The sequence below is a fragment of the Drosophila virilis genome, chromosome 2, assembly GCF_030788295.1.
Source record: "Drosophila virilis strain 15010-1051.87 chromosome 2, Dvir_AGI_RSII-ME, whole genome shotgun sequence".
Taxonomy (NCBI): domain Eukaryota; kingdom Metazoa; phylum Arthropoda; class Insecta; order Diptera; family Drosophilidae; genus Drosophila; species Drosophila virilis.
Window position 1 is genome coordinate 18,938,617 of NC_091544.1, and position 60,948 is coordinate 18,999,564.

General features: G+C 36.9%; 2 protein-coding genes and 2 long non-coding RNA genes across 5 annotated transcripts; 2 read left to right on the plus strand and 2 right to left on the minus strand.

Moving 5' to 3' along the window:
• Positions 1–6,382: 6,382 nt before the first annotated feature.
• On the minus strand, positions 6,383–56,571 carry LOC6630015 (uncharacterized). The gene is made up of 2 exons (XM_002053372.4): positions 56,436–56,571; positions 6,383–11,532 (listed from the first exon to the last, which is right to left on the minus strand). The coding sequence occupies exon 2, from the start codon at positions 10,308–10,310 to the stop codon at positions 7,875–7,877; it is 2,436 nt and encodes an 811-aa protein (XP_002053408.1). The 5' UTR covers positions 10,311–11,532; positions 56,436–56,571; the 3' UTR covers positions 6,383–7,874.
• LOC138910903 (uncharacterized) lies at positions 13,251–58,664 on the plus strand. Of its 2 annotated transcripts, none has more exons than XR_011416094.1 (3): positions 13,251–13,376; positions 56,565–57,030; positions 58,536–58,664. It is a non-coding gene; the product is annotated as an uncharacterized lncRNA (long non-coding RNA). The 2 variants fall into 2 exon arrangements; XR_011416095.1 differs by lacking the exon at positions 13,251–13,376 and adding an exon at positions 55,421–55,629.
• On the plus strand, positions 21,725–23,179 carry LOC6630014 (antitrypsin). The gene is made up of 2 exons (XM_070207231.1): positions 21,725–21,862; positions 21,922–23,179. The coding sequence occupies exon 2, from the start codon at positions 22,004–22,006 to the stop codon at positions 23,048–23,050; it is 1,047 nt and encodes a 348-aa protein (XP_070063332.1). The 5' UTR covers positions 21,725–21,862; positions 21,922–22,003; the 3' UTR covers positions 23,051–23,179.
• Positions 58,626–60,467, minus strand: LOC116650614 (uncharacterized). Its single transcript, XR_011416093.1, has 3 exons — positions 60,331–60,467; positions 58,799–60,269; positions 58,626–58,706 (listed from the first exon to the last, which is right to left on the minus strand). It is a non-coding gene; the product is annotated as an uncharacterized lncRNA (long non-coding RNA).
• Positions 60,468–60,948: the final 481 nt, after the last annotated feature.

The window sequence follows — 60,948 nt, forward strand, 5'->3', positions numbered from 1 at the left end:
AATTTATATGTTGTTTATCAAGTAAAATTACGAAAAAAATAAATAAATAATAATACACTATCTCAACTGCGCGAGATGTAAGCGTGTACAGTTGTATTTTTCTATAATACGCATTAAAATCAATCTTGAAAAACAAATAAAGCTTCTTTCTGTTATTTATTTACCTATCTGTTAGATATGGTGTGTTTAAACATTAAACATTTTACAAGACTAAAAATAATCCGAGTTATATATAGTTAAACATCAACAAATTCTTTTAAACGAGCTGTGCCATTTATTTCAGTTACAATTTCACTTGTTAGGCAATTTAATAATAAATTCAGTTGGACACCGCAGTTCAGCAAAAGGCCGGCATACATACATACATACTTAGTCAGTCGTCTGCCTACTTCTAAGAACTATTTAGCATACTTCTTCTCTCCCTGAAGAATTGTTTCAAAAGAATTTTATGTATGGACATAAAATATCAATATTTTGGGATTGAACCAACCCATGTTTCCGCTTAAGCACGAACCGGCCCTTGACAACGCACATTTTCTTCGAACTGCGACAATAATAATGTCGTATAATATTATTCATGTCTTCATTGCCAAAAGTGTAACAGAAATGTGGTTTTTGGCAATATATACATATATATATATGTATGCATATATATATATATACATAGAGTAAATATAGTTTGCCTGCATATGCATAAATTTAATGGTACTTAGCTGCACTATGCAAAGAGCACTCAATATGAAATGAGATGCAAATGAGAGCAGATGAACAGCATCTAATTGGAAAGTGTCAAAACATGTTGCATATTTTTACGTTCCGCTCAATTTGGCAGACTTGGTGTGGGTTTGGGTTGGGGGGTTGCCAATTGCTGGTTGGGAAAACTGTCGCCTGATAAGCATGTTTTCTGCTCTTTGAAAGTTCTCAGCATCCCCTGCCGTAGCGCAAAATGACAGCTTCAAGGCGGAGCTTCCACTTTGCTTGTGCTGTGACAATATTTGAAACGTGTCATGGAATATTCCACGACCAGAGAAAGAGAACAGGAACCAGGGCTATAACCAGGCTGGGGCAGACTAGGCCAGTTGACAGAGCAGATGTCCCTTGATTTTAGTCGGTGTACTTTCAAATATTGTGAGGCAACTCAATAGATTCTCTTACAAACACATACACACACGTGCTATTTCAGCTATGACGTCATGGCAGCCAACATCAGACAGCTGAGATTCAACATGAAAGTTGCGATAAGGCATTTAACCAGTCAACCGGGCAGGCAGTCGGGTAGTCGGGCAGTCAGCCAGCCAGTTGGCATATTTATGAGCCCATTTCTACTGCAATCCGTAAAGAGATATCACTATAAGCTGCGTGAGAATGGCACAGTTATCTCTGCAAGGAATGGTACAGAAAAAATACCGAAAATATTTTTAAGCTACGTGCACTTGAAATACATGTTTGTCGAAATATACAGAAAACTTAAAATTTTCCCTAGGAGATTATGCGGCCAAAAAGAGCCCTGCAATCAGATCTTAATTCATATAAAATAATTATTTAAATGCCAGATCAAAACAGAATTATAAATATCATTGATAATCATTTGTTAAGATATATATATTAAAGTGGACCATAATGTTTTTTGTTACTATAAATAGTTATAAATTATTCAGTACTGAACGATGTTCGTAGAAACAGCAGATATACATGGATAGTGGATATAGGCATCCGACATGTTGGGGAATTCTTCTGGATTTTCGAGCGATAAACTCAAACCCATGTTCCTGTTTAATATATCGCTCATCTGGCTCTCGTACACGTAAGATGTACATGTGATAAGATACTCTTTTACAGCTCCAAATACAGAGTATGAAAAGTAGCGCATAATAATAAAAATAACCATCAGCCGACGTTTGCTTGTAAGCAAATATATTAAATCAAGCTGCTGCTAGATTTGCAGTGCGATAAGCCGTAAGCCTGATAAAGCCATCCCATATATTTACATATTATTCGTACAAAGAGTAGTGCCTAGTGGCTAATACAAGTGCTCATACAAGGCCTAAGCACATATGTTCGATTTGGAGCCTGGAACTTAATTTTCGGTTTGGCAATCGAAGTAAAATGTTACTTTCGGCGCAGCTGCCATAAATTCTGTTTTAGCGGAATGCGGAAAAACAATGTAATCGTTATACATGCATATAGTATATAGCATAGATATATCAATCATGCTGTGGGTGTAGATAGCAGCTAGCAGGGAGGCAGTGCAATAACCAACAGAAGTGTGCGCTCAAGGCTTTTGTGCAGCCAAAGTCAATGCACTCGAAAACCGGCTGTTCTCAAGTTCACATGCAAATTGAAAATAGCCGAAATTGGCGGCATTAGATTTATGATAATGCTTACTAGATGGTGACGCCGCCGCATCTGTGATTTATGCCATTCGATTCTATGTATGTTAAAAGCTTTGACAGCTGCCAAAACTTCCGCGCAGTTCATTGACACAAGCATCTAATCGCTTGTAGGCTGACAAATCCAATAACAGCATTTATCAGACAATCAACATGTGTACACCAAATATATCTATGTACTACTTAATACCTATCAGGTGTTAGCTACTTTCTGTGAGAGCTACTGCTGTCACATCCTTAGCTGTCAGCTGTAACTAACACCAAGCTGACGCACCTTTATCCTCAACTTGTGCACATGCCGCTGCTTAAAATTGTTTCCTCTTGTCTAATCGACAAAATTTGCTCAAGTTGACAGCCGCTTGTCCACCCACACGGCCCCACGAGATGCTTTCGCAGATTTCCTCAGCTGACAGTCACGAAAATTTGTTTAACTCATTTATTCAGTTTAAAGCATTTAAATTCAATTTATTTATTTATTTCGTCAGCTCGTACAAAAAAAAAAAAAAAAAAAAACAAAAAGAAACAAAAACAAAAAAAAAAACAAAGAATAATTAAAAATAAAATAAAACAAAATGAAAACTGTGTCGCTGTGCCAACAAACAAATTTTGTTCTAATGACTTTTGCTATATATAAATAAATATGTATATATACGCATATATATGTCTTTTGTTAGCTCTCTGGGGTTCAAAAATTCGATTATTAATTTTTTTTCTTTAATTTTATTTCATTATGCAGCTATTCAAATTAGGCTCGGCTCTTATTGGCATTGCTTATTTGAAATTACGGAAGCAAGTTGTCTTTTAAGGCGATTCGCGGTGGGTTCTTCAAATAAGCACAAAAATCATTTGCCTTAATTAAGAGCAAGTCTGTTTCTTAACGGTTTATGTTGGCTATAAACTTATTAAATAATGCATTTTAAATTTGTACGAAATGATTGCTTATAACCAGTTCTTAGCCTTAAGATGAGTCATTACCCGAAGCTCCTAATTAAATAGGTGTTATAATTCGTATCGGATATAAATTCAAAGGCAAAAACTTTTTACATTAATCTACCGCATCTAAAAATTTATAAATTATTGCATTAAACAAGTCTTTTGGTATTTGTATAATTATATATATTTCATATACAAGTTAATAACATTGCAAATGCAATTTAATTGTATATTAATTTTTTCTGAATTTATTTTAGGGCCACAATTTAAGATTCGACAATCGTCCTTTACTAAAATGTGAATGCCTTAACTAACGTTTTTGATTGAGATAGGCTTAAGAAAGAGCTCCAGTAGTATAAAATATGTGCCTGACTTTACCTAATACTGATTTTTCGACAGATTCTTTCTGAAAAGCTATAAGGCCGATCTTTGAGGTACTTTTTTCATATCTATCGTTCCTTTGGCAGCTATATGATATAGTGGGCTAATTCAGCTGACACCGACTTATGTACTTCTCGCATGAAAAATGTAAACATTAAATGTAAGAGAATAGTTTTCATAGAAAGCAACAAACGGTTTAAAGGATATGGATATGTACCATATATCGAATCGCCTGTTGATATTGATAAAATATATTTCCGAAGATGTACCTTAAACAATCCTCTTTAAGAGTAAAAAGAATCATATTTAAATAGCTAAATATTCAAGAATTTTTACGATTTAAATACCATTTTTTAAATAACATACTATTTTCTTGCTTAACTATTTATTCAGACACAAACTATTTTTCAAGCTCACTTTCTGTTTTTGTTGTCGTCTCTTCTGTTAATAAAAGAGCTCATCAAAATGCAGATTAAATCTGTATTGCTATTTTTCCACAAGCTCGTGCCCACATATATATATTTCAAATATCCAAGCTGAAATTCTGATTTGCAGCAATTTTCGCTCAACAATTGGCAAATGTCAGACCGAAAAAATTGCCATTGTTGCTACCCATATACAATATATACCATATATGTATCAAATAGCTAGAGAGCGGCATTTTTATTCACGCATTGTTGGATCGAATGAATCATAAAATAAATAAACATAACATTTCTGTTTCGGCTTCGGTTTCTGTTTAGGTTTGGGCTTCTGTTATGCTGGACGCTTTGCTGAGTGGCAGCTACGCATCCGTTCGAATTGGCTGCCGAGAGAAGGAAACAAAGTGTAGGGGGTCGTGGGGTCGTCGCTTTTGTGTGTTGACTTTTTGTTTGCATGTTTGTGCTGAGCTGTCACCACTATGCAGCTAGGCGAAAGATAGCAGACTTTGGCACCATAGGCAGCTGAGTCACAGGTAGCAGGTAGTTAACTCTAAATACTGGACGATTAGTCACGGCCCATATCACAATCTGTGCAAGTACCCTACCAATCAACTTGAAGTTAATCGCCAAACCGCATTGCCAAACATTTCAAAACGCCCATACGCCCCGTGTACCTCCAAATATGAACTGCCGTTGCACGATCACGAGCTGGACTTCAAATAGGCAAACCCGTTGGTTTGTTTTTTGCGTGGTATAGAACTTGTCACCAGTTGGCACCACTCAACGCCCCAATTACAGCAGCTGCTGACCACCATTTGTGACAATCAAAGATCTTATTAAATAATAGATTTTATTTTATTATTATCTATATATTTTTGTTGTATTAAGCCAGCGTTATTTATATTTTTTCTTTATTTTATTAAGTTTTACATTCTTATTTTGATGACCTCCCGGCAAATGAATCAATTAATATGGTCACGAGTATAATGTATTCGCCGCAGCAATTGAAATGTTGAACGGGTGCTCCCTAAAGTTAGCAATTGTCAAGTGTTTGTTCGTGCTCTAGAGCTCTTGTTCTGTGAGCACTTTGCCCATTTGAAGACAGTTCTTTCCACAAGAGGTTGGTTCCATAAGTTTTGCAAATTATGTTTGACTTAAGTATTCATTGCTATAATTATAGTCGACATCCTGTATGGTTTTTCCTATTTACACAGATTATTTGATTATTTAAGGAATGGTATTTTAGCTATTTAACTCTACAATTCTTCGTATATTTTTCACACTAAGTTCCTTTTGTAAATTCTGCAAGATGTATTGATTTCCTCAGTATATAAAAGAACATGATTATATTGTTGTTTAAATTTAATAGTGGCGATAGATCAGTTAAAGCTGTACTCTCTTTTGTTTATACATATATATGTATATTGGTTTTATCTTCATGATTTTTGCTTCTCAACAACTTTATCGATTTTCGTCCATCTATCGAATCCGGCTAGCCGACCTACCATCGGGCAATACTTACCCCAAGAGTTTTCCTACGTGCTCTCTTCTATTCTTGAAATGACCAGGACCAAATTTGTCGTGTGCGTTTCTCTTCATAACTTTAATTATTTTCATATTTACACATATTAAAAGTAACCTTTCAGGAGAACCTCTGTTATATCATCTATGCGTGGGTAGCTGCAAATCAAACAAGTTTGTCTGCAAAAAAGGCGTGTTAAAGTCCAAGCAATAAAAAGTCGTTAATATTAATTGTTTTTTTTTTAAGACACATATTCCTTTATTTAAATAGTTGTTCTCTTGGAATAGAATATAATGATTTTTTTCATCTTTGAAATTTATATTTTAATATTAGCAGCGTAACTAGAGAATACTCGATTAAATTGATGACTTGCTGTAGCTACCAATTTGTAATTGTACTGTAGTTATATTTTAGTGTATTTTCTTGCTCTTTTTCTTTAGTTTGGTTTCATTTCATTTTATTTCACTTCGTTTTGGTTATGTTGATCTTTAACTTTATAAGCTAATTTGTCACATCGAATTTGTGTTTATATTTATATAATTTTTTTTTTTTTCTTTTTTGGTTCACAATAATTGTAAATAGCGTTTGAAATTGGAAAAAAAATGTATATAGATATATAGCACTATTTTTGTTTATAAACTATTAATACGTGTTTAAGTTCGTTTTCGAATGCATTTAAAAATTACATTTCCTTTTCTTTATTTGCTTTCCTGCTCTCTTTGCTCGTCATCACATTAATTGTTAATTGTTTTTGAAATTTCTGGGAACTGTTTGTTTTTTTTTTTTCGATTACACACACAGAACATGTACAATACATTGATATATTTTTATATAATACACATATAAATATATTTTTATTTTTTTCTTGTAAATTTTTAGAAATATAAATTCGAGGTTTGGTTTTCTTCTTGTATATGTTTGTGTGTGCTTGTGTGTGTGTGTGTGTTTCGGATTTTTCTTTAAGTTACAAAAGGCTTTACTAGTTCTAAGCAAGTCAAAAGGCGGCAAAAATTAAATTGTGGTACTGAATGAAACTTAAATAATATAAAGCTTTCGATCTGAGGCGGCAGATACAATGAACAAGACATAAATATATATTTTACAATTTGTTTAAATTAAAACTAATGAGGTATTTAGCTGCACACAATGACTGAAGTACTAGAAAGCAAATTGACTTAAGTGATCAATGAGCAAAATATAAATATAAAAAAAAATAAATTAAGCTGCGCTCATTGACCAACACTGACAAGACAGGCAGCAAAAATTAAAAGAAGAAGAAGCAGATATTGCACAGAACGAAAACAAGTTTTCAATATGAAAACCGCCGCTTGCAATATCGAGAAATAAAATATACAGCACTATGTGCCAGTTGTGGTATACATATAAATCTATATAGTAGATTATAATACAATATAATATATATATGCTTTGCACATTTACTTAAATATATATATATATATATGGATATAAATATATATATGTGTATGTTAAACTTATGAATTGAATGCTTAGCGTTGGGTTTTAGCCAGAATGTTTTTCGTTTTACTTTGTGTTGTTGTTGTGGTTGTTGTTAAAGCTGTCGTGTTTGATTAATAAATATTAACCAAATTAAATAATAATAAATAAATAAGTGTCGTTTTTTGTGTGCGTGTGTTGTGTGAGAGTCTTAAGCAATTGACTTAATAAATGTAGCTGTTTTTCTCTTTTTAATATATATTCATATGTTTAGCTGGTTTTGTTAGGTACTCGAAATTGGCTGCTTGGTTCCCGGTTTGATATAACATTTAAGCTGTGTCATTTTCCGTTTTAAATATATTTTAAATTTAAAATTTTGTATTCTTGGTTGCAACTTGTACACAATTGTTGCTATTTTTTTTTTTTTGTTATCGTTTTGTTTTTTTTTTGCCTAGCTGGACAAATGTTTTACAAGGTACTTATAGCTGTTTGCCTGTGCATTTTACAGTTTGACAAGCCACAGGCATATAACATACATATGTGTGAAATATTTATAATTGTTTGTTTTTCCTTTTTTTCTTGTAGATTTTTGGCATGAGAAGCTTCTAGCACAGCATTATCTTAAGTTTTTTCTTTTGTTATTTTTCTATTTTTTTTTTTGTTTTTTTTTTTTTTGGCTTAGTTTTACTAAACTTACGGAGTTACGAATACTGTTCTGCGAATTCTTCAGCAAGCAAATCAACATTTAGTAGTTACTTAGAGATAGTTTTTCTAGACCTCCGTTGGCATTGCCTCGGAGCAGCTGGACTGCATCTTCTTGGAGCCGCGAAAGAACATATCCAAAAGGCCACGCCTCGACTGAAACTTTGGCGGCGAGCCGGCTATATGTATGTGCTCCACAATAGTTATGCCACGCTGCAGCTTGGGACGCGTTTGGCGCTGCGGCGGCGGCGTTGCCTCCAACGATGGCACCTCATCCGAGTCTGCGGAACCCTTATGGTGACCACCGTAATTGATGATGGTGCTGCAGCTGCTATTCGGGCGCAGGGTTAACGTTGTGTGCACCGGCGTCGTTGTCTGGCACTGGCTGACCAGTGAGCTCTGCGGCGTCAGATAGCGGCAACTATTGCTGCTGTACTGCGACAATCTACTGCTATTGCGCTGCAGCTGCGGAGCACTTGAAGCTGCCGCGCTGTGACCATGGTTCTTCAGGCTGCTGCTGTGTTGTCGCTTCAGTGCGCTGGCTGCATCGAGACCGAACAGCCGCTTGACGCCGCGACGAACGCGCTTGTTGCGGTAGGCGAAGATGAAGGGCGAACTGAGATTGGCCAGCAGAATCATGAAGATGGCCAGCTGCGTAGAGCCAGTAAAGTTGGCGGCGGACAGACGCGACTGCAGCAGCACCAGCAGGCCAAAGGGCAGATACGAGACCACGAACATGACCACCACCAGAATGCTGATGCGAGCGGCACGGGACTCCTCGCGGTACTTGAACAGCGAGCTGGCATTGCTGAGGCGATGGCGCAGTGAACTCATGTAGCTGAGCGCTTTGGGCGACGCGTGTATGGCGGGTATTTGAAGGGCATGTCCTGCTGCAACCTGCTGGGGTCCAGTACTGAAGTGCGTGTGTAGTTGTTGCTGTGCCGGTAGCTGCTGCAATTGCTGCTGCTGTTGATGCAATTGACGGGAGTGCTGCTGCTGCTGTCGGTGTGCCTGCAGCAAATGCGGCGAACTGCACTCCTCACTTAGCGTTAGCGAATCCTGTCGCAACTCCGTATACTTGTGCAGATTTGGGGAGCTGTGCACCTGGCGTATACCTTGTAGGCGATGCAGCTCGCGCAGATCCTGCGATGAGGTGCCCAGCAGCGGTAGCTGCCTGGCCGAATAGTTGCGCTTGATCTCCCCGCTGGCCGTTTGTAGCGTTAGCAAGATGTTCTGATTGCGATCCGCCACCGTTTGCTCCGGCACGCTCATAAGCTGCTGACCGCCATGGCTGCTCTCCACATCCACATCGGACCCATCGTCGGAGATGGTGGGCAGCAGCACCTTGGCCGCCGAATCGCGACGAAGACAACTCGGTGAGTTGCGCGGCGCACGCTGATCGATTTGCATTTGTAGTCCACCAGAGAGGACGCCCCCGCCGCCATGTGAGCTGGCCGAGGATATGGAATGTCTATGCACGCACAGGCTGTTCGCATAAGGCGTGGCAGGCGCCGCCTGTGCATGATTCGTCAAATTGAGTGCGCTCTGGAGCAGCGGTGAGGAACCGTTCTGTCGCATGCGCAGCCCATTACCGCGCGCCTCGCTGAAGATGCGCCAATACATGCCGCAGACAAAGCCAAAGGGTAGCAAGATGATTACTATGAAGTACACACAGGCATAGATTACACCGAATATGCTGCTGGTGCTGCTGATGTTAAAGTAGGTGGCCGCTAGACGCCTCTGCCTGCTGAGCAGCGTATCCGTCTCAAAGTCGAGCACACGAAATGCGGACAGAGCGCCAAAGACTATGCCCACCACCCAGGTGAGCGTGATGAATATCCAAGCTTTCACGCCCGATATGCGACTGTGATAGCGCAACGGATCGGTCACCGCACACCAGGTATCCCCAACCACAAGCAGCACCGCCAGAGCGCCCAGTGCGGCGGTCATGTCAATGGACCAGCAACGCAGCTGCACCGCCGGCAACGAGGTATTGCTGTGCACGGACACACTCAGATTATCCTCCCGGGTTTCTGTCTCGGTGATGATAAGGCCGCCATCGCCACGCTCATCGATGGTCAGTTCGCGACAATAGGTGGCATTGCACTTGTATATCATCTCAATTGTATCCCCCGAACTGTCATTGGAGTTACTGTTGCCGCTAGTAATATTCTTGCGCAGTACAATGCCATCCTTCTCCACAAGCTGTCCATGGTGACGAATGGTTAGTTGATGGTTGCCCGGCTTCGAGTAGAATTCAATGCTATCCCCAGCCGCATTGACGCCGCTCAACTGTTCCTCCTGCCCGGATAGGCTCTTGAAACCGCTCAAAAAAAGTGTTGGGGCCAAAATGCAGCAGCCAATCAAATTGATGATCAGCAGATTAATGGTGAAACGATTTGCTGTCGTGCGCAATCCTGGCGTTATCCAGAATGCGCACAGCGCCAGCAGATTGATGATGAACGAGATGAGCAGCACGGCCAAGATAAGGAAATCAATGGCCATTTCTTTATACAACTAACGCTTAATGTTCCTCTATTGATAGCAATTGTTTATGTTGTTGTTGTTGTGGTTGTTGTTGTTGTTGTTGTGCTTGTGGCACGCACATCACTTTACAGTTTGAGCGCCACTTTTTGCTTTTTATATGCTACTATTTGTTTTGGGTCTTGGACACTCACAAAAATTTCACTTGGTTTACACGTTGCACACAACTTATTTTTCTTCTTCTTTTTGTTAATTTTCCAATCAGTTTTCTTCTCTTCTTTTATTTGTAGCTTGTTTCTTGCAAACGCTTGCTAATTTACGCGCGGAGCTCGTCGCCGATATTGAACAAAAATTTCTAAAAAATTTCTTTTTCGATTTTTCCACATGTAAATCAAATTTCTATAGATTTCATGTGTTCACTTTTGTAGTTGGTTGCAAACAATTTTTTTGTTGGTTTTATATTATTCTTCTTTTTGTCTGTTCCGCGCGTTATTCGAGCACGATCTTCACTACGAAGCGTTTCAAGCACAACTGTCGTGTGTATCGGCCGCAACGCCTCAAAATATATGTGAGCAAATGCTCTGAGCTGAGCGGCAGCAACAGTTGCTGTTGTGCTCGGAGAGCTGTGAGAGCTGTGAGCGTACAGAGCGGCAATTTGTTGTCGCTGTTGTTGTTCTTGTTGCTGCTTGTGATTGTTGTTGGCGGCTATTGCTGCTGTGATTTGTAGTTCCCACGCTCCCGCTCAATTAATACCGAAGCGACTTTGAATTTATGCTGTTGCTGTTGTTTCTGTTGTTGCTGTTGTTGCTGTTGCTGCTGCAGACCACATTACTGCTTGCTGTTGCCAGCCGGTATTTATCAGTTTTAAAGTCCGTCTGAGGCCGTTGTTGCTGCTGCTGCCGTTGTCCTAGTTCGTTGCAAGCTCACAAATTGTATAATATTTTTGCAATTTCAATTGGCGAACGGCTTCACTTTTGCTGCGCTCTCATTACATCACAATCTGTTGTTGCTGCTGCTGCTGCTGCTGCTGCTGCTACTGTTTTTGTTGCTGTTGCCGCTGGCATATTTTCCAAACCTCATTTTCATTTGGGTTCTGTACAAATCCAATACAATGGGCTACGCTCTAATTTCTTTACCATAAAAATTGCAATTTTATTAGGTGCAAGTAAACAGTTCTTCTTCTGTTGCTGCCGCAGTTGTTGCTGTTGGGCAGAAACAGCTGATGAAATTCTGAGAGCAGCAACTGCAAGAGAGACAGGGAGAGAGAGAGGGACAGAGTCAGAGATGGTGTGTGAAATTATGAGATAAGATTCTTCCTTGCTCTATTTTCAAAATAATAAATAAAATACGAAAATTAACAATTTACGTTTTGTGTTTTGATTGTGAAATTAAAAATAAATATCAACTGGTGTCGGACCATGACACAGCAAATCTTTAAATATAGTCAAGTTCATATATATAGTCAAGTCAAGTTTATATGTATATATATTCATACATTTACATATATATATATATATATGTAGACGCGCGTGCCTGTGAGTCAGTTGGGGAGTACAATTTGCAATATTTGCATGCACCTTATGAGAACACAAGCACGCCTCGTCCCTATGCTACACTGGGTAAACAGTTCTTATCGGCAAATTACAAACAATGACCAGCTATTGATAAGCTATAAGGCCTAACTGCGGGTAAGAGTATTTCAGCAGTATATGAAACTACAGTGCTTACTCGAAAATGTAGAAAAACATAAAAACCGATATACAAAATACAAGAGTCTTCATATTCAAGCCATATCAATATATAACTTATTTTTAACATTGAAAATTGTAAAATGAAAAATAAAAAATTGTATTATTTAAAAAAATATAGATAATTTAAAATTGTTTAATATTAATTTCGATTTATGAGAAGTATTAGCAAGCTGTTAGCTTTTTATTAGAAAATCAAATATCGGGTTGTGGCTTAACTCTGGTGGACATTTCTCTAGCTCAATCACTGGAGCAGCACTAGAATATCACATGTTGAGTAAAACCCACTTAACCGACTTTACAGCTATTGCCTGGTTTACTATCCGTCTTCGGTACTACGCATCAGTTCCTCAACAAAGCAACTCATGACAATCAGCTGCTTTCGACATGACCACGCGAACGACACAACTTTGAACCCATGTACCAGCCCCCCTACACCTCCGGGCATGAGCTCATCCGAGCTGCGTTCTATCGTTCAACCAGTTTCATACTAAGCGATTATATATCCAAATATACATATACATATTCGGCTGTCTGGGCAAAAGTGATCAGAGCCGAGCATCATGGGAGCATTGAACACGCGACCAGCGACTGTGAAATGTAAACAAAAATCGTTGAGTTTTTGTGTCGGGCTAAAGCGCAGTTGACATGCCCTACTTAAGCACGAGGCAGAGTCTATCTATAAATATGATGAGTAAAGAGAGTCGTAATGTTGCCAGAAGTTGCAAGTTTGCAATGGAACGCTGTGGCACGAATGCAATGCTCCGAACTTTTTCTAGCGGAAAATATGTATAAAAATAAATTTAGGGTTAAACTATCAGAACTTATTCTACAATTAAACTTGTCGAATTCCTAAAAACTTTATATATATACATATGTATACAGAAAGATTTTATTTAGAAAAACAATCCACCAAAAAATTCCAAAAAAAAAAGTCTTCACAACTATAAGAAATTTTCATAAGCGCATACCATATATACCCTACACTAAGCAATAGAACAATACTCCCAAAAAAAAAAGTATATGTATATATTAGGGCCTATCTCCAAGCGTGTGCTTGGCTTTAAAGACACGCCCCAATCAATTATACACACGAGCTGAACGCGTCTACAAATGCTGTGTCAACAGAGCGCGAGGAAAGGCCACTTGGACAATTTGCTTAAGATCAACGTAATATATTTTAGATTTAAATATTTTCTAGTACTTAGTTCAGTTTGCTATCGCTTAGCGGCATTTTAGGGGTGTGAATTTGACGCTCGCGTTGTAGACTTTGCAGGCAGCTCAGCTGTTTATGGGCGGTAAATATTGACGCGAAAAGTAAATCAAGGCAAAGACGGACGTAAGTACTCATGTATGTATTAATATGCATTAATAAACACATGTTGCTCTATCTGTACATGGCTTTGCTTGAAATCTAAATTGTTTTTTTTTCATACTCTGTTGACCAAAAACAGCAGATGGGTATATTGCCATATTCTCTTTTTGCAAAATTCAGAAGTATATTTCGGAAATAACTAAAGGTAGATAAAGGAAGAAAAGTTCAGCACATAACATATTCTTAATTAGAAAGACAATACCATAAAATAATTTAATTACCCAAGTGCTGCTTCCTGTAAACTAGAAATTCAGACAAAAAACCTGGCAAGATAAGCCCAAAAATATTTTCCATGCCTTCATAACCAATACCACCCTGGCTGTTTTCTGTTAACTGCACTAGAAATAGGGTATCTTATAGTCTATATCTATTACCCGGCGCAACATGGTCACTTGTTTCCTAATGCTTATCGGCGCGTCTAAGCCGATGCGACTCTATCAGTTTTTATTGACAGATAATGCATCGGAACAAAGGCAATTTGCACTTGATCAAATATGCATTGTATAAATGTTAAATGACCTGAGAATAGATTTTTATATAGACTAGCGGGCTGAGGTTATATCAGATAATGCACTGGCCTGATTTTTACACTTTAAGCTTCCGGTCGCGTGGCACAGCCGCGAGATTTCAACGTTGCATGCAACCTGCCAAAACGCCAGATCAATAAGTAACCGCAAAAGTTGCATTAAAAAAACTGAATTTGAAGCTAACAAGTGTCTTTGGGGGCTTTTGTTTATCTCTGTCTGGTAAAGCGTTATTTTTTGTTATTTTCTTATTTTTTTTATTAATTTCTGAAGAAATCGCAGCGCCGCCACTCAATGGCTGGCCTAACACTTGGAGCGTGTAAACAAGTCGCTGAGAATACGCTCATTTGCATGACTTGGCAAGAAACAACGCCGCGAAGGCATTAAGATAAAAACATATAGCATGAGTAAACCCAATCAGGGTTTACCCCACACACCCCAGTCTAAGATTGCGCATACGCCGCGTAAGCACATATAACCAGGCCCAAAGTCTTAACCACAAATTAAAGCATGAAATTTAAATCGCCATCTGCGTCTGCATGAGCAATCGAATTTGGCTAAAGAGGCTCGGCTTTATTTTGGTGGGGGTTTACTCAGCCAGCACGTGAGACGCCTAATGAGCCGCTCTAGATTGGGACCAATATGAACCTGTTGTAAACAACGGATCAGCCTGTGAATCCCAGCACAAAGAACCCGAAAAACTATGTATCACGCAAGGCGAACAACTGCAGCAACAACATCAACATTCAACTGTCAACGTACAAAGCCGGTTTTCAGTTTCTGCTCTTTGGTTTTCGTTTTTCTTTCTCTCGAGATAGCCCTCTTGAAACGTGACGTCACTTTCGACGTTCATATCGCGACTGCAGCTTAATATATATAAATATTAAGTTTTGCACTCACTTTTGGACATACGGCCCGGCATCGTATCGATCGTCTGTCCTGCTATCGTACAAATTGAGGCACTTAAGCCTCATGAGCCCATAAATAAATTTGATATAAGTGATATTTAACCCATATTTGTGGCTGACAATTATTTGCCCCGAAAATGGGCGTGAAATTCCTTATGCTTATTTCTCTTTTTTCAGCTGTTTCCAGCCAATATTTACACACAATGGCCCTGCACACCTACCCAACCTATAAATGGGCAGACAACAGTCGTTAATATATATGTACTCCCATGGCTTTATACTGCCTTTAATGCCTGACTTTGGGCCATGTTACGTGCCGTGTCCTTGAGCTGGTCGCAATTATGGCAACGGCCACAATGATTTGACTTTCTTGTATGGGACTCACCTGACCGTTGATTGCAATATGATCTGCACTCTGTATACACCTGTATAAGCTGTTAATTTAAGCCTTTAATTATTGAAAATTACATACATGGATTTTATGTAGATGGTATTTGTTTGCATTTGATTGCAAAAATTCTATTGAGTTCTCGTTAAACATGTGATTTGCATTTACTGTGATTGAATATTGATTGACAAAGGCTGGAAAAGGCTTGAAATTTGTGGATCAACTTCTTATCGCATTAGCGTCGGCCGACATTAGTGGCTTATATCTATTGTTGATTATAATTAAAATTTAATGGAATTTACATTAGTGATTTATTTCAGACTGTATAAAAACAAACCTTTTTAGCTTCTCTCTCTCTCTCTCTCTCTCTCTCTCTCTCTCTCTCTCTCTCTCTCTCTCTCTCTCTCTCTCTCTCTCTCTCTCTCTCTCTCTCTCTTTCTCTCTCTCTTTCCCTCTGTCACTAGCTTGATTTTATTTTCTCATCCTATTGTATTTAATACGTAGGTCGGCACTCGTTTTGTCTACTGCTTTAAAAAAATAAAATATCTCTCCATTCCTTTCTCTTTCTCTCTCTCTCTCCCCCTCTCTCTCGCTCTCTATCTTTCGCACATACAACTAAACAACACACAACTACATTTCATTCTCTGATTTTCGTTTTGACACATTCATTAACAATTACGTGCTTATATACTTATACGGGCAGCTTTGTGAACAAGAAAGCTTATGCCCTTTATTTTCGTGAATATTTCAATAAACCTTTTTTTTAAAACACCTATTAAGCAATATATATAATCAACTCTTATCAGACTTACTCTCCGTATACAATTCACTCAGTATTTTCGACCTAAAATTACTTCAGTATTAGCTAAGAGATTTTAAGGATTATACAGCGATTACGATATTTCATAGCTACGATAAGCTATTAAAGATTTTGATATACCCCAAACAAGGGGGTATAAATACGTCGTATTTCCTTAACGGAACGCTAATTAATTTCACACATTGCTTTTTTTCCGGTGACAAATAGACAAGTTTCTATAACTTTTAGTCTAAGCCTTGGCTAATTGACAGTGACAGCGGGCCTCGCCTCCGCGCACAAGTAAGACGCGAGTCAAGTAACAATGTCCAAATTTATATATAGAGTGCATAGGTATATAAACTTATTTAAGCATTCGGTTCTGTTTTATCAGTCTTTTACTCAGTGTTCCGTACATTGATTGCTCCGTGGTCTTTGATAAGGGAAATAATGATAATCGCCCTGGACGCTGGTCAATCAGAAAAACTAAGCGCAGCTTTCAATGCCTAAATCCAATGCCATTAACATAAATCCAATTTAATTAGTTCTGCGCCTTCCAACTGCTTACACTGTCCAGCAAAAGTTTGCACGCGCTATTATATTGAGATAGGTGTATATGAATATATACATAAGTATATGAATGTATTTATGTGGCTCGCTCCTCTTATCCGCCTATAATTGAATAAAATGCGGCTTTATCAAAGGCGATGGCAAAAAAGCAAATATTGGCAAAAGTTTTTATCTGAGCTTAGTAAGTTTGTCATCGTTGAAGAAAATACAATAAAAATGTGTATTGATGGTATGATATCAAACGGTTGACTTTAAGATACCTTGTAGTTGTGGTCTGTCATGTCGACCAGGTTATCTATCATGGGTATAGCCAAAATATCTGCATTAAATTATACTTTTTAAAACTCAAGGATTATTTAGTCTATGATTTTCGAATTTTTACGATATTAAAATAACACACCTCAAGATTTGCATACCGAAAATCCTTTATTATAAAAGGGGTATAGCTCAACACTTTGACTGTTTATAATTATCAATACTATAAGGAGCATACTCCATAAGGTCGAAGATCCCCATTTTCACATTAATTTAATGTGCACTCAGTACAAATATTCCAAAACATGCTTGCCACAAACCCATGTACATTCAGCTTGCGAAATGGAAATGCTAGAATAATGCAGTTAAAATTGTAGTTCAAGCTCGGAACATGGAAACTTACAACGAACAATATTACACATCACACTCTCGCATGTTTGGGAGGAGTAAGTGTGCCCTGTCTTTATAGGTTCTAGTATAAACTTTTCCATTAGCTCGTTAACTCGCTGATACGACAATAGCCAGCAGAAATAAGCGAAAACAATAACAAACACATTAGCATCGTTGCCGCTGAGTTGTTGCTTTTGTTGTTGTCATCGTCTGTCTGTCATTGATTCACATTCATCGGAGTGTTGGTGACGTTTTTTTTTTACTTTTTACTTTTTTCTATTGACCAGTGGAAAATATATAACCACAAAGTGTAACTAAATGTAAGCATGAATTAAATATGCAAAAGCTCAGTAATCGCTAAGCTATTGTGACGCTCAGTTGTTAATTTCATTTGCGTAGAGTTCGCTTTATCTTTACTAAAGATGGTAGCGTGAAAAAATCAAATTTATTCGTATGTATTGAGTTAAGAAAATAAAGTTGAACGTATCACGCGCTTTACTCTTGCTTAAAAGCATAACTGATTTCTATGAAAATGTCGTGTCACGTTCACATCTCTAATTCGAAACGCCAAATGAGCAGTCGCGTGTGCTTAATTTGATATGGCGGTAGTCAATGCAGTCACAGCTACGCACTCAAATTCTACAATTTACGTAGATTCAGTTATTCTCAGGTCTCTCAGATATTTGCTAATATGATCGATAGTATTACTTGTTCCATTACAAAAGTCTTCCCAGCTAAACCAACTTGCGCAGCGTAACGGTTAAAAATGCTTGAACAAATGCGACCTCGACGTGGTCTTAGAGTGGAACTAAAAATCTCGGAATTTGTTTTCACGTCTATATTCCCAGTATAAAAATATAAAGGAATGTATTGCAAGTGCCAGTAATCGCAATCAACGAACGACTCTGACTATTTTACCAGTAATGAAACGCATTGTCAGGCTTGCAGTTAGATTGTCAGAGCGAAAGAACAAAGAAGTTGAAACAAATGCATTTATGTATACATGCATAAAGTACATACCTATATCAAAACTGTGGACATAACTAATGCAAAACAAGTAAGAGGTTCTGTCGGGAGCTCCCGACTAGTGGACACCCTAAACCCTCTTCTTTCAACATCAAATGCATATATATATTCTATTTTAGAAGCTATATGTCAAGTTTGCGACTCTAGCTCTTATTATTTACCGAAAAAACAGAATATCGATATCGATTTGTATCGATTGCTTGGAAACGGAGTAAATTATCGATTATCGGAAAGAAACTCGATCTGCGCAGGCACTAGGAGCACCTACATCTAAAATTTCAGTCTCTAGCTCTTATAGGTTTTGAGATCCTTGCGTTCATACATACGGACATACGGACAGACAGACAGAAGGACATGGCAAGATCGACTCGGCTATTGATCCTGACATGCTGATTGCACAAATACAATATACCCTTATACCCATTTTTAATGGGTTCAGGGTATATAAAACAGGAGACTTATATATGTATGTCTAACTCACGTGTCAGCTGTTAACAAATGTACCCGCAGTGTAGAGAGTTTTTATTTGTAAGTTCCTAGAACACTTGGCAACTTCCAGACAGTTCATATGTATGTGTGTGTAGCTCTCAGAATTGCTTATCACACCGTGCATACTATGTGGCTCCGACCATACCTTTTTGCGAGTCTGACCTGACTCAATGGCCTTTCTCCTGAAAACCCAGTCCATAGTTTGCCAACAGTAGGGTGATTGTTTCTTTGAAATACATTTACTAAATATCAAAAATTTAGTTATAGTTACACAAGAGAAAAGTGCAACTAAAACAAGCAGTTATAGAAACATTTTAATATAGTTAGTTTCTATTGAATGTTAAAATGAACCTTACCAACATGCGCTCTGGTGCTCGAGTCCTGTCTGAACACGATTCAGCTTGCAGTTTTCTCCGAGTTTCAAGAATACATTGTAATTAAGGATTCTTGCAAAACTAATCTAATCTCATACTCTTTTTTTAGCAAGCTATTCAACAGTCGCAACTAAAGCTCGGTTGTGCACAATAAAGTTTTATTTCAGCCCTTCTCTAGACTTAAAGGTTGAAATTCGCATAATTTCCAGCAATAGAAAAATAATCAAGTAAATATATATAACGCAAACCAATAAATAATTGAACCGATAATATATTTATGCAGTTATTCTGTGTAATACCGCAGCCTTGCATTAGTATATTCTAGATATAATAACAGTTTACAACAGCTGACCCATCATCGATGTTCTCTTTGTTCTGTAAGCAAAACTATTGCCAATTGACCCACATGGCCTGACCTTCGCATCTGCCTACAATTTTGCCAAGCTAACGAACAGTTGCCTAATCAATTTACCGACCCTCAACAACATAATTAGTCAAGCTACCACTCGGTCTCAATTACAGCTTTAAAACGAACTTGGTCTATGGGAATTCACCAGCAGCTGCAAGCCACTTAAAACTTTCTGAACGCACAGCTGGACATAATAATATCGGGGCGTAGGGTGATAAATTGTAACCAAAGGCCAACAACGAAGGGCAACAATCAGGTCACATATCCAAGCCATCGATTAGAATTTTAATGCAATTTAGGATGACAACCTGTGAACCGTAGGCGATGAGTGCTCATTGACACCTATGTGCTCATAGACAGCCTGTCAAAGCTTTATTATTACATTAACTATAACGCATTAGCAACCCTTTCAGTGTGGGCTGTCATATTATAATGTTGTAATGCGGAGCGTCTCGAATTTATGCAAAAAGTGCACAAGCATTGGTCGGGCGGGTTCACTGCACTTGGCTGTGGCAGACAATGTCTGATTTCGGCTGCCAGCATCAAATTACCCGGACAAGTAAAGAAAATGAGTCATAAAGAACGACGAGAAGTTACCCATTACCCTTTTACCCAATGTAAAGTGGCATTATTTCATAAGAAATTATCGATTTAAATCAATTTTAAAGATATAACTAAGCTGACTTAAAGTTTTGTTTGCGTTTCCAGAATGGTATGTTAATATTTACTTGATAGACAAATTGTTCCACAAGAAATTTAACCACTATACAGACCCTTTCCCTGGCTGCAGGGTAACATGAAAATGCATCAAGCATATATATGATCATAAAAAGCGAAAAATATATGCCATACTCGCCACTAGCCACTTTGAGGTCAAAGTGTATGACACATGTCAGTGGCCATAGACAATAGAGCAGCCTGCGGCATCCTAATGCTGGCGACTCGCATAGCATATCATGGCAGAAGCTCTAGTTCGGCTGCATAAGAAATGTTGGCGGGACAACACAAAAAAGTAGTCGTTGGCTTTATTTAAGCCTGATTCGGGACAGTTGTGACAACATGCTTAAGGCCAATGGCTTGGCCACTTTTGACGCATGTGGACTTGCCCCCGTTTTCCCAGTTTTCCACTTTAGCAACAAGGTCAGCGACTCCTACGCCATTCGATCGAAATGATGCCCACTGGTCTGTTCTGTTCTGTTTCGGTATTAATTGTTTACTAGGCAATTCAGAAATGAAAACACAAATGCATTTATTTATAGCTGGACAACACGCCATGCAGGCCAACTGACCTACATCCAGTTCCGCGTCGCATCGGGTCTGTAGAACAATTTGAAAAATTAGTCGGAATATTCGGTTATATAATGATATACTAAATATGTGTATGACCTTAGTGACAAGAGCTAGTCAAAAAGTGCGTCTGACTTTTGCTGATTGACAAGTTTACACATCAACAAAAACACATTTCGGAAATCATATTTTACTAATGCGCCTAAAATAAAAAGTTATTGAACATTAATTATAAATTCCAATATCTTGCAAGCTGACAACTGCCCTTGTCTATCGACTGTTCACCTTAGATAGGAAAAGTTCTGAGCCCAGGCACGTGGCCAAAAGTCATTGAATCGTTAAGGTATTCAAAAAGTAATACATCAAAATATATCTACTTCCAGTTTGATATATGTGCTTGAGCTTAAGGCATGCGAAAATTATCATTTTCCGATGGTGAAATTTGATATACTCATATTTGCATATGGACAAACGATGAGTCACATTGACTAAAATTCGCTGGAATTCGGAATGTTTGTGGAGAATTTAAATAGTTGATATATAGAGAAATTTAGAGAAAAAAAATATATATTGTACCAGTAAAGCTTAACAGCTTTCAATGCGATTTTCTTAAAGGCAAATAGGACCTTTAGGAATTTGATTTATTGATTTGATTTGACTTTGATCTGGAAAATTCTCTTCCACCTGTTCTATCATTTTTCTCCTTAAATATATGTTCTTTTCAGCGTGGCGTTCTTCATAAAGGAAAATAAAATCTTCAAAAATGCTCATTTTTATTGGTAATATGTGAGTATTTTTAAAATTGTTTTTTCCTTGCTGATTATCTTTTATTACGAGCTGTATTTTCTCTTTTCCCAACTTTCGCCCACTCGATCTGACATTTTCATTCTCAGTCTTCAATATTTTATCAAAATTAAAATTGTCAACATAACATTTTCTTTGAGTTTGCTTTCCTTTTCGATTATTACCTTTTTGCGGAACAGTGTCTGCTAAAAAGCTACAAACAATGATGGCCCACAAATAATAAGCCTGCAGTAAATATGGACAAAAAAGAATCGCTCATATTTGCCGATTCACTGGGTTTTTTTCCCAGGAACTTGTACCATGAACTGGTAAAATTGAATCCCGCTATAAATCTAATATGTTCACCAATTTCTATACAAACCTGCGCCGGAATGTTGCGTATGGGCGCCGAAGATGGTAGTGAGACCGCCAAGCAGCTGGACGAGGGGCTTAACTTCACCTCCAGCGATGTCAATCTGTTAGCAGATGGGTTTTATAAGACCCTGAATTACTACCAGCAATGCAGTGTTTTGCAAATGGCAAACAAGATTTATATCATGGAGAAGTATCGAACACGAAAGGAATTTAGCGATGTGTTGACCCAAAAGTTTCTGTCCAATATTGAGCATATTGATTTCTCAAAAAGCAAGAAAGCAGCTAATACTATCAACGCATGGGTGGAGTCCAAGACGAATAGCCTAATAAAAGACCTAGTCGAGCAAAATGTTTTGAATGCAGACACTCGTATGGTGCTGGTCAATGCCATTCACTTCAAAGGCGAGTGGACCATCAAATTCGATGAAAGAGCCACGCAAAAAGAAGATTTCTTCTTTGATGATAAAAAACATACCAAAGTAGATATGATGCACTCTACGAACAACTACTTCTATGCGGATTTGCCGAATTTTGAAGCGAAAGCCCTGCGCATGGCCTATAAGGACTCTGAGCTATATATGCTGATAATACTGCCCAACCAGAAGAATGGCTTAAACAGTCTTGAGCAGAGACTGAAGTTAACGCCACTAGATAGCATAACTTCTCTACTGAACGAAACGAAAGTCTCTCTCAAAGTGCCCAAGTTTAAAGCTGAGTTCGAAGCGGAACTAACGCCTGTTTTCGAGGAACTGGGCATCGGTATAATATTCAGCTCAGAGGCTGAATTTGACAAAATGCTAGAGCAAAAGGAGCCATTGTCGGTGTCCAATATTCTGCACAAGGCATTCATCGAGGTCAACGAAGAGGGCACCGAAGCCGCTGCAGCTACTGCTGCGGTTATGATGATGCGCAGCGCGCCAGCTCCAGAGTCAATGCCAGAAGTATTTCATGCCAATCATCCATTTTATTATACAATTTACGATGAAAATCATGGCTGCCTATTCGTAGGGAACCTTCTTAATCCTGCAGTCATCACCTGCAGTCAGTGTTGCGAAATGGATTGAATGTTCAAAAGGTGAGAATAAACAGTGGCGATAATATGAAAATAAATACAATTTATTTTAATATAAATATAAGATATAATAATATTTGGTGTAAAATAAAATAATGATTGACGAAATAGGAAAATTAAATAAAATTTAATTCCACTCATACGAAAGTTATCCGTTGATAGTTAATATTTGATCAAAACCATTCTTAAAGGATATTTAAAAGTATTTCTTTGTAAGAAATATAATATATATAAGTTAACTGAACTAATAATCTCTAGTTACTCAGCTATCTTGGCAAACATTTACCCTTTCAATTAGAAGATCATTGTTATCTCAGAGACAAACTATGACTCAGTCTATGAACTGGTTAATTTCCATTGCAGCTTTATTATTATACATCAAATATCAAGACGGGCCCACATATCATTTATAGCAGAAAGAGAATCGGAGCAATGCACGCGGCTGTTGACTGATTATGAGATAATAGTCCCTACGAGGCGCCAAGCTTGACTGTCAAATTACTTTCGAGTAGCGCGATATGTCTGCATTCTTTTTGATAAAGCAAATTTACATTGGAGCGGTTGACGATACAAATCAGCATTTAGCCCTGCCCCTTATCAGCAGGCTTTATCAGAAGCCAGCAGATACTCAACTGGCGATAGGCAACCACCTTTGGTTAAATATTTGCATTCGCTGTGGTTTAGTTAGCCACCAGTCTTTGTAACAGCCAGCCTGCCCTTCAGCCAACCCACACACACACGCACACACACACGCATTCACACACGCACACACACACGCACACACACACACACACACAATGGCCTAGATGTCTGGCAAGTTATCTAAACGCATGTGCTTATCACAAGCGCTAAACAACAACGGAAAAGTGTTTGAGGGCGCGTCTTGTGGTGTTATTAAAACTGGCAATTGTCGTGCCTAATTCCAGAAAACAAGTGCAGCCTCTAACTGGCCTTTAATTAATGGCTATAAACATTTTGCGGCAGGCTTGAACCAATGGCCGTTTAATTTTATTGTCCCAAGCAATGAATATGGCTAAAAGTAAACGTTACATTCCTGACGGTCACAGCTGGCAAATACCCGACCACATTGTTGGCTTTTTCATGCTGCCCTTTTTATTCGCTCTTTGTTATTTTGCTGGCAAGCACTTAAAAAATTTAGCCAGCCCTGTAAAACAATTTAATAAAAAAAAAACTTTTTGTTTTTATTATTCATATAATTTACAGCTGGTTAAATGAGCTGCAGTTGCTGTGACCTCTTGGAGGTTGCAATAGCTATTTATAGCCACAAATAAAAATGAGTACCATATGCTCAAGGTCAACAAGTGGCATAAATCTTGCCTGATAAATTGTTTTAAAAAGTCAGAAAGTCAGCTAAAAGGGCTTTACAGTGCGCTATATAGTTAGCCATTGTAGAGATCGGCTATAAATATTAATCTCGACACAGTCTGGGAATTTATTTACATATTCATAAGCATGAAAGCTAAGTTAGATTGTTACAACTCAGATAGTTATAATAGTTACGATATGGCTGGGCATTCTTTTTATAAGAGCGAACATTCGATTGTGCATAAATATATATTATAAATAGAATTATTATAATATTTATTATAATTGAATTACATATGAATAGTTAATATTGTTATCGGCAGAACAATCTTTTTTCAACACTTTTTTGCCACATGCACAAGTTTTTGCATAAGTTTTCAAACGTTTTACCACAAGACCAATGCCCCCCACGATTTAACGGCGAACTAAGTGTCTAAGCTAACTATACCAAATTATAATAATATAAAAAACTTACTCAAAGTCGTTGCAGAGTTCACCTTTTATCGTGAACATTTTGAGGCTTATAAGCTTGTAATCGCTTGTTCTTGTACTTGTTTTTATTGTTAATGCCGTGACGTGGCCAATTGGCCAATCCACATATGGAACGGCTGACCATTTTGCACTTGGCTCTATAATTATTTTCGTTAGAATGCAAGACAAGCGTGCAGGCAAAAACGTTTCAATTATTTTCAATGAATATTCAAAATAAAATAAATGGAATGAACACAGGCAAACTCAAGTTAGAAAATATATTAAAATATTCAGGCCGAAACTTAGATATGCTGTATGAAATCATTGAAGATTTATTTAAAGTTTCTAAAATTAGGTTTTCTTTTCTTGACCCAACCAAGAACTTTTGTCATATATTTTTTTCTATTACAACAGTTTTTTACGATAGCAATTAATTATTTTTAAATCTTATCCAAATGCTATTCAGTAGCTAAATATGTGGTTTTTTGTGGTTATCTTTAGGGAATTAGTGAGGTGTCGGAAGCCCTGAGCTTGCACAGATTTCACGAAGAGGTGTGAAATAGATTAATTAGATGTTATATTTTATACATTAAAAAGTAAATTATGTGCTCAGGGTTGTGAGTAGTGTTAAAGTACAAAATAGTCAAAATAAATAAATAATTAATTGAAAAAAGGAAAATTTTAAATCAACACGTCCCATTTCCGTAAATGAAATAAAAATTAAAAAGGAAGATTAATTTTCAATGTTTTCTTTGATACGGAGTCTGAAAGTAAAATTATAATTCTTGGACTCTTAAAGTTCTTAAGCTTAATAGAATAAATTCTAAAATTAATTCCATTTCTTAAACCAAGACATTTCCAATGCTTTAGTTCCCATCTCATCACATCAAAATTATCTTTATTTCTACTACGACAATTTCAACCCCATCACGCTCAGACAATTGCCTTCAATTGATAATTATTGTCAACATTATTAAATTTTAGCAAGCTGAATGAAAAAGTTATAAGAGCCTTGACATAGAGTACAGCAATTTATTTTATACTGAAAAATATTGCCAGACGTTTTGTTGTTGTTGTTGTTGTGTCTCTTGTTTTTGGCTCTAATGACGTACGAATAGGGCGTGTATAATTGAATTGCTGCGCGGGTTCATTGCTCTGGATTCTATGCCGAAAAGCGTGTTAGTCAGGGCTTTAAATTACTCGATTGCCAGCTATAACAATTGCCTTTGCGGTCATAAAATGCAATCGTGTGGCAAATTGCAACGTTGCAAAAAGTCAATCAAATGTTGACTTCACAAATTACAAATTGCATTAGAAATCACAATATAAACTGTTCCTTGGACTTATATGTACTATTGAAGTTGTGAACAGAGCTTCTAGAAAGCCACCGAACCTTCTGAAAGTACACCAAAATGCATATTTAGAGAGCTTCGATTGATTTTAATGAGCGCAAATTAGCAATACCGGATATGTTAGGCGGGCAGTGAGAGTATTAACAGACATTAACCCAGATTAACTATACTTAATAACAGGTTCACTACCATTTATCTAGCGGTTATTGGAAAAGTATTGACTCAGCAAGGTGGCTGCGATTTATGCATCAATAAACTTTGAATAATTAATAGGGACTGGTACTTTAAACAATATGAGACTTCACCAAATAAACGCCCATTTCTAAAAAAAAAAAAAAAATCTACTGTAAATATAGTCTAGCACAGATAATATATTATATCCATATAGCTGATAATAAAATCGACTTATCATTAACTTTAAATGGTGAATGAGCCTTGACTAGTTCAGTGGCTTTGTATTACAACAGCAGAGTTTATTAAGTTCTTAATTAAAAAGTGAATATGAAAATAATTATCTTTTTTATTTCCATGTAACTTTATGGGCTTTAAATTTCGAGAAAAATAAAACAAAAGTAATCCAGAAAATTATTTCTAACTGCGACATTGACTTGAAATGGTACGTGCCACACCAAAAGACAAGGGAATTTACTTTAAATACCATGGCGAAGAGTATTATGCTTTAAACATAACGTTTGTCATGCTGGGCAAAAGAGCTGTTCTCTTATCATATAATTCGATATTTCATAGTGATAGGCTTCACTAATATAATGCATAATTTAATATATATACAGAGAAATAAAGAGAATCAAATAATTTTGAGAGAACATTTTAAATTTTATGTGTTGACATATTTATTACATCAAATTTATCTTACTAATACTTTCTAACGATTTTTTCGCTTGTCACGATGGATTTTTCCCTGCCATGTTTGATAGTGTTGCATCACATTTGTTTATTTGGTTAAAGGTATTTGTATTGTATAGATTATTTGCCCTTATTATAATTGTGAGAAACGGAAATTAAGATTTTAAATTCATACAAGGGTATATACTATTCTAGTTCTTATGAAAAAATGTCACGTTAAACAAATTACATAAACTGGACAATGCCTCTCAAAAGATTATTTGTACATATAGACACATTTTTTGTCATATCAAATTGCTTTTCATTCTTGTGAAATGAAATAAATGCGAAAACAAGTGTTTACATTATGTGTCCACACAATACAAATAAAAAATGCAAAATAATAAAAAAAAAAATAGCAGTTTGGACTGTGTGATAAAGTTAACACCTTAAAGCCATCAAGGGAATCAGCATAAAAGAATCAAATAAAACACAACAACAACAGCGACGGCAAAAGAAACGACAATTTCGCAAACACGAGTTCCGTCAGTCAAATGACACTTGGACACGAGGTCCAATTAGAGCTGGCGCAAATTTGAAAATCGATATGACATGAAGGAAAACAAGGGCAATCCGGCCGGCAAGTGTCCACGGCACACAGGGCGCATGCCAAAAGGCATTCATCTAGCCGGAGGCAGAGCCGCAGCCGTGTCAAACTGTGATGTATGAGGCCAACTTTTGACTTTTTGGGCAACAGTGGGTGACGCTTTGTCAACAATAATGACACAGAAATGTAAGTAATTGCCAAACCTTTGACAAACAGGCAAGAGTCAAGACAGGCGTCAAGGGTTACAGGGTTCGAGGGTCAGGACCCTCTCGTGGGCCGGCCGACAAACCGGCTGATAACGTCATGAAACCGACGGGCTGCAGAAAATTTGATATTACCACAAACAAAAAAAAAATGGGCTAACAGAAATAAAAAAACCCCAAGCAGCAAAAAACGTGAGCAACTTTTATTGTTGCTTTCGTTTACGTTTGGCTTGTGGCCAAAAAATGTGCCGAAAACTTTTTTCTTTTTTCCCCTTTTTTGTCTCTTTTTTGTTCTAGCATGAAATTTATTTTTCTAATGAATGAGCGAGTACAAGAGCGAGCCTGTGTGAGTGTACTTACCTGTTTGTGAATGAATACCGTGTGCAGAAAATATACATATATTGCTGTCGCACAGCGTGCGTTAACAACGGGTTGGATAAGCAGTCGCACACGCTGCGTATGCGTAATGTAAATAATTCCGTATGCGCTGCATGTTTATTTTTATAGAATTCGATTGTAAAAAGTTATTCTAACTTTAGACCTGTCAATAATGCTATGACGTCTGTATAATAAAGCCGTGTATAAAGGATTTGTTAAGGTTAAATACTTATACAAGCCAATTGTCTTGTTCGAATATTTCTTGTATCTGGAAAAGTTTGGAAAATCTTGTTTTTTATTTAACAGCAATTTTCAAAATCAACAACACGCGGTATATATATTTTACAATTCTGAAAAATTCTTTGGAATTTTTTCTAAAAATCTGCCATTATGTAGCACAACTTTTCAGTTTTTTCCACTCATTTATATATTTATACATTATGCATAAATCATACATATACAGCATCTCAGCCCAGCCGCTAATTGATGACCCAGTTCCAAATTTCTATATTATATATGAGCATATACCTATGCATACATTTATATATAAATATATGTGATGGAATACTCAGCTGAGTCAGTCAAGTTGGGTCTGTTTATAAACCTAAGTATGACAAAATATTACTCATAAATTCGTTTTTTCCTAACACACATTTCCTTGTTAACGTTTGTTTATCCAACAAACTCATAACTGAAAGTATAGCCTATGTGTGCCTTTTGTGTCTCGCATGATTAGCAATTTTCATTTAACTGACGCATGAATTTTAATATGGAACATTAGACAAGACATTCGCCAATGTCTGGATGGCACTGGCCATAGCAAATCGGTATAAAGACTGGGTCTGGGTCCGTTACCCCTAGTCGAAATGTACAAACTGTTTTCACAGATGTGCACGGCTCTCACATATTGTGTGCCTTTGATTAAAGATCAATTAAGATGCAACAATTTTTAATAGGAAAATTTGGCACAGCTGGCGCGGCAATTTTGGCATTTTGCTGATTCGCTTGATCCGCAGTTAAGTGGCCAAATTGAGTGTTTTGGCCAAGCGCACAAGATTAATCGCAACAGCCAGCCATCAAAATTTATTGGCATAAAAATAAACAATTTACCGCCCAAGCGAAAATAAATAAATATATAAGAAAGAAGCGTTAAGTAGCATAAACTAAATGCATACATATAGCACAAGCGTCTAATGTGTGTGCGCGTATCATATACTTAGCTAGCTTAACATAGTTATTGTCAGACAAGCGGATGTGCTGCTTGTTCTAGTTGTTGTAAAGTTCTAGTCGCCTCTGCTTTTCAAGTGGCTTCACTTTATGATACCTCATGGCTACTGCATAAATTTATAAGTATCATCATAAAACTAGAGGGAGGCCTCAAGATCACCTAACTTGTAGATACCCTGTAATCGGTTCAATGGTAGCCTAAATTTAGCTGCATATGCACATAAATTACCTAATATGTTATCAATTCTTGCCGAAATGAAAAATGGCAAAAACAGAAAATCGATATAAGTAATTACTACAAAATGAGGCTATTTATAAATTCATCGCTGTGCATATAGCCGCATTATAAATCTATTTTCAATATTGTTCTGAGTGGACCTGATAATAGCCTGATTCCACTATTCTCTAAATATTTTTCAGTTACTAACTTCGCATTCGTAAAACAGTAGCATTGTATTTAGCTCCACCTGACGTTCTAAGACCCTCTATAGACTTTGACCCGTTACAGGGTAAACATTATGCCGCTAAAATTGTGAGATTAAAGCGTTAAACATAGCAGCAGCTGCAAGGAATTCGTTGTTTAGTGAGCTGCATTCCATAAAATGTGCAAGTCAAGCGAAAAATGCGATGGATCTTATCTGACATAAAGTGTTTATAAAGTAATAGAAGAAACTAAACTCATGACGCCAATAAGCTGAATGATAAATTTATAACACTTGTGTATCATCAAATTAAACCCGCTGATAAAGTGCTGTACGATGAATTCAGTAAACAATTACGACAGGAAGTTGAGGTAGCTAAACTAAAAATAATAATAATATAAAAATGAATTTAGGTTATGCTTATCTAATTGAGCTAATACTTCAACACTGTGCCAACAATTTTCATAACAACTCCCAAGAGCCTGCCCTTAGCTAATAAACATAGAAAATGGTCTGCTTGCGCCAAGTGGCATCTTAAAATGTTTTTATAACGCTACTAACGATGCTGAGAGAATGAGACGCACTCAGATAATTGCCTTCTAAAGCTACTTGATTAGGAAAGGTCTATCGTTTAATATACATATTGATCATATGCATGCCCATACTCACTTATAAAAGCTAAAAATTAATTTCAGCCCAAACACATTTGCCGACAGTATTGTGTACATTTCCCCATACTCCAAGCCAAGTGCATCACTACATAACTGAAACTTAAGTTAAAGTTGGCTTGAATTTGTATTTCCTTAAACTTAAACACTTGGGAAGCTAACAAAATCACACACAATGCCCAGCCGGAAAACTTGAGACTTGTAAAAACACCGACAGGCGGACAAACTAAGCAATGTACAACAATAAGCGGATAGTTTGGCTATTTTAACGTGGAGAGCACTCAGAATGCAAAGCTAAACACACACTCAACTACAGCAAATACCAGTAGGGAGTTAACTGGGGACCCCCAGCAACAGCAACAGAATGGGGAAAATAAATAAGCTCAAGTACCACTTTATGAGGCCAACATAGTGAAATAGTAAAATAAAATAATAGAAAAATATGTGCCCATAAACCCAGTCAGAGTCATGTCCATCAATCAGCCAAATATTTACGAGTGGCAGGCTCAAGGATGAGCACAACAGGATTATTGCATAAATATACTAATCAAAAGTTGCAATTTCGATTGCCAAGCTCATTTCATGGAAAATATCAGACAGCAACAGCAACAACCCAAAAGCAAAACAATCAACTAAATTACATACATTCTACTTATAACTCTTCGAATAGCTGTCAGGAGAATTCCATGAAAATATCTTATACATCAATATGTATTTATAATGTGTGTGTGTTTGTGTGCACACACACACGAGCCAACAAAATAACTATTATTTCCGTTGAACGCATAAACACAGATGCATACACACACACATGTATAGGCTCAGACAAAAATCTGATTGAAATTTACTTCATGTTACAGAAACTAGAGAAATGTTTGCTCATAAATGCCGAAGCTGTGATACACTTAACAAAATTTTTGGCATAGGCAAATTTTAGAAAATTTCATGCTATGGAGTTTGGTTGCAGAAACGCATCTAATGCTATGAAAATTAAAAATTATATATTAAAGCTTTGAAGCTTTGAAGTCTTCAAAGATATAAAGAACAAAGCTATGAAAAATTGTTGTCCACATATATTAAAGCTTCAAATATGTTCTAAAGTGTATAAGTTGTGATTCCAAATGCGTTCTCCAAAATCGTGCATCCGAAAAAAAAATCATTTTATATTTTTGCCGTACATATGCCCAACCTTATTTCGCGGATCCTAAAACCTTACCATAATCCCGAAGTGTGTTACTTTTCTCGTCATTTTGTAAGGTAGGCAAAGCTACATTATTTGAGTGAATAATTGGTCTAATTTTGTGAAACTTAAAACCGCATCAGACTGGTCAGATTACACATTTAAGAGAGATAAATATCTTTAATATTTGTAAAATTTAATTACGTTTTCATTAAGGTATACATAGATATACATATAGCAAAACCACGTTGTGTTTGCAATACTCAAATTCATTTCATTGAATACAAATATCATTTTCACAGTAGAGTATTGCAACTATGTGGCTGTTCAAAAGAACGTAGTTGCCGAAAATGAAAATTGATTGCAAACGTTGATTTACTCGATTTTCTTGCCGTGCCACAGACTATGCCTAGGCACTAAATTAGCTGCCAGCAACTGGATGGAAACAACAATGCGGCATCAGACCGCCAGGAAAACTGAAAATATATAGAGATAATAGGAAAGCAACATTTCAATATCAAACCCCAGAAAGAGGAAAATATGCAACAAAAGAAATGGCAAGCGGCTTGAGTTAGTATTTTTCTGCTTCGGGCTCCTAGTTGCCGGCACATTAGCATTTCGTGTAGAAACTTGTGCTAGTAATAGTCTCTCAGCTCAAAGGAAAAATAACAATAAATAAATGTCACAAGCACTCACAGGCAATATATATATATGAAGGTCTGTCAATAGAGTGGAAAATACATATTTTATCTAGACACGCTTAAGTCGTGCCACTTGTTTATGACGAAACTCATAAATAACAAAAACTTGTGCGGTTTTATAGACCAATGGGCCATCAGTTGACTTACTGCATCAAATTACGGCAATTCGAAAGCCAAACACACACACCTCACGTACAAAAGGTTCACAGAGGTCAGGCAGACTGTCTGTTGTCTCTTTCAAGAAATACAAAGTATGCCCAAATAACAATAAAGCTGTTGAATGCTAAACATATAAATCAATATGCATATATCCAATCGGTTTGCTGAAAAAAGGGTTGACACTTATCCAATTGAAAAGGGTTACTAACTAAACGCTGCTTAAATTTGGAGTTTTTATTTTTATAATCTTTAAGTACTTTCCAAAACAATTAATGTCAGTAAAATTTATATAAATATAAATCTTCGGACTGCTCTCTGGCAATATTGTTAGGAATGTGCATTCTTTTAGAACGCGTCTACGCTTTTTGACTCAATGTTTTAAGCGCTACGTATAAGCTGGATATTATACTTTTTACTTAAATATAAATTTAAAAAAAAATCAGTTAAAGGTGACCAACTTGAGCTTTATCGTAGATCGAATTGAATTCTACTACCTTAAAATCAAAAGATTCAGGTATTGACTCAATTATAATCTTTCTTTTTTAGTTAATATGAATATCCGATAGAAAATACAATCTTCCCTTTATGATTTATATGCTCTTTTATCCTCTTACATAAAGTCACGCCACAGGGAAAACAAATTTGTTGCATGCTGTAAAATATGAAAGAGATCGAAATAAATCACAAGCAAATGTTCACAGTTCATAAAGTATATATATTATTATTGCCATTTCCATATCAAACGAATGCTAATGTAAAATGTGAACTATTGCCACCAAGCGGCATGGTTCAAGGGATTTAATGTATCAGTGCCCCCGGTCAAGGTCGTGCCGTATTGAATTTTGTTTGCTCTTGATGGAAACAAACAATGCACGGCAATATTTTTGACTGCTGTTGATTTACATTAAGTTTTTTATTATTTTGTATTGTTTCCTTAGCATTTAATTTTCATGCATTACAATTACAATCCCTAAGGTGCGCATTTTATTCGATCAACCGACGCCTGCAAGCATCTTCTGATTAACTTCAGCTAATCCTGCAACAATCAATTCTAAGCAATGCGAATAAGTATTAAGTACCAGTGTACCACAGAACAATAAAAACGTTTCGAATACACGTTAAGTCAATTTATGGGCCAAACATTAGCGAAATTTCAGTTGCCCTTTTGTTGACAGCCAAATGCCTGTGGCGAGGGCGCGAGCGAGCAGGGAAGCACTTTATGTGAAAGACTTTCTAACTGACTGACTGTCTTGTAGTCTGTCTGTCTGTCTTGATGTCTGCTTTGCTGGCTGTCTGCTTCAGCTGAAATCAATTGAAGCAAAGCGACGTCAGCGACAGTCAAAGTTCAAAAGTGCCACTCAACGTTCTGGTGGCATCTGCCTTACCTGCCACACCCCCTTTTCCCAGAAGACCCGTCTTCAAACCAACTCTAAAGCATTTGCCAAAATATTTTCAGTGCCCGACAGTTGTCGGTTTCACTTTTTGCGTGTGAGTTTGTGTTTGTGTGTGAGTGTGTATAAGAGAGAGTGTTGTGTTTGGAATGAAGATTGACAGCTTAATGTATTTACGCTTACATCAAGCCGCCTCTTTTGTTGACTAATTTCCCCACGGAGCCCAAGAGGTGGCCACTCCTTCAAGTGCTTTAAGTGGCAGCACGCAAATGGAGCATCAAGTGCAACAATTAGCAAATTAAATGAACTTTTTCACTCTTCATTTGGTTGAACTTTAAACTGCGGCATTTTTTTAAGTACAAATAGCCTGAAAAGAAACAAGTTTGATCGACTATAAGATACTCTGTAGGTTTGTAATGCCCCATGATCGATTATCGATTAAGAAAACAAGATAGATATTTCGGAAAACCTGTTAAAACCCTAAGCTAGACATGGAGAGAAACAACTTACTAAATGATTTATAAATAATCCGAATTTAAAAAAAATCGAGTTTTATCGATTAAAGTCTGTCAATAAACTCTTTTGAATATGGTGTATAAGAAACTTTATATTTACTACACATAGTCGGATTTGTATATTTGTGCTCTATTTATTTATTTATTCATATTTGTTTTCTATTAATGAAAATTGGGTATAAGCAAAAAAATGTATCTGCTCTAAGGCAGCGGCATTGAAAAGCAATTAAAAAATCCGCCGTCTGGGCAATTAAGTTGATTTGATTTTGGAAAAGTTTTTCCTCCGTCTTGCCCTAGCCATTTTATGAATCAAATGGCGTGGCATAATTTCTAATTGACGACAGTTAAGGCCCGTATTCGATTGATAAACACCAGCCGATGCCGCAAAAGTGTCAATCGCTTTGGTTGTCAAGCCCATAAATTTGCAGCAAATCAATTTGGAATTTTACAGGCTTTGTTTGGAAAAGGAAATCATATAATATTGGACATTTTGCGCCGCGACAAAAGAAATAAAACCGCAGATTTATTATTGCATTGCCTCTATGTGTGTACTATGCATTTAATATATAAATATATATACATATATTTGTCTTGACTGACAAACTGACTGACTGACTGATTGTTAATCAAAGTACAGCCCAAACTGTATGAGCTATTAAGCTGAAATTTCACTGTAGTTCCACCCGCAAGTATGGAAAAATAGAGAAAAACATTTGTATGCAACTTTTTGTTTACCATCCGATCGACCTTAAACTCAATTTCAAAGATCTTCGCTTAAACTAAAAATGTATTCCTCCTTGGTGGAAATGGGGGTCAAAGATTTGGTTGGTGACGTTTCACGCTCAACTTCATATCGAAGGATCTATATGAAAAATCACCTGAGACGTGTTTCATATTTTTCGCATAATCCAAGCTTTCTCGGTAGAAATGCGATTTAAAGATTTTTTGAAATTTTTTGTTTTGTTCGGTTTGCACTAAACTTATTTTCAAAGCTATAAATAAAAATTAATTAAATTAAAAATACCATCCACCACTGTGGAAATTTGGGGCAAATCTTAACTTTTTGATTTTCATTTTCAATGATCAGAACCTATTCAACACGCCTCCAAAAAGTTCACCAACAAGACCTCAAGACTCTTACCATAAGACTTATTTTTGAATAGAGGTGGAGATCAAGATGATACGAATAGGTTTCAATTTTCCACGGGCGTGTACTAAATGGGAAGGTGATATCTAAAATTTGTAGCACACAACGTTCCACGGGGTAGGCCGGGCAATAAAATGTTTTACTGCATTGTGTTCATTTTGTGTGCACTCAACAACATCGTGATATTCTTAAGTTCAGCCCCGAAAAAACCCCAAATCGAATCACGCAGCTTCAAAATGATATGGTTTATGATGTGCAAATCGAGCTGCGAATTGAGCTTGGATTTACAACTACATAAATGGCGCAACGGTGAAATCTGGACATACGCTGATATGCCACACAGAATAATAATAATGGGTAAAAGTTTATGATAGTTCGAATTGGTTGGTGGCATCTTGAGCTTAAATTAACAATTTTCAGCTTCTTAAATTATATATAAACATACAGCAGCTCATAAAGCTTGTGTGCTTGTGCAATTATGTAGCCAATAAACTGAGGCTCATGTTTTAAACACTGACCAAAAGACAGCCAAGAATGTTATCAACTTCAGTTTATTAAAACAATAGGTAAGACAAGAACTTGAACTAAGTTAAAATTAATTCAAATCTGGCATATAATATCACAATAATAGAGATGAATATATAAATAACAGATAATACTGGAATAGTGTTAAAGTTAAAGTACATCCATTAGTATTATGTATTAATATGCTTTGATAGAGGTATACCGCACAAAACTTGAGTTCTGTCTTATTTAAGTCATATATAAATCATAATACAATAATATCAAAAATCCTGCCAAGCTTTCTCTGAATATTTATAGAAGAAATTTTATAAATAAACAAAGTCTTTAGCCTCCATCAACAATGCAATAATATTTGTGTGCCATACAAAATCTGTGAAAAAAAAACCAAAACAGCCATTAAATAAAAACCACAATAAACAAGATTCGAGTTTCTTTTGTGTGTGTATCAAAGGTGTTAATGGTTAATGGGCTTAATAGCCAAGTGTGAGAGAACCCCGTCATCAACTGGACAAACAAGCCAAGAAGCGTGAGAGCAACAAATATGAGTGATAGATGAGCGCGAAAAAGAGATCTCTTACACGTGCCAACCGAGCGATCGATCAACAAGAAAAAAAAACATCATTCGCTGAACTGATGATAATAATATGTGTAGTGATATGACTGTGCTTGAGTTTTTATGATGCCTGCCGGCTAACACGTGGCTAAAGCGAATTTAATACCCATTTCTTTTCTTCTTTTTTTGCCATTAATTTTTATGACCACAAGCACACACAAGCATCTGCAGCCAGGCCCAAGATGCTGTGCAGCGAAAGGATTGAATTACCAACCAGCCGAGCAGCTTGAGTGGCTGGGCAAATAATGAGCAAAAGCGACGCCTGCGAGTGCTCAAACTAGGTTAATGTCCTGGCGTGCTTTAACCTCTAACTCACAGCTTTGACTGGGCTTAACTGGGTCAGTGGCACAAAACTATTGAGCCTTTGACCCAAGCCAGCCACTCGTCAGCTTAATGCATCCAATTGCAGGGGCTCAGCCTGTGTCGCACAAAACTTGTTTAAATTTGTACATAAACCGTTTGGCAATTTATGATGTGCACGCAACATTATCGATTACAAATCGAATTAAGCACTTTTTCAGGCAAACGCTGTCCACAACGGATATCAATCATACGCCGTGCTGGCCACGCACACGCAAAAACATGTCGCGCGCTAGCCACGCAAATTCGATTTATTTTCATATAGTTTGAGTACGTTCAAAAAGGGCATTTAGCGTTAAAAGGTTTTCAAAACAATTATGAGCATCTATAAAGCATGTTATACAAAATAACGAAGTTAGTATATTCAACTCAATGGTGAACTAAATAAGCTATTTCCATAAATGCTATTAAAGCGCGTTCATAATTAAAAATGTAAGTGGTAATATTAAACTTCTACATAAATCACATTTACATCAATTAAATTATACGAATTTTGAATTTGTTATCAGAGAATTAGATTTTCACATACAATAGCCTACTCAATATATATACATGCACCACTGTAATTTACTTTTAATTAATTTTGAAAGTTTCTAAGAAATTACATTTCTTTAAATAATAATTTATTGCAGTCCCTTTAATTAGTTTGCACGAACAAATCGATTATCAGGATCGGTTGAAATATACGCGTGACTTATATAGACTCATATATCTTTTTAATTGCTTGCCAAAGAAAAAGATGCTCGTTTTTAGAGGACCATGGAATGCCAAAAGAGTAAGCTATAGTTTTGACTACGACTGAGTGTCATTTTATAAAATTCCAGCAATTATCTGTATATACTCGACATTGAATATAAAATTGTGTGTTTTGATTCACTTTGCTAGAAATACACTAGTTATTTTTCAATATAAATTTCTGACACCATCATCACCTTTAATTAAATATTTATGAAACAAATATATTCGTTATTTTGACAGATATTTTTACATGTTGTTATTTATTTAACTAAATATATACAGAAATTTCAATCGTCATTTTGAATCATACAAATAACGAACATATATACATATTTTTTTGAGTTGTTTTATTTTAAACATTCTGGCATACTTGAACAATTTAATTTTTAATGTCGTGGCTTGCATCTAACACAAATTCATGTATCATAATTCAATAAATTTCACGCCTTAATCTGTATATTCGATACTCGATATTATTTATATTTGTATTTGTTAATGTATATACGTATTCTTTACTCAAAAATATCTGTTCCCTTTTAAAGGGTCACGCAGAAAAACACAGGCAGTGTCGAAACACACGTTCCAGCAATTTGCAAACTGTTTTAAATAACACTTATTTACTATTGAATTTCATTTTCATTACGTTCTGCAGGAAAATTGCATTTACAATGCGCCCAGTTTTATTATATTTACATAAGAGTAGTCGACACGAAGCCGGGAGGTAGCACCAAGAGTTGCCGCAGTGCGATTGTGGGTGCACAGCAGGCGATACGCTTTTTGACTATTTGCCTTCTGGTATGTTGTAGAGGGCGGGACGCGGGCTTGTTTGCATTGGTGCAGTTCATTAAACTCGTGTAAATAAATAATATGTATATATAATTAATACTTAATAATGCGATAAATTAAGTGTATGTATGCGTAATATGCAACCGTTGTCGATGTTCATTCTTGCGATTTTCGCGGCAAGCGCTGCATTTAAGCACCATTGCCCACTCCTTAGCTCTGACCCTCATCGTGCCGTGCATTGGCTTATAGATGTTTCATTTGGGTTGAAGGGCGCACAAGCGCCGGTTGTGTTTTTCTTCAATTGTCAGTGCATTGACAAGCTGATGGCTGGTCAAAACTGAGTTCAAGGCGCACATCCCACTAGTTCAGTTAGCAAAACAGCAGCCGACACATCTGGTATCTCACAGACAAACACACAAAATGGATGGATCACTGAGCGTAGATATATTTTGAGCCAATTTGTTGCTCATAAACAATAAATAGAAGTGAGCTGAAGGACTTCAGATATCGTTGGTGTTGCTCGAATGACATAAGTTGAAAGTACATCAAAAGATTTGTTTGTTTTGGACAAAAAGAAAAAGCTTGTAAATGTGATAAACAGCTAAACCAGGCAGATTGTTAATTTAAAGGGAATGATTCTTTACTTTTTTTTTATTTTTGGCATTAGCTGCTATTGCAAAAGCTATATATTACATAGGACACAAGTGAGAGTGTCTAGTCGGGAGTGCTTGAAGGGGATACCATGAACTACACTGAGATTTGCATCTGTGTTTATTGTCAGATCTTTATATCTCAGGTCATATATATTGCATCAAGTATAAAAAAGCGCTAGTTAAAAAAATCGATACATCTTATACAAGAGCCTTAATATCAAATTTAGTGTATCTAACTCTCTTAAGTCTCTAGATTTTTTAATATCTGAGATGGAAGCTGACTCCGACTGAAGTCGGAGATGCCTCCCTTTGCCTGAAACATAAATTTTGACAAAACCTTTTCCAAAAATATTTTTCTACGCAGATGTACTTCCTGGATTAAGGAAACACTTCTTTCAAATATCATACATATGACATGTCATTTTAATTAAACAATAGCCATGATTCAGTGCGACTTTCATTTAATTTTATTACTTCTTTTCGAATAAATTAATTTGCATCTAGTAATTAAGCAACTACAAAAAGAACATTTACGACCACTAGGTTAAGTTCTCTTAGACAATCACAACAGCTTTAAAACCTTACAACTTAGCCAAAAAAAAATGGTACAGTTTGTTCAAAAGCTGTATCGGGCATCTTTTTTCGAAACTTCGCACCTCGCATTGTTCAAGGTGAAATCGGCTGTCGGGCTATTTACCCAATCAACAACAACCAACAATTTCCAGCCCAGTCCCCTAAATCCAATTTGAGCCACGCGTCCAAGTTTGCGTAGAATTTCGCACAAAATAATTATATAGGCCCAGTTTTATGTAAGCTGACATGTGATAGCGGGTGCCGGACCATATTGTAGCTATACATTTAATCAATTTGTGCGATAAATATTCATAAAAGCCAAGAAAACATGCAGCGCCTATAAAACTGTTTACCCAGCATTTTAACATGCTCATGTATGGCAAATCTTATACGCATATGGCTTGGATTTTCTACTGTCGTTGTTGATTTTGATTGTAGTTGTACATTTCAATATTGTTGTATGTTGGTAAAAACAGCGGCATTTGCATTGTTTAATTTGTAGCTAAAAATAAAATATGTCAATTAAATGTGCAAACAATATTCGAGAGAAGCGACCACGACGCGTGCACAAAATATGAAGTTGTTTCTGGTTTTTATGGCAGGCAAATGAGAGCACGATAAGGCTATAAACTCTGCTGTGCCATTGTGTTCATACCCTATAAAATGTTAGCGTCCATCTAATAAAGAAGATTAAGTCAGCACAAATTCAATAAACCAAATAACCTACAACTACGGGGAATACCTCAAAATAGGTTCGCTAGCATTAAATATTTTACTTTCTTACATCTTTACCTCATGTCAATATACCCCTTAAGTTGTTTAATCAAATATACAAGGTATAATGCACGTCGAATCCGACTAATACTTACACATTGTTTGTGACTATAAGTGCATTTGTATACTGATATATACACTGTTTAGTTTCGGATACAGGGTATAACTCAAGCTCAACTTTATTAAGTTCATAAAGATAGTCATTATTTGTTATTTACTTTACTTCACATTGATTACAAGGTATAACAATTTGTTTATTACTGGGTAAAATATAATATTTATTTTTCTTTCACAATTATATTGTTTAAAAAAAAAAATCGGCAATCACAAGTTGAACACTTCAATTTTAAATGATTATTATATAGTTATATTCTCTTACAAATAGAATATGATAATAATCTTAATTACGGACAAGCTACCCTTTAATCCCATATATACAGGGTATAGCGTGAAAAGCAGAGCACACAAGCTTAAAAAATAGCTGCCGTTGATTTTTCCAAATGATTGATTAAACGAGCGACCACGTACATTAAGTATACGCACAGTTGCACACGCGAAAAAAAATAGACAGAATGTTGTGTCTTCGCTTTGAGGCATTGCTTTTATTTTAAAGAAAAACAAAATAAGTCATGAAAGCGCGAGCAAACAAGGAAATTTAAATTTAAATTTAAACGCCGCATATTTTCCGATGCGATTATCTGAAATGCCAGCGGCTGGGCAACCGCAGTGTCAATTGGATGGATTTCTGTTGACATTTGAATTGGGGACCAAGGCTATATTAAATATCAAACTGACGGCAGGTGTCGGGCAGCGCGTGGTTTTTCATCTTTGATTGCCTTAACCGCTCAAAACCAACTGACAAAAGGTTGATGGCATTTTATTTCTTTCTTTTTTTTAGCTACAAAAAAAACCCACAACCAATTTTCATTTAAAATTGCTGAACTAAAAGCTTGCGAGCAGCAGCTAGTATAAAGCCAATCAAGTCTAGCCAACAATAGCTGCAAATATCCCTGAAAAGGGCTGAAACCACATCAATGATGCGATTAGAGCTTTCAGCTCTCAATTTTCCCTTTGGCCATGCACTCAACCGAAACAAAGTTGCAAAAATGTTCTCGACCGGCAGCTTGATGTGAATGACAAATGCCTCAGCTTGATTCAAACAAAGAATGCAGCACAATTGGGCATCAATCAAGCGCAAAATTGATTAGTTCGACTTTTGAAAGCAGCCACGCACTATGAGGGGGCGTCACACTGTCCATCTCGTACGACCGTGCAGCGTCAAGTTGCACATATTTTCCAACACATTTGATGCGCTTCATTGCTATTAATGAGCAACGACACTCGGCTACAAAGTCAGAACAAATGTTAAATGTCAGCCCGCGTGCCCTAAAAACGGAAAAGCTATGTGTATTCCATGAAGAATCCACACGAACGTACGCTTAGTTCATCAGCTTATAAAAAAGTTGCGATTTTAATTAAAATATGTGCCGCACTAGACTTTGATGAATGGACGTTCCAAGATATGTATATAGTTTTTAACTTTTTAGAAAAACGCAAATGGACACAAATGACAGCAACACTTTAATATTCACACAAATCGTATTTAAAAAAAAAAAAAAAAACATTTTTAATGGATAATATTTTGTTTTAATAACTTAAATACTTTCATAGATATCACTATGAACCATATTTGAGAAAAATTTAAAAATTATTTTTGTATTTAATTATATTTTTAAATGCAAAAAAAAATATTTTAAAATGGAAATAGTGTAGGAAATATTACAAGAAATAGCTCTAATAAATATCAAATATCAATATAAAAAATCTGTCAATATTAAAGCTGTCAGCAAGACATAACAATATAGAATCTGCAAAAAATATACAACGAACTACTTTTTAAAGAATTTATAAAGAATTTAAGCCAACGCACATGTTCGCTGTTTGCGTTATTTCAGTGCACCTGCTAGGCTTAAGAAGGAAAGACTCTTTGATTGATGCAGCAATGAACGTGTCATTCCCAAAAACTTAGCATACATTCGAAGGACACTTAACATGGCACACGCGCCTGACCATTCATTGAATCCATTTCCGGCAGCAGCTGCAACAACAAAAAAAAAACAAACGGCAACAGTAGCAGCTAGTTGCCATTTGCCATTTGCGCCACGTGGCACTTTTTGGCTTGCTCAGTAAAGAAGACAATTTTATATTTCATGCCTGCAGCGTTGTGTGCGACATGTGCAGCAAAATGGCGCCGCGGGCATCAAGTGTACATATATTCGCGCCCCCCGGCACACGCGCTGCTTTTATTGCTACTGTTATGGTTTAGTTGTTGCAGCGGAAATGCACTTGAAAGTGCTCACAGATTTCCGGCTTGGCTGCTTCTTACAATTTCACTTGAACAACCCGACTCTTAAGACAGAAATCGCACGTCTTCTTTAATACGCAAAACTATTGCAAATGGCGAAATTGCACAAATGCGATTTAAATGTCCATAATGGCAAGAGGGGAAGTCGCATTTCCGGTCACGTTGTCGCATCGCAAATGAGTCCAATTAGCAGAGCAGCTTAGCTTAAGCTGTGGCTCTTAGTTTAAGCCAAGATGAAAGAACACACACACAGAGCTAGAGAGAGAGAATGCCAGGCCCGGAAAATGCCAGTTTATGGCTCTGTTTACAACATTCCCTCAATGACAGGGTGTGATACTTGCGTAATTTATGAGCATGACATGCGGCGTGCACCCTTTGACTGCGCACAGATTCACCCCGCCCGAAGCAAGCGTTGTGTGAAAACCAAACCAAAAAATGTTTCGCATAAAAGTATGCATTAAAGTTTTATATGTCACTCATACGCCATGTTGCACTTTCCTGTTTCAGCTCAGCCACAGAACATTTTTCGAAGTGTTCCTGTGAGATTGTGCCACAGAAGCAACGGCATCTGGCTTTTTGCAGGCAGCTTTTATGCCATTTTTTATAATTTGATATAAAAAGAAGCAACAGCAACACAACAGCATATTCTAGGGAAAACTGTTTACCAGCCACTTGATAGCAAATGCGCATATCAGAAAACTTTTTTTGTTAATTTAGTGGAAAATGGGATGTCGTTACGAACATTTATCTCGGGGCAAGCAGTTGTCGAGCAGGGAGGAAGCGAATGAGAGAATGACCGAGAGAAGGAGTTAGGGAAGCGAGAATGAGGGGCACATAAATGTAGTTAGCAAGCAACACGTGCCACTGAAAAATGACAGCGCATGTGGCAGATATTTAACTGAGGGGTCATGTTTTAATACCTCATCGGGACGCATAGAACTGACAAGGGTCATGATATGAGATGATGTGGCCAGCTATAACAGCTAGGAAGTGCGCGATGAGTGATGAACGACACATGTTGCGTTTAAACACATAAAAAACGTATAAAAAGCGCCGGGGTGGATTCAAAAATGCTACAAATTATATATACAATTTTTAATTTATGTTAACTGTAAATATATTTTAATGAAGCAAAAACAAGACTAGTATAAATAGTTCACCCAATTCAAAGTATGCAAACATAACTGAGATGTATGTCAGTACAAATAAAAATAAAAAGTCGAACGCGTAAAAAAAGGTTGCATATCAGTTTCATACCACGACCCGAATAATAAATTAGAACCAGTTACCCAATCTATATCCGATCCGCAGCATAAATCGAACGAAAAATGGTTAAGAGTATAAAGCTTTCAGGGGAGACCCAAACTAGGGGCCGAACTTTTGTGTTTATCTAAACATATTTGATAGATCTATAATTTGAAAAACTTAAAAAATAAATTAATTATTTTATTACAAATACACAAAATAAATTTATGTGTCGGATATGTAGGTTAAGTTTTATGCAGCGAACCTTATGTAAGGTTTGCATTATTTTTTTTTTTTTAGTTTGCAGCCTTATATAAGACAGCGCAAACTCAAATATTTAAATGAAAATTAATTCAACAGCGTCAAGATATTGAAACTCAATCTTTTTAACCATATTAACATTTAATACAATTAATGTGTTAGAACGACGCATATTCAAGCTACAGTGATACTTTTCAATTGAACTTCCAACTATGTTCTGTTAGTCCCATAAACAACATACCAACTATTTTTATCCGAACGGAAAGTGCTTTGCGACAGTTCAGCCAATTAAGCTTCCAGTAAGATGTTGTTGCATCTTTCAGACGATTTCTTAAGGTTTCTTGGTTTCGATTACCTCAGCTACGTCTTAGACGTGTTAATCTTGCTGCTAGGGCTGTCTGGACAGGCGTTAGGCTTTAGCTCTGCGATTCGATGAGGTGAAGCTAAAAATATGATGCTGTCTAACATGTTTATTATACTGAATTGCTGTCGTACAACCGTGAGCGTTGAGCCGTCATTCATATAAGCGTTAAGTGAGGTGTTTGTCTAACTGGCGGCTGTTAGAGACAGATGCTGTGCTTACTCATAACACATTACATTTGTATATTTTTCACTCTAAACGTAAATTATAGCACTCATACGCACTCTTGACATGTCTGTCAATGCCTAGTGGCAAGGCTGCGGCCAAAGCTGATTACAGGATACGCAAACGTATTGCCGTCAGCGCAATACAAACACGTGGCTCCAACAACAGTCACTGCGGCTGACAGTTGGTAGCTTTACATTGTTTATTTTACCATACAAACGTTTACATATGATTATGCAGTCCCTCTAACTAGCGGCAATACCACGCCCCATTCACACATGCACACGCAAACGCCCCATTGAAACTGTCGCGCTTTGGCCCAGCGCAGATGCGAGTTTAGCCTCACCTTTTGCCATATTTATATTTTCAATTTTCCCTGGCGCGTGTCTCCTTCAACGTTTTACACGTGAGTCGAGTAAAACACGTTTTGCTAACGTACTGTAGAAAGAGGAAAGATTCCACAAATAAAAAGCCCTGAAAATTAATGTGCATATTTTCATGACAGGCAACAATTTGCATATCAAGTGCCCGTAGCATACAACTCCACAGCGAATACTACAAAATGTATATTTTTCAGTAACATTTGCGCTCAGGCCAACTTAACATGAAAGAAAAATAATAAGTAATAAAATTTTATTGTTGTTTATATGCATGAATTTTGATTGCCGTCTTACAACTATAGAAACTGGCAGGGCCAAGCTAAAAGATTAAAGTGTAAGTTTGTAGAAATCATACTCAAACGGTTTTAAATCAGTCTACAAACATTGCCGTTGACATTTAAATGTAAGGCGTAACCATTTTTAAGCAGATGTTGTGTTGCTTAAAGAAACTAAAAATAAGAAGGAAATGTGAAACTGTGAATGTGAAAATGTGGATTGCAGTCCACTAAAAAGAGAAGTGCACAGATGCCAAAACTTGTGTTAAAAATAAAATATAATTTTAATATAATGACAATCACAATATAATAATAAAAAGAAAATATAAGTATATATATAATAATAATAAAATTAGTATGTTTCGCAAAATTTACATTTACAATTCTTACATTTAAATAAACGAAACAATTTTTACAAGTTTTTAGTTATGGAGTAATACCAGTATAAAAAACAAAAATACATTTTCAAATAAGAAATATCTCTGGGAACAGCCATATTTTGCAGTATTACATTATAACTTTTGCTGGTTTATCGAATATCGATGTTTCCAAGATTAATATGTCAAATATATATATATATATATAATATAATATATATATATGATGTCTTTGAAAAGAGAAATAAGGTATATGGAAATATGTTTAAAAGAAATATGATTCCGTATGATGATATTAAACTGAGAATAACTGATAAAAGCCAAATCTGAACTTTAATAATATCTAGATCATGAGTTTAAGGCCCTATAAAGCCCATTCGGGCCTACCCACTTTTGTTAACTGGCCAGCCGCTCACGCTTTGTGTTAGTATATTTGTAAAGGTCACCGGCTATTCTTTTGTTTTAGTCAACCACCAAGGAGCCCCGGGCAGAGGGACAAGCATAACAATGCTGTCACGCAGCACCCACACGAAGAAGCAAAACATTCAGCCACGTGCTTAAGCGCTTCTGGGCAATAAATAAAAAGTAAATACCACAAAATTTGATTATGATTTTTTTTTATTTTTTATTTTTGTATCCTTAGTTTTCCGTGTTTTTAAACATTTCACACACAAAGTCCATTCAAATTATTAATTTACTGAAACCAAAACAAAAAGCAGAGAACAATCAACAATTCAACCAATTTGAACGAGTGCACAAAAATAATTTCGCGGAGCTTACATACAAAAAAATGTAAACAAAACCAACAAGGAACGAGGGGTATCCGAAAATGTTTCTGAGCGTGGAAAGTCTTAATACTCTTCTTGAGATACTTTTTATAACTCCTTAATTATTCTATAAAAATTGTGATAAAGTTTTATATACTTTACTTAAACAGAATAGAATTGTATCTTGCTGACGCTTTTAAATACAAATATTTATTTAAAATAACTCTGTTTTCTACCAATAATGGCAAAACGGTTCGTTAAAATAAGTTTTTCGAGCTTTATTTCATAGAAAATGCTAAAGGTTTTAAGCCCGAATAGCTCGATTATTTTTGTATAATTGGTGCTTCATTAAAAAATAAAATAAAAAATAAAAAAACATTTTAAGTAGAATATGCGTTAAGCCTGATAAATCAAAAAAAAAAAACATCAAAGTTGATTCAAGTTTCAAATTTCTTAAAGCTAGAGTGCTAAGGCTTAACATTTCAAGACGAGATCAAACAAAATGGAGAGAAAACACATTTGGCTGAAAATCAGAATAATAAAAAAATAATTTAAAATTTCTCTCATTTATAACTGGTATTACCGTATTTTTATGACTGCTCAGCTTGAACTGAGCGAAATTTTAGATTTTTATCTCTGTGTACCAACAAAATAGAGAACTAAACTAATTTTATTAAAAGAATAAAATATGCTTATTTGCGTAGCATCGTGGGCCACTACGATATATATAATACATGCATATAGAAACAACGGTCTCTATGTAAAAGTCTTCTCATTAAAGGACTAACTTCATCAATATCGATTCATGGAATATTTATAATTTACGTATTGTGTAATTTTTTTTTAATTGCGTAACATGTTTTCCAAATATATCATAGTGCCCAACTCTTTGCATGCAGCAACTCTATTTTTTTTTTTTGGCTGATTTTTCTGTTTTCCGCCAACGTCGAGTTGCAACGTCGACCGAGTTAAGGGCACAATGCGCCCACTTTGCTGGGGAACTTTATTTACTTATTTGGCACAGCAAGCAACTATGAAAACAACAACATGCTTTACAAAATACGTGAAAGGAAAATAACAAAATAACAACTATAACAATTGAGTCAAATTTGACCCTAACAAGGGGCAACTGAGTGCGCCTGCCAGCCGCAGGAGGCTCGTCCTATTTTTGCTTCATAATTTTACGTTGCATAATTTGGGGCCTATTCCTTGCATGCATAACAATTGACAAACCTGACAGCATGGCTCAGCAGGATTTATATGCCACTGGCCACTTTAACTGCCACGCCCACTTGTCCCACATGGCATACCAAGTATTTTATTAAAGCAATTATGTGTGGCAATAACACAAAAACATGTATACATACATACCTACATGTTCATAAGCATCAAGTGAGTGTTGTAACTGTACACTTGTGTTTGCACACAGGTTGTGTGTGTGCTAGCGTGTGTTTGTGTGTAATTGCTGTTGTCAAGTATTTGTGTTTGTCAAGTGCCTACAACAACGTTGGTGCTGCTATGTTAGCAATTTAAAAGCTAGCATAAAACATTTTAACAACAATTTGTAGAAAATATAGCAAGATATTACATATATTATTATTTCCTATCTGTGGCGACATTTTAAATATTTTTTAAATTTATTTTAACTCTTAATTTCTCTAGAAGCCTCGGCAAAGCGAATATAACCAGGTGGTAACCTAATTACAAGCTGTCAAAATGTTACATCAAATTTTAAATATGAGATTATGTTAATATGCATGAAGTCAAAGTTGATATAAATCACACAATACTGGATTTTAATAGAGATTAGGTGAAGTATTTAGTTTCATAGTGTTTGTTTTAAATTTGAAGCTGCTTTACCAAAGTAAAGAATTAAGATAATGATGCATTTTTGGAGGGACACTTGTCATAATGTCATATTAGGTTGCCAAACCATATTGAAAGTGTATATTTATATAAACATATATCAAGTTGGACTGTTTCTAGATAACATTTTAAATAGTTTGAACCCATTTACAGCTATTAGTTACAAACTCATTTTAAAGTCCTCTCATCACTTGCACGCGTGCAACTCATGCGTTCGTGAACAAATGCAACTTAGGAAAAACGCAACAACAAAAAAATGGAGAAAGAACCAACTACCACCCACAAAGTATGTCCGCAATGCTGTCAGTGGGGCTCCACTGAACTACACACATGCCCAACCCATTTAGTCCTACACAAAACACACACAAAAAACCTTCAGGGCTTACTTTAGTGCTGTCCCTCGACGCAATTGTTGTGGTTGTTCTTCTCGTCGCTAACACAGGGACAAAGGCATTTGGTTTGAATGTGACAGTAGCATATTTTGTTTTAGTGGCAGTTTATGCAACCAAAAAGAAGATGAGAAGAAGAAGAAGAAGAAGAACAAGTCGCCACTTGAACGGGCATTTCACCTTCGCTCAAATGTATGCTATGAATAAAGGTGCAGACGGCAAACTTAAGATACGACTTTAAGCACAAGCGCCACGATGACGGCAGGGGAGGGTGGCAGACGGTGGCAGACACGCGCGCGAAAAGCAAATCACAGTTGGCCATTCGAACACTGGCCATTATCATGGGGTATGCAACCTTAACACAAATAAACAACAGCAAAAACAACAAGACGATGCGCTGATAAACCAGCAAGCATTCAAATGCTATTTTGCTTGGCATTGAGCACGCGTCATGAGAGTCGCCTGCAAACTTGCAGATAATTGCATTTAGACGCCACCCTTGCCCCTCACCCCCTTCTTTCAAACACACGCTACTCCCCCGCCACATGCTCGCCTTGAGCGCTACCCACTCAGCGCTCCACACTTAATCAAATTGAGCGCCCAGCAAGTGTCACTGAACCTTGAAAGTGAGAGGAGCAGCAAAAAAAAAATAAAAACGAAATAAATAAAAGGGAAGAAACTGTATTATTTGCCACACAGTGCACAGTTGTAGCATTAGGTTCAAGAACGATGGCCAGGACATTCGCCTAGACACACATAAACACACTCACACCAACTCACTCACAACCAAACGAATATGCGTGAATGCTCGAATGGGATATACCCTGTTGTATACAAGAGCCCCACTATGGTGTCGGTTGGATTTATATTTCATGCCATGTTTCCAAATTTTCGAATATACCCCATTTCTCAATATTTGAAGCGAGCACGGTATGCAAAACAACGACACCATCACGTACGACATACAGTGGCTACTGAAATTAGCCGAGTCAATGGAGTGCCTGCAAGTGAGCGGGACAATTGGATTGAAATGGAAACTTAACATGGCATCAGCTGGCAACAGCTTCCAACTGCAGTGAACTTCATTGAAAGGAGTGTCAGCTGAGCTCAGCCGTGGCTATTGCTCCACCCGCAATCTCACGCGCTGAAATTTACATTTCCTGCAGTCCAGACCATAAAGTAATTTGTTTAATTCCATTAGGTTGCCTTGGCTACGTGCGCAGCATTAAAATGCCGGACCAGCGCCCAGTAAACATTGCGCATGTTGATGATGATCAGCACAGCATGGAGCTGGGTGTCCTTTTCCATGGGGCCCATGTGGCATGTTGCACTGCAAAATTGGTGCCAATTAGAGGCGCCTTGTCCGCACCATGGGGGTGTTGTCAACGCCAGACAAAACAACGCCTCGCATCAAGCTGCGTAAATCAAATGTTTTGTCTTGTTTCCTTGGACATTTTTTAGTTTTGTTTTCCTTTTCCACTCTACTTTTTTGTTTTCCTTTTTTTTTTGTTGTTAGCTAAGCGCAGTTTGTCCCTTGATAACCATATTTATGCACAAGGAGCGGTATTTTACGTATGCATACTTCCTGTATATATATATGCATTTATCTAATGAATTTTTAATGCACTTTAGCCTTGCACTTTCGGTGCGCTGCGTTGCGCAACTTGTCAACTCTGAGACGCTTACTGAGGGTCAGATGTTGTGAACAACATTGGGTGCGCCTAGGGCCAACACAATTTGCTTCCAGCTGAGACAGTGTTTTATAATAAAAAATGTGCATAAGCAGCGTTGTGCCAGGGTCATGATGATACAGGTGTTGTCAGACGCGATTGATTAGCCTTAGCATTGTCCTGTCAAATTAAATCGTCTCTTTAGGTATTTAAATCGTTAAACATTTAACGCCAGCTTAATACGATTAGTTTTCTTCAAAGCATGATTCACCACACATGTGGTTGATATACTCCCTTTTCTTTAATCAATTTAATTAACAATGTATTCGAGACACATTTACAGCCGTCCTCAGTTATTTTCTTAGAAATTATTGATAATTGATAGGTAAAGGCATAGTTATATAATTTATGGTGCTTCCTGCTAAATGAAGAGCTTTGTGGTTGTGGTATGTAATAACAATATTTAATTAAAACTGCAGCAAGTTCAATACTCAAACAAGATTAAAATTCACAAGAAATAATATGAGCCCTGCGACATTCAAATATTATGCAAAATGAGATCAGTATGCTATACTTTATTTGTTAGAAATTTGATTGTAAAATTACATTGCTTTTTTTGCATTGATTCTTATTATTTTGTTTAAATAGAAAATAAATGTATCATATATCGCAGCTGCAATTAAGTTTCTGTGTCTGTGACAGCATTGAAACTTTGCTTTCCTTTATTTCTGCGTAAATCTGCAGGCTGTAAGATTTCACATATTCTTTTAATTCAATTAAAAGTTTATTATCTGAAAAACAATTGCGGTGTTAAAAATAAATATTATTCCAAGTATTTGTTGCGCAATCCATAACTAATAACTGTTCTTTGACTTGTATAGTTAAGGAAAACATACAACATTTAAAGCACATTCCACTTTGGCCACTTTTCGTGTTGTGAAATCGAAATTGATATGATGGTCAGCTTGCACAGTTGACTCTGGGCGTGCCAATTATTTTCCCTTAGTGGACGAGTGACACTGCGCCGCATGCAACCGCAAAAGTAACAGCGGCATCGGCGACGACGCCTCAAACACACTCCATTCCCATTACCATCATATCGGGGCGGTGCTTGGACAAGTGCACTAAATAAGCCCCGACTGTACATCGTAATATGAATAATAGCAGCGCGTGGCTGACATGCTCCGCTTTTCCAGTCATTTCCAGCATGTGTGTGTGTGTGTGTGTGTGTGTGTACGAACTAACTATGAAAAATAACTGACTCTGCGGCAAGTCCAGGTCACAAATTGTTTGCGTGTGTGTGTTGTGCTGCATTTTATCAGTTTTCACTTCTCACGACTTTCCCTGACGTACGCTTTCTTCAACCTATCGATTTTCCCAAGTTAAGCCGCCGCCTTTTTTAATGGCTTTCATTACTTGCGCTTGTCTTTTGCCGACTTCTCACTTGCCCCGCTTTGCAGCTGCGTGAGTTGATTAACAGTCGAGACGTTGTCCTCTAGGCAAACTCCTTCACGCCATGTCGACTTTAATAAATCATGAATTTAATTATGAGTGCTGCGAGCGCTCTGCGCATAATATTTATTAATTATAAAATGTGTGTACAGAAGTTCAAGTATTTTTGACTCAGGCCATGCTAAGCTGTCCCTCATAGGTTGCCCCGCAATAGGATAACAGGTGTCGACCTGAATTTAAAATCTGCTATTGTTGCTAAAGGTTGTGTACTCATATGCGAGGGTCAGTTGGTATGTGCTTGCACCGAATCAATAAAATGGCACGAGATACACATTTTTACACATAAATATTTGAGAAATAAACTGTTTCGGCTCTCGATAATACTATCTACTATATCGATTCTGTTGTCCAAATTGTTTAGAAAATTTTAATCGAGAGTGTTATCGAATCTTTCGCAATACCACGCTACAACAAAAAACAGAACCGCTTGATTAAGTAAAAAATTATAATCGTGCACCAAGTTCGCAGAGGAACACTAAAACTTGGTTTACATGGAAATCTGATTGATTGCAACTGATAGATCCGACCTTCATCTCTTACTAAATAGTCTCCTTCTACGTTAAAAGCGCCGCTTATCGCCAAAAACACAATCGATTGATAATTCTCAAACACTTACCATGCATTGAAGCGAAACACAACACATTACGCATACGCCACATGTACCAATAAATGGCCGCTGTGGCCATTAAATCGCAGGCAGACACCCACAAACTTTACCAATTTCTCGTCTAGTATTTACGGAACAAAGCCATACTACCAGCTGTCTGACCGTCCTGCTGGCTGTTTGAGAGGGCGGCAAAGCATTCATCATTAAATATTTACACTTTCATAAATGTGTGAGTGCATTCAGGTTGTTAAATATTTTATGATGATACTGAGTTTCAAGAGACTCAAAGAGACAAAGCGAGCTAGAAAGCTAGCTTTCAAAGGTCCCAAAAATAATACCAAGTGTATTATATAGAGTACTTATATGAAGCAAACAGCGTGAAAAGCCATGCAAGCGTGATAATCGCAGTAAAAGCTTGCAGCGCACTCGAAATCTGTTTTTTTTTCTTACATTACAGGTAGTCGCCATTGGCTTTTCTTCATTTATATTGTTTCTGTTATATTTGTCTCCTTTTATAACTGAAATACTGTCTTGAGCTAAAGTAAAAATGACCAAAAGTGCGCTCTGCATAGCACTCATAATTTTTGTGTGCCGAACGGACAACAAATAATCCAAAGGGACACGGGTCCCAGTACGGCTTAAAACAACAAAAAGTTGTCCTTTTGTAGATTTTCCTGACAAATTAATGCTGTGAGTTTATTGAACCGGAAGTCTTAAGGGAAAGCCAATCCAGCAATGCATTTCAACAGCTCGCAAATGTACTTTAAGATAAGTTGGCAATATGTGTTGCCCTGAACAAAAACACTATCAATTTAAGTAAATATAACTTAACTTTTAAATATTAGCTTTTAATTAAAATTTAAAAAGTAGAATGCATCAAATCTTAGCTATATTTGCAGATGTTCATAACATTGCCTGTTTTTTTATTAATGATTTACACATTCAACATTTATTTATTTCATAATTTTGTTTAATTAATGTTTTTCTCGTATAAAAACTACGCATATCTAATTTCCATTTCATATCGCCAGGCGCTCACGTGATGCATACCAACCTATTACCTTATATTCATTGACTTTGACAAAGCTTACCTAAAACACCTGATATCCACCTCATAAGATATGATATGACGAGTGGTTCTGATGTTGATAGTTTAATGTATTTGTGCTTTTTAAAGCACCATGACCATTTCAACCTTTGCTTTCAACAGTGTCAACAGAGCGCACAATGGTCAAATATATCAATATTAATCAATTGAATATGAATTCGAAATAGTAATTGAAATAATAATAAGTTAACAATATTCCCTCAACTAATGACTATAGATATTTACTGGATTTTACCGGTGAACAATAGAATACTGTACATGTCAGTATCTGAATAGCATGTGATACTTTAACAAACGCATTCATATATAAATGCTATGCTAATGGTATACACTAGTGGGGGAAATATTTAGCTGAATGCATATTAATTATTGGCCATTTGGCCTATTAAATGTTGCAGTCATTAAACACATTCTAAGTTCCATTTGCTTGATCGTACATTTGGCACCACGGCCAGGCATATAGCTATTTATCATTTATAATGTGGCCAGTGCAATTCATTAAACTGGCGCAATTATAGTCGCGGGCCATAAAAAAAATATATATACACATAACATTTTCAACAAATTTCGAAAGCAATAAAAAGCGGCAGAAAACAGCAAATACAACGGTAAAACAAACATACAACAATTTACAACACTCACACATACACAGACACACACACATGCATATATGTGGAGGTATGTGTAACGTCACATGTGCTAATTAAAATATACACACCACAAAACACAACAAGGGGCGCGCACAGGGCAGGGTGTGCGCAACGCCCACAATGCGTCAAATGTAGCGTATACGTAATATACAATTAAACACACATTGTGGAAGGAACATGGACAAGTCAAACACACATACACACACACACGCACACATACACAAAGATAGAGCGCAGTGGCCCTTTTCGTGTTATCCTTTCATTGGCTTTTAATGTTCGAGGGGAACTATGAGGTGTTGGGCGGGACTTGAACGCGCTCGTGCGTTCGCCTAATTGAATGTAAGCAAACCAATATAAAACAGCGCTAAAAGACAACATTAAACAACGGGACCAACACGTCTCATTCGCAAATTACCGCAGCGCAGCATTGCCTATACAGAGCCTGGAATTCTCCTCCAACTCCAATAGCCAGCTACTCGTCCCCGCCTGCCCGCAGAAATCACTTTGCAAGACGTTGCCGCTGCGAAATTGCGCAATAAAATTGCATTGTCTTTATTTTTAGTTTCAGTTCCATGCCTTAGCATATAATGGTAATGTTTGGCTTTGGACACACACACACACGCACACCTAATGAGTGCTGTCTGGTAAAAGTTAAATTAAAATTTCATGGCTTCTCGCAGTCTCATCTTAGCCTTCACAGACTGCAGTGCTAATCAAATCAGCAGCCATCCGGATCTGAGGAAGCTGCGTCTTGTCCAACTTCGTAAATCTTTACGTGCACTTTGCCGTATTTTCCAGCTTACGGTGCCACACCCAAATTGATTGTAAAGATATTTCAAAGTATTTGACTGTCTTTTGCTTAGGCTTGTGGCCAATAAAATTTAATTTATAAATATTTAAGGTAATTTAAATGCAATTTTATAATATCTATAGTTAAAGAATAAAAAGTAGAAAAAATATATGAAAATAAGCAGTTTTTGTAAAATCTTTGCACCCGTTAAGAGACATTTTTAAATCGTTTTCAAAAATATAAAGATACCTTAATTTGCTTGCAAATATATTTCATATGGGAAATTTATAAGAGATCATCTATTTGTATACTCAAATTCATTTTTTTCCAATCGATTTCAAAAGAGAAAATTTTTTAATGTTAAATTATATTTGTGCTCAGCTTTGATCTTTAATATAAAATTATTTTACCGATCGGCCAAACAGAAAGAAAAACCACTTTAAAACCATCTTAAAAACTTTAAAGAACTATTGAAGAAGATTCATGTCTAAGTGTTGTCAAGTGTTAAAAAGTTACTTTTCATGGTCCTAATATAAGTATATAAATTGTTTAAAAATGGTTTATTACCTTATCACAAGTCAAATTAGGTGAACATATATTTGTAAAGCTAAAAAAAAATAGGTTGTTTAGAAATACTTTTAAAAAACCAACAAATTAAAAATTCTAGCCATTAATGGCCGTAAAAAGCTAGTCAGTGCTTATGAAAACTTTTTTAATGGACTTTTAACACAGCGACCAACAAGACTTTCGTTAATTACCAAAAAAAAAAAAGCTTTACAACCACAAATTATATTCAAAAGTTTTCACTATTCAAATGCTGATACGCACTTCAATAAAGAGCAATTTACGAATGAGTTGACATCAAAGAATTGGTTAAATGCCAAAACAATTTAATTATAATTGAAATTCAAACTCACTCAGTTTCCAATTAGCGGCATATACAAATTTAAGATTTCACTCGTGCAATTCGCGACATGTGTTTATTATGCACTTAAATAGCCAATTAAAATTTAATGCATTTTCAAAATTAATTTTTATTAATTCAGATATGGTTTTAAAATCGGATACTAAAACGAGCAGCGAAAACAGTTTCTACCGCTTATGTTGACAATATGCAAATGACACAACAAGTCGGCAGCGACTGATTTCAAACTTCAAAACGGATTCGCTGCGACGAGTGCAACGTCACGAAGCGAACAGAAACGAGTGCCGAACGAGTATGAGAACTGGCTCAGGACACGGACACGGACACTGAGCGCCTGGACCTCAACCTGAGCCTCCCGCTGCGTCTGCTACGAGCTGCGTTCGTTGCGAAACTGTTTTGGTTTCATTTTTTTTCCTCAGCTTTTAGTGGTTCGCAACTGACTTCCTGCGCACAAGTTCGAGTTGCATCCGAGGCTGGCAACTCTGTTAACATCGGGTTTGGGTCGGCTCGGTGGGGTGGTAAACACAACATGCGTGCGGTAAATATACCAACGCTAGTTGCTGCGTTTGGGGCACGGCAAAGATGACGTAAGTTTTCTGGCAACGCCACTTGTTGGTATGTTGTTGTTGTTGCAAATTGTGCTGCTGTTGTTATTTGCTGCAGTGTTGTTCAGTATTCATGTACCAAGTTTTCAAAAAAAATTTGTTTGCCAAGTACATGCGGCTCAACTTGACATTCCTTGATTTCAGCTTATAAAGTTTTTAGTCTTTTGTTTAAGTTTCTAACACTGGTCGCATACCAAGGGTACAGTTACGTCTACATTTGTAGTTCCTGTGTTTGTTTCACAACGCTCTTAAAATGCAGAAATAATTGCAGAATTGATATAAAGGAATATTTCCAGTAAATAATAAACCACTTATTAATTTTAAATTTTTTATCTCTAGAATTAATATTTCCCAAACAGTCTCTGCAAAATCACAATTGGTTCTAAAGATAAAAATATACAGCTTTTAGATTCCCCCTTCCGTTTACCATATCATCTTTAGACAAAAGTGTTCTACACGTTTTAACGTTCATACATAAGCCAATTTTATCAAACTCTTGGAAAGAATTTAACTAAACTACCTTATACCTAATATTTCTTTTACACGTAGTGCTTCCAAAGATTACCGCAAGAAAAATCGAGCCTTGTCGAACACAATACAACACTCAAACATGTGTATCCTTTAACGACAAGTTGGTACATGTTCGATGTCGGAAATGCGTTTTGTGGTAAGCCGCAACATTTGTGCCGGCTTGTATGTGCAGTGTGACCAGCTATGGGCATAATCAAACTTAGCCTGCCAAGCAATATCCGTGTAAATTGGACAAGCTTCCTCTTCTTTAACTGAATAACTAAAAGGGCAGTTGCACCCTTTGTCATTCCAATTCGATGTTAATTTAATTAGCAGCTCACTTTTGGTGCAGCTATCGTTTTTCCAATGTGGCAACGCCAGCTAATTGCGGTCATTAACATTTTGCCTGACGTAAGCTCGAAGTTCATTAGTTCGCAAGGTAAAGCAGGTAAAGGTCAGTTAGATGTGATTAGCAGCATCCTTAGCGCCGATTGGGTAACTGTTGCAAGAAGTTTCAATTTCAAGACTCCTTCGTTTTTATATAACAGAAATTATAAAATGTCAGACTAAAAGAGTTGGGTCAAGCACCTCTCTGATGGGGACGAGCATGGTATATCAGGTTACGCTGCCGGCACTCAAGTTATTAACAAAGACAACTGTGTAGTTGGAAATAGTGTTTGGTGCAAGAAAAAAGAAGCTGTACGGAAAGAAACGATATCAAAGTGAAACTTTTAACTTTGCACAGTTCTGTTAATTCAACGAATTGGAACACCCACTAATGTGAAACTCTGGAAACTTTAGATCCGAAGAGCTTAGTATTTGGGCTCTTCAATAGCTTAGATGTGCCCAAAAGTAACAAAAGTAACTCAAGATCAAAGGATGATTATTACACTGATCAATGGACACGACGGCCGGACCAACAAAAATATTATCTCTGCTTCCGATCTGTCTGACAAGTTATTTTTTATTTTTTTCAGCTTCCTGACAAACGGCAGGAAGAATCAATTACACTGGAGAGCTGCATCTTCTGGCAGGCCGGAGACCGACAACAACAGATGGGCACAGTTGAGATCATGAACTTTCTCAAATTACGCCAGACAGCTCAGCACCACTCTCTTTTTATAAGCAGAACAAGTTTTTTTCTTCCTCTATAAAATATAAAATGTTATCACGCCGAGTGGTGAGGGGGAGGATACGCGGCTGTGCAGCTGCAGCAAGGATATCATATAAATATATTTACCAACAAAGCAAACAATGTGCTAGATAAACAAAATATATTGCTTTTAATGCGGATGGCGTTGGTGCAAAACATACCCATTATTCTGAAAAAAAAAATACAAAGTGTAAAACAACATTTCCATGGAATTGTGATTTGAAATGCGTGTAGTTTTTTCTATATCTACATCACAATTGTATTTCTGTAGAAGGAAGTTGTTGCCAAATGAAACAATGGAAATTTGTGTTAACAATGTCGCAAATTGTAGAAATTAAGATTCGATTTGTATGCTAGATACCACGTAAATTTATAATACATTTTAACACCAGAAAGACCTGTACAACCCAAAACGGGGAACTTGCTATGCGAGCTTATGTTAACAAATTGTGTGCCAAATCTAAAAATCAGTATCTCTTACTCACTCAACCTATCTCGATCTAAATCTTTATTTTTCCAGCTTTAGCGGTTTATATATGTATATTTATTTAAATCAGTCTCCTTGTTTTTTTCGGTTACATACAACATTACTTTACTGCATGAATAAGGAAGAGCTAAGGCATTTCAGATCTGGAGACAAGTTTTGATTTTCAATTTATAAGACGTAAATATTTAAATTCAATTAAACTAATTTACTAAACCATGACAATATTTTTCTAAGTCTAACTCAAACTAGACCATTCTTACCCAGCCGGCTTTCTGGTGTTAAATGCCCCTTGCATAAATAGGCAAATAGGCTACCGGCAACTACGTCAGAAGCGAACCTCGCACGCGTTGCCTGGCTCATTCAGCATGCGGCGCAGGCGCGACGGCAACGATTCGCCGAATTAATGCGGAGCATGTGCCCAAATCGACGGTTTATTAAACCTGGGGCCAGAACTGGGCGTGCGAGCCACGCTGTGCACACCTGTTAGGCATGGCAATCGTACGGGGTAACGATGACGATTATGATGGCACATAGAGCGTGAACCGGCTTCCAACGAGCCACCGAGTGGTGTCGCCACAGGGTGCCAGTAGGTGCCGTTCAATGGGTGCCTACGTGCGCCGCTGGCCATCAGCAATGCCGGAAGCCTAGCAACAAGAAAGAGCGGAGCCCTTCGAAGCATGTAGCTGACGACAAGGTGTCAGGAAGTGTTTCTGTTGTTGTTGTTGTTGCTGCTGCTGATGTCGTGGGTTCAGCGGCCAGCTTTTGCACTTGAAACCCAAATTGCGCAATTCCCAAAATAACTGCGCACCCAACTCAATCGGCCGGCTCAATTTTCGGTGGGTTATTTGTTTTTATATGAATATGTATATATGTGCATTTGGGGTGGTGGCTGCGAAAGTACCGCTAAGCGCGTTGCGAAAAGTACGCAAGTTAGCCGCAATCCGCCCGTGATGTCATCTCAGATGTGTCGCATTTACGGTTACGGGTTTGGTGCCAAAAATATGCATCCGAGTGGATATTTAAACGCTCGCTTAAAATGATGAACGCTCAGCGGCCGTCGACGTCAAACGACTTTTATGAATAAGTATAATTCAATTTTTTTTCTTGTTAATGAGTGGGTGAAAGAACTTACCCTCCATATACTTATAAATAAAACAATGATTAAAACTTAACCTAGAAGGCACAAAAAATATTGTTATGACAGAAAAGTTTGTTTGCAAATATGGAACTATTTTTGAAAGCATCCGACTGCAATAATAAGATCAACTACCGTGTAAATTCCATATTTTATATATTAACTATGAGGGGTAATGGAAAACAAGCATAAGACAATATTTGCGAGAGGTATACAAAATTGCTTAAAACTATTAAGTGAATCGAATGGGTTGATAAATACGTAGAAAATTTAAATGAGTTGCAGTTAATGCAAAAGCCGCGCGCATAACACGTTGTTATGAAAATGGGACTTCTCTGCAGAAAAAGATTAAACTTTAACAAGATGAAACAACAATTGCTGCTTCTGTTGATTTATTTAGCTTGCCCAGTTAAGAGCAAACTGTACCTGAATGCAATTACGAAAAACACAAAGGTAATTGACCGTCAATGGGTTGGCTTCGGATTAAATGAGGAACTCGAATTGGGTGGCTGGCTGGTGCGCGTTAGAAGTGGCGGCGCGGAGACCCTTTCATGTTGTGGTGCCTACTACACACCTCTATTGGTGATCTCATCGGCCAATTGCATAAACCCATTT

Coding starts and splice junctions, on each gene's coding strand:
- LOC6630015 (XM_002053372.4), bottom strand. CDS start 10,310: ATGGCCATTGATTTCCTTATCTTGGCCGTGCTGCTCATCTCGTTCATC.
- LOC6630014 (XM_070207231.1), top strand. CDS start 22,004: ATGTTGCGTATGGGCGCCGAAGATGGTAGTGAGACCGCCAAGCAGCTG.